This window comes from Apium graveolens, chromosome 1 (genome assembly GCF_009905375.1).
Source record: "Apium graveolens cultivar Ventura chromosome 1, ASM990537v1, whole genome shotgun sequence".
Taxonomy (NCBI): Eukaryota; Viridiplantae; Streptophyta; class Magnoliopsida; order Apiales; family Apiaceae; genus Apium; species Apium graveolens.
In genome coordinates this window covers 197,453,970-197,526,058 of record NC_133647.1, presented here as the reverse complement: position 1 = coordinate 197,526,058, position 72,089 = coordinate 197,453,970, and the positions used below count along the sequence as shown (strand labels likewise).

Below are 72,089 nucleotides of genomic sequence, written 5' to 3'. Positions count from 1 at the left end.
TAAGCATTTAAACATTTTTTATAAAAAAACAAATTCAATTCTAGTTTAGGCTTTCAATAAAATTATTTTAAAAAATATTTGACATGAATTGTGTTCAGTTTTGTTTGTTTGAGATGGGGCTGGGCATGTAGCTCAAATATATTATATAGAAAAGAGCAACTAAATTATATTTAAGAAAATAATTATATAGTAAAGATTAAGATGGCAAGAATGTACCTTTGCATCAATATTTTGATATCATAATAAAACTAGTGATAATAGATCTTTATTACTGTTATTTTAAAATTGTTTATGATTATTGTTAATATCTTTTTATGTAATATCATTTTATGTAATAAAATATGAAGTTAAATTTTATGAAATAAACAATTAATGTGATATAATAACAAGAGTGAAATTATGAAAAGTAACACAGGTTTTATGATACAAGGAAGGTTAGAGAGAACAATGGGCACTCATTGAACTTATAAAAAATAACAAAAATAAACAAATTAGTCAGAATAATGAATAATGATGAATAATTTTGTAATTTATAAAAATTAGCTATTAAAAAGTTCAAATTTTAAGACACCTAACAAAATTTAATATATTTTCTTTTTCTTATTAAACATTGATAGAGTATGCACGTATATATTTTAAAAAAATATTTAACAAACTTGTAAGTTAACAAAAAAATAGACGGCATAAAACAACTTTTAATACCATTTTTATGGTCATGGTGAGACTCTACTCTCAAGTGGAGTTTACAAGTATTTTAAACTTAATTTAAGTAGTAAAATATTTCTTCTACGAATTTTAATTTTAGACTTAATTTAAGTACTGCATATTATACTTTGGCTTGAATTTAAATATAACTTTTTGAAAATAAAATCGTAAATGAAACATTAGCTTGATTTCTATTCAGGACTAAATTCTAAAATGTATAAATTAACATTTTAATGTAATATTTGATTGAATTAAATAGAAATAATCATTAAAAATAAAATTATTTATAAGGTTATTCGCTTTGCATCGAATTAAACCAAATGCACCATCCCATTTGCGGCCCAGTCAATCGACACGCGCGCATATATATGTGGCTTAAGTTGAACTATATAATTTAATTAAATATTTAAGTCTCTTCTCGAGTAATTCCTAATAATTTATTATATTAAAATTTGTATGTTATTACTAACTTTTAAGAAATTATTAAATTATATTAATACATCAATATTTATATTATTTTGGAATCCAAACTTTTACGTAAATTTTTCAATTTCAATTCAGGCTGAATTATTAAGAAAGTTATGGCCTCAGGGCCAAATCAAGTTTTCGAGTTTTTCTCATGACCGGATTTTTCGGATTTTTACGGATTGAATCAAGTTTTGGGCTGTTTAAGTCTTACTTTTTAATCTTTAAAGCATACACCGTTGTTCCGATCAGTTCTAAATGAGTGAGTCATATATTTTAACCCTTAGGGTATGGGTTTCGTACCATATGACCCTTTTGTCAATATAATTGATATATTGGTACATGTCGGAGGGGGAAAATATACCGTCTCTCTATTTTACATCGGATCGGAGGGTCAATAGGTTTCAAAGAAGTTTTGAGAAATAAATAAAAATAATGATATATTATATATTCAAAATTTAAGATTAATAGCATGACGGTTGAACCTTTATGAGGGGCACTAATTACATGGTAAATTTCATAATGTTAAAAATGACATGAAAATACTAACAACATAATTTCATATACACATATGGGTTTGTCTAGTGTGTGCCCATGTGTAAAAATTTGGAGTGTTTTAATTGATGTATTTGTTGTAAATGCAGGGGGTCCACTATTATTAAGAAGTATTGGTCAATCAAAAGAAGTTAAAATTATAGAAGTTTGTGTTTAGTGTGTGCCCATGGCACACAGCAGAAAAACCGTACACATATTAGCAACCTTGAAGTTGTGAATTGTTCAATAGCAAAACTGATTTTCTTGAAATAATCATGAAGTAGGGGTGTCCGCGGGTCTGGTTGGACAATTTTTAGGCAATTTAGTAACCCAACCCAATTACATCGGGTTTACAAATATTGAACCCGTTATAAAAAAAATATCGGGTAACCCAACTCAATTATATCGGATTTACAAATATTGACCCCACTATAAAAAAATTATCGAGTAACCCAACCCTACTAACAATACATCAGGTCAGCTAGGGTTGGTTGCTTGAAAATAAAATTAATATATTTAGAAATAAAAAGGGAATCACAAGTAATAATAAACATTCAGGAGATCAGTTGAGTAGTTTGCATTTCGCAACCAAAATATTATAATCCATGAATCTGGTAGTTCAACTACTTGATACATTCAAATTGTTAGTTCCAGACACTACAGTAGCTACTAGAGTAGTCAAATGTTAACTTACACACCATAAGATAACACAAATAAGAGTTCCAACAATTAACTAAGTCTTAGTAATACAAACAAAACTTACATAAGTTTGTAAAGATTCAACTTCAGTCAGGTACTTCACCACAACAAATTGTGTCACTCGTCCCCGAGATTGATAATTCAGATCATTCAAAGTGCCACTGTCCTTAGATATTTTGGTATCTTCTATAAAATATTAATAAGTAGTTATAACATTGCAAAATATGGATAAAGATAAGATACTAGAAAGTAGAGAACAATGGGCTATAAATTATAGTAGATAGGTGTATTGTGTACCTTCCTCAATAAACGTATAAAGATGAACTACATCCAAATGGACTTTTGTTTTGATACAATCGTAACCTTCTTTAAACCAACTTTGACAGAATAGTAATGCCTCCAACATTTTCAGATTCAAAGAACTCGAAAATGAGTCTAGAATACGGCCACCCGTGCTCAATGTTGATACAGAAGCCATGTAGAAACTGGAATTGCGAGGATATCTTTAGCCATTGATGAGAAAAATTTATACTTGCTTGAATTATCTTTCCACCAAACGAGGATGTCAAAGGAGAGGGTCATTGGACTGATTGGTTTTTCTACCAAATATCTCTCAAGGTCATTCTTTTTTTCAGTTACGAATAATTGTTGTTGTAAATAGTTTTCCAATAACTTTCCTTTATGTGTCTCTTTGCCAACATTTTGCAGTGAAGGATGTACTAATAAACACCAACAAGAACTAATTAAATATAAGAATACCGATGAAATCATTCCAGCAGAACATAGGACTATAAATAAGTAAGCAATATTAATTTGGCATAGTGGCACCAGTTATTTATTACAAAAAAATATGTAAGCAAGCAAGATTAATGTAGAAGTAAGCAATAATCAATATAATATCAGTTCTGAATCCTAATTACAAGTAACATGTTTGTAGAAAGGTTGTTGAAGTCAGAAGAATAAAGACCCAAGAGTGAAGACCAATATCATGAATAAAATTATATAGTATTGAGATGGTCCAGTCCAGCAGAAAGCAGAGTCTAGGCCCAAAATATGATATATTTATGTCGGGTTGGGTTGGGTTAAAATTTATAAAACCTTAATCCAACCCGTTAAGTTCGAGTTTAATAAAATCTAAACCAATTACCGTTCGGTTAAATTTAGTCGGCTTGGGTCGGCCAGAAGTAATGGCAGTTTGAGTCGGGTTAGTCGGGACTCGGGTCAACACTGTTGAGTAACCAGCTCATCTAAAACCTTAAGGTGTTAGAGGAAGGCCCCAATAGGATCATACATTTATGGGTCGAAGAGTGGAACACCGGTACCGGCGTCCATCTTTGGGGCATTAATTGTCTTTAGTGTCCACAATAAATTGTGAGAATGTTGGGGGTGGCTGAGAATCGAACCTTAGTCCTCCCTCCAGCCTAAGCTCTGATACCTTAAGGTTTTAGATGAGCTGGTTCCGTAACAAACACTACCCATGGGCACCCCTATCCGGAATATCACTCAAATTTAGAAGATAGTTATCTACGAACTCTGTATATGGGAACTACTAGGAAATAATATTATTCTTATAAGGTGCATCAACTTGTAGGAGTAGCATCAGTAGCACATCTTAAACACGGAATACTGCCCACAAGTTCAAAATAAAAGGCATCGACTCAAGACAATATCAATGAAAATGATTACCCCTGGAAAAAGAAATCTTGAACTTAAATGGCAAAGAAGGCTTAAAATAGATGGAAATCTACTCATCTCGAGATAGTGATTTCATACGTAAATGAAACACCCTCAACATTTGGTATTGGAAGAACATGATCCATTTTTCAAATTTGATGATCTGGAAGAAAACCTCACGAAGAGATGCTTCTAGTGCTGCATGACGTACATCTCTCACGTCCAGGTGCAGCTTATTCAAACATGTGAAGTGTATAATCAGACAATATGTGTTGGATTATTTATTTAATCTAAACATAAGTTATTTATTTGTTTGTTCTATTGAATAAAGTCCGGTGTACAAACGTGTATGCATGGGTTGGAATAGGTCGTGGGTAGTTGAGATAAAGTAGGGAGAGTTAGAGATGAATCAGGTATGTAGTTCCTGGTTTATCTTATCAAATTGTAGTTTATAGCTTCTGCATGTATTTCGTATTGAACCATCTCTTCAGTTTTAGTTTGATTTCATTCAACAACATATCAACTAGTTACTTTCATATACAGTGTCTTTGTTTAAATCCAATATCTGGTATCAGAGCAACATATACACACAAACCCAAACACTAAACATTTCACGGAGATGGACACAACAAAGGGCAATGGCAGTTCGTTTGGCTTAAGTTATCCAATGCTTACAAAAACTAACTACACAGCATGGGCTATGAAGATGAAAGTCTTTATGCAAGCCCATGGTGTGTGGGACGCTATAGAACCGAAGGACTCCAAGACTGTAGTTGAAGATAAGGTGGATAAACGGGCACTGGCTATCATTTATCAAGGTATTTCTGAGTATTTGTTGTTGTCTATCGCGGATAAGAACACCTCAAAAGAAACATGGGAGGCTATTAAAACAGTTCATTTGGGCGCTGACAAGGTGAAGAAGGCAAAAGTCCAGACACTTAAATCTGAGTTTGAGGCACTAACTATGAAAGAAAGTGAACAGCTTGATGAGTTTTGTATGAGATTGAATGGCCTGGTAACGAATATCAGAGCCTTGGGAGAGAAAATTGAAGAAGCTTACGTGGTTAAGAAAATCCTCAGAGTTGTACCTACAAATTTTCTGCAGATCGTGTCGGCCATTGAACAATTTGGTGATCTAGAGACAATGTCTGTAGAGGAGACGGTTGGATCCCTGAAGGCTCACGAAGAAAGGATGCGTGGGCAAAAGGAGAATGGTGAACAGCAACTTCTTTTGACTAAAGAAGAATGGGTGAAGAGGGAAAGTAAGGATGGGAAATTACTTCTCACACGAGAGGAGTGGATAAAACGAGCAGGTAAAGGCTCAGGTAGCAACACTGAAGCAAGAGGTCGAGGTGTTAGTCGCGGTTACAGAGGCAAGAGCAAAATTCGTTGTTACAACTGTGGTGCTTATGGACACTACCAGGCTGAGTGTCGTAAGCCAAAAGGAGAAAGGGAACCAAGAAATGAAGTTAACTTGGCACAAGTTGAATTTGATGAACCCACACTTCTTCTTGCTATGTGTGATGACGATAAGGGAAATATGATTTTATTAAATGAAGAAGGTTTGTCTCCAAAGCTCAGCAGTGGTGAAAGTGATAAAGTAAATGAGGCTAGCATATGGTATCTTGACAACGGGGCCAGTAATCATATGACTGGCATGCGTAGTATGTTCAAAACACTTGATAAAATAATAGCCGGGGAAGTACGATTTGGCAATAATTCTAAAGTGCAGATACAAGGAAAAGGCTCGGTAATCTTTACAACTGAAAAAGGAAAGAAGTGCATGCTAAGAGAGGTATATTTCATTCCTAACTTACGCAATAATATAATTAGTTTAGGCCAGTTATCTAGAAAGTGGTAGTAAAGTCTTTATTAAAGGTGATTTTTTGTGGATTTATGATGAAAATGATAAGCTGATCACGAAAGTAAAAAGGGCTTCGAACAGATTGTACAAAATGGTAGTTAAAGATAACAGAGGTACATGCTTATTGACAAGAACGGATGAGATAACCTGGCTGTGGCACTCACGGCTAGGTCATGTGAATTTTTAATCTATGTTTCTTATGTCTAAGAACAGGTTGGTGCGAGGTTTGCCTAACTTTAATCAGCCCAAAGAAGTATGTAAAGGCTATTTAATGGCCAAGCAAGTCAGACGTCCGTTCCCATCTCAGACGGACTTCACTACCAAGCAATGGTTAGAACTGATACACGGTGATATATGTGGTCCTGTGTCACCATCAAATCTCTCTGGAAACATATATTTCTTGCTTTTTGTGGACGATTTCAGCCGTGCTATGTGGGTGTACATGCTCAAAACTAAAGATGAGGTTTTCAGTTACTTCAAGAAATTTAAGGCGTTGGTGGAGAAAGAATCAGGCAATGAGATACAAGTATTATGGACAGACAGAGGTGGGGAGTTCTGCTCGACTGAATTTACTAATTTTTGTGAAAACAATGGAATCCTCAGACATTACACAGCGCCATATTCACCACAACAGAATGGCGTTGTGGAACGACAGAATCGAACTGTGGTAGCTATGGGGAGGAGTCTACTAAAAGAAAGAAATATGCCACCATACATGTGGGGAGAAGCCATTAGACATGCTGTGTATCTTTTGAATCGAGTACCTACGAAGGCAGTACAAGGAGCGACACCGTATGAAGCCTGGACAGAGGAGAAGCCTCGGGTAGATTATCTAAGAGTTTTTGGGTGCATTTGTTACAGGAAAGTTCCTAGTGTGCACACCAAGAAACTAGACGATAGAAGCAGATGTACTGTACACCTTGGAAGAGAAGCCGGAACTAAAGCTTACCGTTTATATGACCCTGATACAAGGACCATTCTTGTGAGCAGGGACGTAGTTTTTGATGAAGCAAAAGGCTGGAAATGGAATGAGACAGAGAAAACTGGTAATGAGTCAACCTCATCTTTCGTCGTAACAGGTTATCAGACTGAAGATTCTCACTGTAATAGTTTTGAAAATAGAGGGGAAGAGCAAGATGGTGGTGTGCTTACGCCTCAGCCAGTGACACCAACATCAAGTCACAGCTTCGCTCAAACTGCAAGACAGAGCACTGTACAGTCAAGTAATCCAGTGCAGACACAATTCGATGTGGGTGAGACATATGATGGAAGTGAGCCTCCACGACATTTCAGACTCATCAGTGATGTCTATAATGAGTCTGAGGAGGTGGAACTAGCTGATGAGTTAGCCGATGAATTGTTGTTAGTCGGTATCGATGAACCTGTCTGCTACAACCAGGCAGCGAAGGAACAGCATTGGAGGGAGGCCATGGATTGTGAAATGGCAACTATAGAGCAAAATAAAACCTGGGAGCAGACAGATTTTCCTTCCGGACATCGAGCTATAGGTTTAAAATGGGTGTATAAGATAAAGAGAGATACAAATGGTGATATTTTGAAGCACAAAGCAAGGTTAGTAGCAAAGGGGTATGTGCAGAAACTCGGTGTTGATTTTGAAGAGGTTTTCGCTCCTGTAACAAGAATGGAAACTGTACGCTTGTTGCTGGCTCTTGCAGCTAAGAATGAATGGGAGGTACATCATTTAGATGTAAAATCTTCTTTTCTGAATGGTAGACTATATGAGGAAGTTTATGTTAATCAACCTGAAGGCTATGTGAAAGAGGGACAAGAAGGAAAAGTTTAAAGTTGTACAAAGCCTTGTATGGCCTTCGCCAAGCTCCACGAGCTGGGTATACCCAACTGAACAAGTGTCTCGAGAAGCTTGGCTTTGTGAAGTGTCCCCTGGAGTATGTTGTGTATACAAAGCGGAGGGTGATGAATCATTGATCATTGGAGTTTACGTTGATGACCTGATCATTACAGGCACCAGTGTAAGCAATATTGTTAAATTTAAGAGGCAGATGAGTCAGGAGTTCGAAATGCCTGATTTGGGTAAATTAAGCTATTACCTTGGTATTGAAGTCGAACAGGGAAGAGGTTTTATTGAGTTAAAACAGTCAGCTTACGCAAAAAAAAATCTGGAGAAATCTGGTATGACTGATTGCAATGCAGTAAAGTTTCCAATGGAGCCTAAGTTACAGATGCATAAGGATGAGACTGGTAAACCTGTTAATGCCACTGAATACAAAAGTACTGTAGGGGGTTTGCGGTATTTAGTTCACACCCGTCCAAACATAGCATATGCAGTCGGGGTGAAGAGTCGTTTCATGGAAAGGCCTACTACACTTCATCAAGGTGCTGTCAAAAGAATACTCATGTATGTCAAGGGAACCTTAAACTACGATTTAGTATACTCAAAGGGACGAGGATATTACCTATTGTCTGGTTTTTCGGATAGCGACTTGGCAGGTGATGTGGTGGATAGGAAGAGTACAGGAGGGATGGCGTTTTATTTAGATGAATCGTTGATTACTTGGGTCTCTCAAAAGCAGAGATGTGTAGCATTATCGAGTTGTGAGGCTGAGTTTATGGCTGCTACTTCCACTGCTTGTCAAGGAATATGGTTACATTGACTTCTCAGTCAAATTTCAGATGTTCAAGCTTGGCCAGTCGTTATTTATATTGACAACAGATCTGGCATTGATCTGGCAAGAAACCCGGTGTTCCATGGACGGAGTAAGAACATAGATGTGCGTTACCATTTCATTCGGGACTGCGTAGAGAAATGACTGATTATCATCAAGCACATCAGTAGTGATCAACAGAGAGCAGATGTTTTAACTAAGCCCATGTATGTGGTAAAGTTTGAAAAGATGCGTGGATTGCTGGGTGTTAGGAATCTTAATCATATTTAGATTAAGGGGGAATATGTTGGATTATTTATTTAATCTAAACATAAGTTATTTATTTGTTTGTTCTGTTGAATAAAGTCTGGTGTACAGACGTGTATGCATGGGTTGGAATAGGTCGTGGGTAGTTGAGATAAAGTAGGGAGAGTTAGAGATGAATCAGGTATGTAGTTCCTGGTTTATCTTATCAACCTGTAGTTTATAGCTTCTGCATGTATTTCGTATTAAACCATCTCTTCAGTTTTAGTTTGATTTCATTCAACAACATATCAACTAGTTACTTTCATATACAGTGTCTTTGTTTAAATCCAATAATATGAACATAATAATTTTTTTGCATGACAATATAACATCATAATAAAAACTTGATGAAGATGCAACAACTACACCTCTGACTACCCTGTGAAACACCATTCCCCTCTGTCACCAACAATCACAACCTGGATCCCTCTCTCGTGGTTATCATCGCGACATCGCCTTACCTCACCTCCTTGATGCCACCATTTCCTCCATTTCCTAGATCTGGAACTTTGATTTGATTTTTCTTCGATGAAATTTCGATTGGCCGAACTCAGATTTGAAAATGCTACTTCGATTTGATTTTTTCTCGATTTGATAAGCCATTAAGAGTCTATTGGAGTTGAAATTTTAGTGTTTTTCTTTATATATTGAGTTAAGAGCTCAAATAAAAAGCCCGTCGGACTTGCTCGAGCAAGTCCAACAGTATCTTAGTGTGTTTCTTATATACATTACAAAATAATATTTTTTTAGTGATTTAGGATATCAATTTATCTTTCAACTCCAACAATGATCTCTAAACATCCTCTTTATCATTATATTGGAAAAAGTTGAAGAATAAAGGAAGTGAGAGAAAATAAGTCAAAAAAGGAGGGGATGAATTTTTTAATGATAAAAATGAATAAGGTATGGTATGTAGTTCTTTATTAATAAGGTATGAGATGATACTTTTAACTTTTTAAAGATCCACTAAGAGTCATATGAGTACAAAATGTATGCTCTAAGAGCAAGTCCAATACACTACTTATCTAGACTCTTAAGTTAAAATTTAAGGAACGAGGACAAAATGTATGCTCCAACTGTCTCTTAGTGATTCCTTAAATCACTAAGATTACCAATTTACTCTTTAATTTTAAGTACCAGTACCATCTTCTTAAGGATCCTCTAACTATAATTTTATAATATATTACGTTGATCGCAATCTCTTTCTCTCTCTATTATATTATATTTTAATTGATTCAAATTACTTTTAATAGTAAATTATTATATAAGGAATAAGTTTAAGTAGCATTGTGGGAGACAAACATACTTCTTCATGTCTTAACCTACTAAGAACTAATTTTTTATGTTATATTTAAGGATTGAGTTAGGAGACTGTTGGACTTGCTCTGAGACCCTAAATTCCTAAGAGTTTGAAAGCCCAATGCGGAACTATTTAAGGTGCTCTTCTTAAAAAAATTATTTAAAATATTAAATAGAAAATTAAATTTGTAGGTAATATATACATAAAAAAATTTGTAAATAAACATTTAAACTATTAATTGAGCTATAAGAATACAGACTACCGGAAATATACGTATTATAGTCTGTTTTATATGTGATTAAACGTTTTAAAGTATGCAGAGTAATAAACTTGTTCGAAAATTTAAAGTAGTTCCGGATTATTTTAGTTCAAAAAGTTAAGATAGCCTCTTATTATTTTAAAATATAAAATCAGTTATAATTTAGCTGCAAAGAACATACATATTATTTAAAATATAAAATCAGTTTTAATTCAGTTGTAAAGAACATTTACTTTTCCGTCAAAACCTCAATTTTTGTTAAACTTTTTCTTGATATGGATTAATAATAATGGAAGTGAAGAGATGTTATATTTTTAAGAATATAAAATTAATTTATGTATCTTTCATGATAACTCCAATCTCTACCTGGACTCCTCTCCCCTTCTATCCGAACTCAGCCTCCATTTTAAGCAGGAAAGGGTGAACAAATGGTTAAGCTGTAGGTGGGGCTCCTGGAAAACAGAACCGGAGGGGGGTGGCGTCCCCGCGGCACCTCCGGTGTGAGAATGAGATAGGGTTTTGGAGAAGAAGGGTAAGATAGAAATTATACAGATAAGAGTGGTGTGTGTATATGTGTGTAGGTGAATAGAAATCAGTAACCCCAAAAATGCCTTTTGGTCAACCTTTTATAGGATTGCCATTAGGGTTTGGGGGTTGGTACCTTAAATCTGGACCGTCGATATGTTATAGAAAGGGAAGGCAGAGCGCCAATGTATTCCTGGATCCAGACCATTGAAAGGTTCCAGATTCCAGAAACCTGGATGACAAGGATGGTGCCAAGTGTCCGAGTGTTCTCCCTTGTTATATTCCGGGCCCTGGCCTTTTCTTATTAGGCCTTTTCCTGGGCCCAAACTATTATGGACTATCATTTGCCTCCCACTCACTTATGCGGATTTCCCGGATGGGGGAGTAGATTTGTGTTTCTTTTGTAGTCCTTTTGTTTGTATCCAGGGTGGGGTTCCTTGAACTACTTAGAAGAAAATTTTTGAGTTTTTCTTTGATTTTTTGCCCCTAAATCCGGGGTCTTATGAATATGAGATGCTGGAGTTGACTTGGTTAGTCTTTTTGATTTGTGTGCAATGTGGGGTTCTTTGAACTACTTAGAAGAAAAATTTTGGGGTTTTTTTTAATTTGTTACCCCCAACTCCGGGGTCTTATGAATATGAGATGCCGGAGTTGACTTGGTTAGTCTTTTAGATTTGTGTCCAAGGTGGGGTTTCTTGAACTACTTAGAAGATAAATTTGGGGTTTTTGTTTGATATGTTTCCCCTTACTCCGGGGACTGGTGAATATGAGATGCCGAAGTTGACTTGGTTAGTCTTTTTGATTTGTGTCCAAGGTGGGGCTCCTTGAACTACTTAAAAGAAAATTTTGGGGGGTTTCTTTGATTTATTGCCCCCTAATTCCGGGTTTTATGAATATGAGATGCCGAAGTTGACTTGGTTAGTCTTTTTCATTTGTGTCCAATGTCGGGTTCCTTAAACTACTTAGAAGAAAATTTTGGGGGTTTTCTTTGGTTTTTTGCCGCCAAACGCTGGGGTCTTATGAATATGAGATACCGGGGTTGAGTTGGGTAGTCTTTGATTTGTGTCCAAGGTGGGGTTTTTTGAACTACTTAGAAAAAATTGGAATTTTTCTTTGATTTGTTGCCCCCCAAACTCTGGGGTCTTATGAATATGAGATACCGGGATTGACTTGGGTAGTGTTTGATTTGAAATTAAAGTTTTGGGGATAAGGATGGATAAATAAGGATAGGGTGTCCCTGATTTGACTGGAATCTCAAAACTTTTGGCGGATTATTCGGGGTGTCAGAACTTTGTTGGCATTTGAAAGGTTTCGTGAATGTGTGTGTGTGTGTGTGTCTATATATATATATATATAAGTGTAAGAAACGTTCATTTTCCCCCTTTTTCTTCTGAAAAGATATGTCATGATATAATTACAGGGTTACAATTATTAAAAGTGACAGCGTACAAATATTAACTGCATCGATTTTGTTTTCTTCAAGGCTAATGATCATGGTCCATGTGTCTGTCCTGTCCCCCGCCTCTTCACTTTCTTCTTCTCTCTATAAATACCCTTTCCCTTCTCTTTTTTTCTTTTATGCAAACACATAAATAAGAGCAGATACCAGAGATTTGATTGGAGCTTTTTGAAGCTTTTCTACCTAAAGCCTCACCATTTCCTTTTGTTTCTTTGTAATCTCATTTTACTTTTCTTTTTCTCTTCATTTCCGTCTTGCATATCGTCGTTTTGTTCAAAGTAGTGTAACTATTGCTTAGTTTTTCGTTTCGAGTTTGTTTCAATTTTGGGGTTTTAAACTCGTGTTTGTAAGATTGTGAGGCTATATAGTGTTTTGATATTGGTTTGTGTTTGATGTTTACAACAAATGGCTAATTTTTCTTGATTTGTATGCAAAAAGTGAGCTTTTGTTGTCTAAAAAATTGGTTTTATCTCGATGATGGTTATTGGTGTTCTTAGGTACTATGTTTTTGGTTATATCTGTATATCTATAGTGTAGATCTATTTTTTGATGTTTGATTTTCATAAAAATTGTTTCTGAGTTTCTATTGTTTTTGTGTTTGGGTTCGGGTGTGGCATTGACTCCGGGTTATACGTATATATAGTGTATGCAAGGTAGAAGATTTAAACAATTCTCTAACCTTAAGAAGCACAACCCAGATAAACCCGAATTTAGGTATAGTAGAAACTAGCTCTTCTTATTCTTCTAGCGAATCTATTGAAATGCATCCTCGTGCTGAGAGACCGGTTCAAGTGTTAGCTGAGACCTTAGTTTTGGTCCCCGGGGGATGTTAGCAAATGAGGGGGAGGACGTAGTCGTACAGTGTAGAAAAGATACTCGTCCCTTAGGTTATTACTATCGTGATTTATCTAAGGCGTATGGGGTCCCGGAGGGTTTTGACTTTTTGGCGGTACAGAGCCATATGATGAGGCTGCTCTTGATAGGTTATTCTTTAACACCTCGGGAACTAGATAAGAGTATGGTCCGATTCATAAGGATATTGGGGAGCGGTACACGGATGTTGAGGTAGATAGCTCACTTAGGCATGCGTTTAACCTCGAGAAGGAGTGTGAATGGAGGTGGACGGAGCCACACGAACATGTGTACCACAAACCGATCGGGAGATATGTTAGGATTCCACTAGAGCACCTTCGGGGAATGCGCATGTGTATACACCAGTTCACTAAGTCTTTGTGTCAGGATGTATACGGAATCCCCTTTACTCAATTAGCCCCGAACTACGTCAAGTGGATCGGTTGATTTCTTGCCTGCTGCCATCCAAAAATTACCTCCCCACCTTCAGATTTTTTCATCATATCTTCAAAATCAAAAAATCCACAAGTAAGCCATTGTACGAGTCTCTGTTACGGATAGAGGACTATGGTTATCCGTCTAACAAGATGGTTCTCCCGGTTAGCATGTTGAACTCTCTTAAGGGATGGCACACGGGAGTTTATTTTCGTCCGTGGAGCTATTAATCTTTGTTGTTTAGTAATGGTGTTGTTGAATATTTGATTTAAATCTGGGGCTTAAGTTTCATTTGGTTGTATTTCAGGTATACCGAAGCTTCTCCCCTATCTGAACAATATGTTTGCTCAACTTAAAGATTTAGTTGCCCGCTGCAGGAGGATCGCGGGTTTAAACAGCTTGGAGACCAGGACAGGTAAAAGGTTGCTGACACTAGGGGTTCCGGGTCAAGAAACGTTGCTGCTATGAATCCAGGGAGGGATAACATTCAGATTGCTGAGCCCTGGAGGGAAAAGGTGAAGGAGAATGCTCCTATGAAGAGGAAAAATGTTCCCAGGGATGATGTTGAGGATGCTGAGGGTTCCGGGAGCCGGGCCTCTTAAAAGGTTGCTACCGAAATGGCCCCGGATACCTCGGAGATGCTCAAGGCATTGCTATCTAGTTTTACTCTGGAGACTCGCCACAAGGAGCTCTTCGAGAACTATGCTACAACAACCTAAAGGAGGAAGTACCGGAGGGAGCCGTTTGAAGACTTTCCGGTGGGGATGCAAGAGGATGTTACTACCGTAAGTATTCTCATTGTACTTGTCTTTTTTTTGCGCATTTCCTTTTTTGTTATGATAATCATTTCCCTTTCAGGCATATTCCCGGGTTGCTAGCCTTGTGGTGATTGCCCGGACGTTGAAGGCCAAAGCTAATGTGGGGGAGGCTTCGAAGACGGAGGCGGAAAACTTGGCACGGGAGCTAAAAGCTTTAAAAAAGGCTAATGCTAAGGAGAATGCAGCTCACAAGCAAATCTTGGATAATGTTTGGGCCAAGCAGGATCAAGAGGATGCTACGATGAAGGAGATGAGGGAGGAGAACCGGAAGTTGCAGGAGACGCTAGCTGTTTGGCCGACTCCGGACGAGGTCATGGCCAATTTTCGGGGAACTCTAGCGTACTTCGAAGAGCTAAACGAGAAGGCCATGGAGAAATTTCAGATATGCTGGAGGGTTGCCTCCCGGTATCTCGCTGAAGTTCCCAGGGGTCCAATTGACGACTTTCTGGACCGGTATATTAAAGAGGAGACCAGACTCGAGAAGGAAGCCAATATCATAGCGGCGACTGAAACTGGGGTTGGTCCTTCAACTTCTACTCCTCCTCTCCCCGAGCAGCCCCTAGCACAGCAGCCTCCGCTCCCTCAGGAATAGCCTCCTTCTCCTCCCCCCGAGCCACAGGTCGAGGAGTGAAAATATTTGTCCTTTGCGGCTTGTAACTTTAATTTCTTCATACTTTAAATCATTTTGGAACTGAACCTCTTGGCTTGTTTTAGTTATTTGTATTTGCATTTATCCGGGGTTGGTTTTCCCCGAGGTTATCTATTTTATGCTTTGTTTTCTGCATTTTTTGTTTTGCATTCTTATTATTTTGGGTAAAACTTTTAGCGTTAGCAAATTTTTCTAAGACATGGGTTGTGCTTAATCGACCTCGGGTAGGGGTATTAAATATTTAAAAAGGGAAAAAAAATCTAAGTGCACATGGATTGTGATTAATCGACCCCGGGTATGGGTAAAAAATTAACATAGAGAAAATTTTCTTAATGCACATGGACTGTACTTAATAGACCCCGGGTAGGGGTATGAAATTTAGAAATAGAGAAAAATTTCTAAATGCACAAGGACTGTGCTTAAATCGACCCCGTGTAGGGGTAAAAAATTAACATAGATAAAATTTTCTTAGTTTACATGGATTGTGCTTAATCGACTCCGGGTAGGGGTATAAAGATAAAATTTAGAGAAAATTTTTTAAGTGCATATGGACTCTGCTTAATTGACCCTGGGTAGGGGTATAAAATTAACATAGAGAAAATTTTCTTAGTGCACATGGACTGTGCTTAAATTGACCCCGGGTAGGGGTATAAAATTAAAATTTAGAGAAAATTTTCCAAGTGCACATGGATTGTGCTTAAATCGACCCTGAGTAGGGGTATACAGTTTAAAATAGAGAGAATTTTCTAAGTAGACATGGACTGTGCTTAAATCGACCCCGGGTAGGGGTATAAAATTAAAATTTAAAGAAAATTTTCTAAGTGTATATGGACTGTGCTTAAATCGACCCTGGGTAGGGGTATAAAGTTTAAAATAGAGAAAAAAAATTAAGTGCACATGGAATGTGCTTAAATCGACCCTGGGTAGGGGTATAAAATTTTAAAATGGAGAAATTTTCTAAGTGCACATAGACTGTGTTTAATTATAGTAAGTAATCATGCATTTGGGTGTGCAGATAATAATTGTAATCTAATCACAAGAATAAAATTATTCTAAGTTATAGGATGTTCAAAATATGGTATTTCATTTTAATAGAAATCTGGTAGTGATTACATTCCAAGCCGAATAGATATAGATTTTAAATCTCTTATTTGGGGAATAAGGACATTACAGTTCTAGTAGAGAGATGACTCTGGAATGTGCACCTATTACTGGTAGAATTTTCTTAGTCGGGCTCTGTGCCAAGTGTTTGGGACCTCGGTGTCGTTAAGATAGCTCAGCTTGTAGGTTCACGGGCGCAGCACTTTCTTTGCTTTTATACGACCCTTCCTACTTAGGCTGTAGCTTGCCTTGATTTGTTAGATCTGAAGCTTCTGTGTCCCGAATTATCAAATCTCCAACTTCATGCTCCATGATTTTGGCCTTCTTCTCGAAGTAGAGTTTTGTATTCTCTTTATATTTCTCCATCTTTTGTACTTCCCGGTCTCTTACTTCATCCAGTACCTCTAGGTTTGTCTCTAGGCCTTCAATGTTGGACACTTCATCAAAGTGGATGACTCTGTGAGATAGGGGCTCGGTTCCACTAGGAGTGTAGCCTCTGAACCATATGCAAGTTTGAAAGGGGTTTCCTCGGTTCCTGTTCTGGGGGTGGTTCTATATGACCACAAACCCTTTGGGAGTTCATCCGGCCATGTCTTTTTGGACTCCTCCATTATTTTCTAGAGGCCCTGGAGTATGGTTCTGTTAGTCACTTATGCTTGTCCATTTCCTTGTGGATGTGCCACAGATGACCTTTTGTGATTGATGCCGAGCTCTTTAAGATATGCCTCAAAGTCTGAGCCCACAAAATTGGGTCTGTTGTCCAAGACCAAAACCACGGGGATTCCGAATGTCATTACAATAGAGTCGATGAACTTTATACAATTTTGTTGATTAATTATCCGCATAGCCTTTGTTTCTGCCTATTTGGTCATGTAGTCAATTGCTACTAACACATAACATAGGTCTCCTCTAGCACGAGGAAGAGGACCCATAATATATATATCCCAGACAGCAAATGGGATCGGGAAAATGACAAATGCACGAAGGCTCGGGCTTTGCTTAGGCACATTGTTGAACTTTTGACATTGGTTGTATTTTTTGACATATGCAACTGCATCTGCATGGATTATTGGCCAATAGTACCTTTCCAGATGAATTTGTGTGCCAAAGATTTTACTACCAAATAATCTCCACAAATGCCTTCATGTACTTCCCAGAGACTGTAATCGGCTTCATCTGGATCGACACACTTTAAAGTTGGTGCTGAAAAAGTTCGTCTGTATAGATGATTATCTTCAAGGAAGAACCGAGCAGTTTATGTTTCAAGTACTTGGATTTGTTCTTCTCTTCTGGAAGAGTTCCATCTTTTAAATAGGCTATAAAAGGATGCATCCAATTTTTCGGGTTGCTGATGCATAATATTTCGGCCCGATCTGCGCTTGGTGCCCGGAGTTCTTCGAAATAGACCAAATTGCTTAGATCCAAAGTATTTTGTACCAGCTTGGAGAGCTCACCTGATTTAGAGTTTTCTTCTTTGTTGATATATAGGATTGTTATATCCAAGATGGTTTCCAGGATACCCATTACCATGGTTTGGTGTTATGCTAGTTTTTAATCTTTTGCAATGTATTCCTCGTTCATTTGTCTAGCCACAATCTGGGAGTCAATATGGATAATTAGGCTTTTTACCCAAAGAGATTTTGCTAGTTTGAGTCCGGAGATTAGTGCTTCATACTCGGCCTGACTGTTTGTTGCTTTAAAGGCGAATGTTATTGCTTATTGGATGGTGAACTCTTCTGGACTATGAGACTAGCCCCGGATCGCTCAGATGTTGCCGATCCATCAACGTATAATGTCCATGTGTTCTTGCTAAAAGCTTCATTTTCGACGTTGGTTGGGTTTGTGGTGATCGATGGGGCTTTGGGAAAGGTGCATTCCATGACAAACTCAGCTAGCTCCTGAGCCATTATTGTTGTCCGGGTTACAAACTTGATGTTAAATTGACTCAGCTCATTTGCCCAATTGACCATCCTACCCGATGCATTGGGTTTGTGGATGATTTTTCGGAGTGGTTGATCAGTGACCACCTTAATTTCTTGACCTTGGAAGTATTGCCTTGGCTTACTGCTTGAGTGTACGAGGGCCAAGGCAAATTTTTTCAAGTTTGGGTACCGAGTTTCAGCATCTTTGAGAACTTGGCTGACATAATAGACGGGGTTTTGGACTCTTTTTTCTTCCCAAATAAGAGCAGAAGAGATAGTTCTCGGGTCGGCGGCTATGAAGAGAGATAGGGGTTCTCCGGTCTTTGCTTTTGATAGAACTGGGGGGTTCATCAAATGTTGCTTAACTTCCTCAAATGCCGAGTTGCATTCCAGGGTTCAGTCTATCAACTTTTTGTTTCAGGCTCCTCTTAGCAACTCGAATAAGGGGAAAAACCTCTCTGCAAGTTTTGGGATAAACCTGCAAAGTGTTGTGAGGCATCCTGCCAGTTTTTGAATATCTTTCTGGGTTCGGGGAACTTCCATTTCTATTATTGCATTTATCTTTTCTGGATATCTTTCACTAACTAGAAAGCCCAGGAACTTTCCAGCGGGGACTCCAAATGCGCATTTCTCCGGATTGAGCTTCATATTATATTTTTTAAAGTTGTCAAAAACATTCCTTGAGGTCTTTGATGTGGTCCAAATTATAATTGATTTGGAGATCATGTCATCGATATATGACTTCATATTCCTCCCCTGTTGGCTCTTAAAGATGGTGTTCATCATTTTTTGATAGGTGGCCCCGACATTGATGCGTCCGGACGGCATCATAATGAAAGCATATACAGCTCGATGGGTTATGAAAGTTGTTTTTGTAATGTCTTTCAGATTCATCTTGACTTGATTGTACCCGAAAAAAGTATTCATAAAGCTCAGCATAACATGACCTGAAGTCGCATCAATCAGCTGATCGATGTTGGGGAGAGGGTAGGAATCCTTAGGGCACGCCGAATTCAGACTCGTGTAATCCACACACATCCTCCATTTACGACAATGGCAACCCAATCTGGATACTTAATTTCATAAATAATGTCCGCTTTGAGGAGTTTTTCTGCTTCTTCATCGAGTGCTTGTTGTCGCTTCGGGGCAAAATTCCTTCATTTTTGCTTAATAATTGTCCTTTGTTTAGGATTAACATTCAAACTATGTATTGCAACTGATTCATCGATCCTGGACATATCTTTCGGTGCCCAGGAAAATACATTGGCATATTCTTTAAACAACTCGACGAGCTCTTTCTGGAAGGTTGATTCCAGGCCTTTTCCAGTTCTCAACTTCTGTGTGGGGTTTCTGGGATCAAGTTCTACTTCCAAAATCTACGCGGCCAGCTCGACCTTGGTTTTTTCTTTGATTTCAATAAATTTTTGAATCTGGGCATCTGCGTTGGTTACGTTGTATCCCGAGTCTTCTATAACATTCACATCCAATTTAGGTCTTTGATGAGGTGCTCTCGGTGCTTCTTTCGGCTTTGTCCCTTGCGTAGGGACATTGTTTTTTTCCTGTTCTCGGGTTCTGTTTCAGCCATGATCAAAGCCTTCCCTAACACATGCCTGCCATGTCTCTATCTCCTTTAAGCTCTCTGTTGCCTCCCGGGGTGGGGAACTTAAGCTTTAGATGTATTATTGACGGGATAGCCCGGAGCTTGGTGATTTTGGGCCTTCCGAGGATCATATTGTATGATGATGCTGCACCTATTACATAGAACTTTATAACATGAGAAACCTGTTGGGGGTAGTCCCAAAAGTCATAGGGAGATAGATTACTCCCCGGATAGGTATCATTGAATTTTTGAATCCGTAAAGAGGATCTTCTAGGCAGGGGTCCATGCATAGGTGGTTGAACTTCATTCTATTTAGTGTGTGTTCGAAAACTATGTTTGTCGAAGAACCATTATCGACTAAGATCATTTTTACCTCATTATCAGCAACATCAAGAGTTACCACCAACGCTTCATTGTAATCCGGGTCCAGGCCCTCATAATCTGAATAGGAGAAGTAAATTGGCTCATCCTCGAATGATTGGATCATCATAACATCATTGTCTACGTCTGGGCTTCGGGGTGGTGAGGTCATGCCACCAAAGACTACATTGACCACATGTTTTCCATTTCCCGGGGCTTTGTCCTTGTCGTTCAACTTTCTCTGCACATGTTGGTTCATGTTTCCTTTCTTGATCTGATCTTCGATGAACATTTTGATGGAGAAACAGTTTTCAGTCGTGTGACCGTGATCTTCATCGTATCCACAATGCTTGTCCCTTTACCTATTCTCTGGCGGTGCAAGTAAGGATTTTGGGGGATGATAAAAGAATTTTCCTTTAACTTCCCTTAAGATGTCAGCCATGGGCCTGGTGAGAGGTGTCCATTCGGGCTCCGGCTTCGACTCTCTCTTAGCCCTCAGTTTTCTATCATTCTTTTGGGTCCTAAATAACTATCCTGGGGTGGGGTTCCCTGGGAGTGTTGGATGTAGTTAGATTGTCTTTCAACCTTGAGCCTTTTGTCTTTCATGTATGATGAGCATTTTTCTAGGGACTCATCATCATCATGGATCCTTCTATTCATCTCCATTGATCTAAGGAAGTCATTCTCTTTTATGAACTTGAATGCTGGTGCGTAAGCGGATGCGAGGCTTTAGGGTTCTCTGTGATTCAGATCTTTGACATAACCTTGACAAGACACAGGGTGTAAATTCCTTCGGAAGATGTTCACATCCTCTTTTTCCTCCAGGTTGAAGAGTTGGTTAACAGCTTCTTAGAATCTCTTGATAAACTTGGGGAGTGATTCCTAACTTCTTTTTTGTATTGTTTCTAAATGGCACATTTGTAATTCATTTATACGGTTGGCCCGGAATCTCTTCAAAAATATTTCCCGGGAGTTTTTCCATGAATCTACACTTCGGGACGGAATCCGGCTGGACCGCTTTTGTGCTCCTCCATTTAGTGTTGATGTGAAGAAACGGCACCTTGTGAGGTCACTCTACTTGTAGATGTTTGAAATTTGTTCAAAGTAATTGAGGAGCTCCTCGGGGTCGGCCATCCCGTCGAAAGAATCAAAGTTGAAGTGTTTAAGCCCGGACTCCCGGGGAGTGGACTCCATTTTTTTGGTGAAGGGGGTGGCAGCTACACCTACTTCCATGTCGCCTTCGAATTTTCATTTAAGGTCACGCAGGGCCCGGGCCATCTGCTCTTGCTTTAACTCTTTTTCGAGTTCAGAGTCTGAAGAAACATGAATTATGTGGGCTTTTTTATTCAATTTTGCCTCTTCTTCCTGAATCCTCTTTTCAATGATTGCTTTGGATTTAGCATCTTCTTCTTTATGAATCCGGTCTCGGAGAGAGGCCCTTCTAATTTCATCCAAGGCATCATCAGTTGGCCTTTTAATATTTTTGGCGATTCGATCCAAAACAGAACCGCGGGTTTCTCCGGAGTATTCTTCTTCCTGGTCCCTGGGTCGGGTTTCGGGCTCTGGATGGTTCTTCTCTTTCTACACCTTCATTGCAATTTGGATATGTTCCAGGGTCATGTTCCCCCAAGGATTTGCAAAAGTTTTCACATACTTATGAGCTGCCTTTTCAATAGTTAACCTCTGATCTCCTGGTTGGAGAGGTTGGGATGAGGTACGGGTTATGGGGAGCCCTTCCTCAATATCCTATATGTCACCGTCCCTGGATGTAAAATTCGTAATTTTATTTTTAATTTATTTATTAGAAATTAGATATTAATTTGTCTAGATAAATATTTTAAAATTAGAATATTCTGAAAACATTTTGTGCAAGGTAGTTGATTTGTGAAAAGATTTGTTATTTGTGGAAATAAGTGTAAGAATAATTTAGAAAATCGAAATTTTTTTAGTTTAGGTAATTGTGTGTATCAAATATTTTATTTATGGAATTTACTTGGAGAGGTTGTAAATCTTTAGGAGGAAATATTATTATTTCCTAGTTGAGATATAGGGTTTTGTATCGTTATAAATACACCATATTCGTATTCCTTGTTTTTATCATTAAAATTCGTAGGACTTTCTCAGCAAAAATCAGCTGTCTTGTAAAATTCGTAGAAAATTCATCGTAAGTCAGAATTCAGTGATTCTGGACTTTTCAGAAAGGTCTTTTCGTTATCTTCAGATTTCGTGTTTCGTGTTTTTCAAGAAAATATCGTTTAGAGGGTCAAAAAGAGTAAATTCAGATCTGGTCAGGCTTTGAGGTAAGTACTTTTGACTTACTTTTATTTTTCGGAAAATATATTTCAGTTCTGTTTTTAATTTCGTATAAGATATAAGAATTTTGATTTCGAAATTATAAGATATAAGTATTTGTGAATTTTAGAACCCAGTCTCTACGTTTTCGAACCCGTTCGTAATTTACGCTATAGTTCCGGAACTAGCCTTAGATACCCTTAGTAGGCGCACAAGTGTGCAACTTTAGATACCTATTAAGGGCGCGTAATTATTGAACTTTAGATGCCGACCACTGGCAAAGTGTGGTATAAAGAATAAGAATAAGAATTAGATGCCGGCTACTGGCAAAGTGTGGCCGTAGATCAAGACTGTGGTATTTATAAGAATTATCGTTTCGTTCTGTTTTATTCTGTTCAGATCTGTTATAAAATCTGTACTGTTATAAATTCTGCTCTGTTCTGTTTTAAATTCTGACTTATAAAATATAAAACTTTGGGTTGGATTTATTTTAGAAAATGTTTTACAAAATTATTATTGTTTTAAGAAAAATCGTTTTATCAAAACACCCATTGTTTTTCTGTTTAAAAGTTAGTCAATTTGTACTTGCTGAGCTGTGTAGCTCACCCCTTTTAACATTTCAGGTTCGGAATTTGGAGCATATTAAAATTAAGGAATGAGAACTATGAGGAGATCTGTGCTGCTTCGTTTTGTGCTATTTGAATTAGAATAAAGATTTTGTTTTTAGAGAATAAATTTAATTATCTGTTAGACAATTATTATCGGATTTGTGGAGCTGCGTCTCTATTTTTATGATTTTGATTATTGAGTTTGACCGCTGCTTTGAATTTCGTGATCTATTAGAATTATCGAGTAATAATATATTTTATTTTTAGTTTTCGATTTAGAACTAATAGTCCGGAAGTGTGGGCTGTTACAGTTGGTATCAAGAGCAGGCTGTCCTTCGGAGTGTATTAGGTATGGGACTAGTACATTCCCTAGGATGCGATCCTTTAGACTATCGTATAGGTCTTAGAAAATTATTTTGGATTTAGGGCATTTATTTGTGTGATTATTTGATATGTTTGACTTTTGTGTTTTTTTGATTATTGACTATAAGTTTAGAATTTGTTTTGTGTGTTCTAGTAAAGATGGATGGAGAAAATCAGAACAACAATGAAAATCAGGGCAATAATGATGAAGGAGGAAACGTCTTTGACCAGCTGGCTGAAACTCTAGCTGTACTTGTGAATCAGCAACCGAAGCCCAACATCGTCTCTCAATTCAAGCGTTTGAACCCGCCAACTTTTGATGGAGCTACAGACCCGGCTATCGTTGAGATGTGGATCCAAGAGATGGAAAAAGCTTTCGGACTTCTGGGGAGCAATGAGGGACAGAAGGTGACCTTAGCTGTGTACCAATTGCAAGGAAGCGCTTACGACTGGTGGCTTATGGAAAAGAGAAAGAATGAGACGACAAATCTTGAAGAAAATCATGAACCGTACACTTGGGCAAAGTTCAAGAAGGCTTTAGAGGACAAGTACTTTCCGAGAACAGTTCGTCTGCAGAAAGAGAGGGACTTCATTCGACTTCAACAAGGTGGAAGAACCGTCATTGAATACGAAGCAGAATTTGCAAAGCTTGCGAAGTACGCGTCGACCCTAGTAGCAGATGAGAGCAGTCGAGCACGAAGATTAGAGGAGGGACTTCGAAGTGACATCAGGAATTCAGTGGCGTCGTTTGAACTTCAGACGTACGAGGCTGTCCTCAACAAGGCGTTAGTGATCGAAAGGGGCTTGGCAGAATCTGAAAAGGCGTCTGGCAGTTGGAATAAGAGGCGGTTCACTCAAACTAGTGGGCAATCTTTTCAAGAGGGACCACTCAAGAAGCCACACGTGTACGATAACATCGGGGGTCAAGGTGATCGAGAGACGTGTACCAGGTGCGGCAAGAATCATCCGGACAAAGTCTGTCGTTGGAATACAGGTGCTTGTTTTCATTGCGGAGAAGTAGGACATAAGATTTCGAATTGTCCGCACAATCCGCCACCGCCACCAAGGAAGGAAGCAGATAACAAGATGGGCAAAGGACGTGTGTTTCAGCTGACAGGAAATGACAACTATCGCAATTAAGGAATGATTTCTTTTCTTTAGTGACTTATTTAATTTATTTATGTTATGTGAATTTGGGGACCAAATTCTTTTAAGGAGGGAAGAATGTAAAATTCGTAATTTTATTTTTAATTTATTTATTAGAAATTAGATATTAATTTGTCTAGATAAATATTTTAAAATTAGAATATTCTGAAAACATTTTGTGCAAGGTAGTTGATTTGTGAAAAGATTTGTTATTTGTGGAAATAAGTGTAAGAATAATTTAGAAAATCGAAATTTTTTTAGTTTAGGTAATTGTGTGTATCAAATATTTTATTTATGGAATTTACTTGGAGAGGTTGTAAATCTTTAGGAGGAAATATTATTATTTCCTAGTTGAGATATAGGGTTTTGTATCGTTATAAATACACCATATTCGTATTCCTTGTTTTTATCATTAAAATTCGTAGGACTTTCTCAGCAAAAATCAGCTGTCTTGTAAAATTCGTAGAAAATTCATCGTAAGTCAGAATTCAGTGATTCTGGACTTTTCAGAAAGGTCTTTTCGTTATCTTCAGATTTCGTGTTTCGTGTTTTTCAAGAAAATATCGTTTAGAGGGTCAAAAAGAGTAAATTCAGATCTGGTCAGGCTTTGAGGTAAGTACTTTTGACTTACTTTTATTTTTCGGAAAATATATTTCAGTTCTGTTTTTAATTTCGTATAAGATATAAGAATTTTGATTTCGAAATTATAAGATATAAGTATTTGTGAATTTTAGAACCCAGTCTCTACGTTTTCGAACCCGTTCGTAATTTACGCTATAGTTCCGGAACTAGCCTTAGATACCCTTAGTAGGCGCACAAGTGTGCAACTTTAGATACCTATTAAGGGCGCGTAATTATTGAACTTTAGATGCCGACCACTGGCAAAGTGTGGTATAAAGAATAAGAATAAGAATTAGATGCCGGCTACTGGCAAAGTGTGGCCGTAGATCAAGACTGTGGTATTTATAAGAATTATCGTTTCGTTCTGTTTTATTCTGTTCAGATCTGTTATAAAATCTGTACTGTTATAAATTCTGCTCTGTTCTGTTTTAAATTCTGACTTATAAAATATAAAACTTTGGGTTGGATTTATTTTAGAAAATGTTTTACAAAATTATTATTGTTTTAAGAAAAATCGTTTTATCAAAACACCCATTGTTTTTCTGTTTAAAAGTTAGTCAATTTGTACTTGCTGAGCTGTGTAGCTCACCCCTTTTAACATTTCAGGTTCGGAATTTGGAGCATATTAAAATTAAGGAATGAGAACTATGAGGAGATCTGTGCTGCTTCGTTTTGTGCTATTTGAATTAGAATAAAGATTTTGTTTTTAGAGAATAAATTTAATTATCTGTTAGACAATTATTATCGGATTTGTGGAGCTGCGTCTCTATTTTTATGATTTTGATTATTGAGTTTGACCGCTGCTTTGAATTTCGTGATCTATTAGAATTATCGAGTAATAATATATTTTATTTTTAGTTTTCGATTTAGAACTAATAGTCCGGAAGTGTGGGCTGTTACACTGGACGAGGCAGTTAGAGGCGGGACCGGTCCGGAAATGGCAACTTTCCTTTTCCTCATAGTCATCTCTCACAACAATGCGTAAGAATCACAACGGTGTGTGCTTATACAACAATACGTAAGGCTAAATCTAAGTTCGTGGTAATCAAAACTATAGCCCAGTATGTGCTCGCGTATTATGACAAATATGGCTAAACAAGATCTACTAATGACACCCTAGAAGTATAAGCGTTGAACAAAGTAGATCTGAATAATCAAAACAGTAATCTTATGGGGGGTGAGAGATTCTGGTTTCTTGGGCGGAGTAGAGAGATTGAAAACACTAACACCGCTTAGCGGAGGTTCGACCCCTCCTTCTAGCGCCAATGATAACTCCAATCTCTACCCGGACTCCTCACCCCTTCTATCTGGACTCAGCCTCCATTTTAAGCAGGAAAGAACTTTATATCCTTTATGACCAGCAGGATATCCAAGAAAAACACATTAATTTGCTCTACAAAATAAGGCTCCGATATTTTCTAGAATTGAAATACAGAGCAATCGCTCGCAATCCTCCTTGTTAGGGTCGGCCTTGAGGGCAAGTAATACAAGCCATTGCATGAGACATCCATCGTGTAGAGACAATTGAACAAATGGTTAAGTTGTAGGTAGGGCTCCTGCAAAACAGAACCGGAGGGGGTGGCATCCCCGCGGCACCTCCGGTGTGAGAATGAGATAGGATTTTGGAGAAGAAGGGTAAGATAGAAATTATACAGATAAAAGTGGTGTTGTAGGTGAATAGAAATCAGTAAACCCCAAAATGCCTTTTGGTCAGTCTTTTATAGGCTTTCCATTAGGGTTTGGGGGTTGGTACCTTAAATCTGGACCGTCGACGTGTGCTGGATAGGGGAACGCGTGGACGTCTGTGATGGACCAATGTTCCAGATTTCGGAAACCTGGACGACAAGGATTGCACCACGTATCCGGGTGTTCTCCCTTGTTACATTCTAGGTCCTGACCTCTTCTTATTTGACCTTTTCCTAGGCCTAAGCTACTATGGACTATCATTTCACATACTTAAACTTCAATATAAATACAAAATAAGAAGGAAACTAAAAATTTGTGTACCCCTTGGTGCTATGGGTCAGGACCCCTATGACCCTAGTATATCAAATATCTAATGTTGACATGTACTCGTGAAGCTTCTACTTAAAATCACAAAAAACATGTATTTGGGCTTTGTTTAATTTAAAACACAATTAAGTATCGGGCTTTGTTTAATTTTTAAAATCGGTGGAAATATTGAATCCTAACAGATAAGTTCATAATTCAGTACTATTTTTACGTAACGTGACGGTGATTAGACTGACTTTTACTTCACTTAAACCCTCGTTAAATATCTTATAGTTTCTGCATGAGCTTCTATTTATAATTTACATACACACATATCTGAAAAAGTAAAATATTTTGTTACGAGATGGCATCGATTCTAATTGGAAGCCGCCGCTACTATGGAAATGTTGCGGCCGTGACCACCCTATGGCGATCCATGGCCACCTTTGCATGAACATATACGAAATAAATAAATATATTATTTATTTATACGGAAATAAATAATATTTGATGAAATAACGTCAATATTTGATATTGGAAGAACATGATCCCTCTTCCAAATTTGATGATCTGGAACAAAACCTCATGAAGTGATGCTTCTAGTGTTGCACGACGTACATCTCTCACGTCTAGGTGCAGCTTCTTCAAACATGTGAAGTGTATAAATTGGATAATGAACATAATAATTTTTTTGCATGACAATATAACATCATAACAGAAACTTGATGAAGATGCAACAACTACACCTCTGACTACCCTGTGAAACACCATTCCCCGCTGTCACCAACAATCACAGCCTGCATCCCTCCCTCGTTGTTATCATGGCGACGTCTCCTTACCTCGCCCCCTTGCTGCCACCATTTTCTCCATTTCCTACATCTAGAACTCCGATTTGATTTTTCTTCGATAAAATTTCGATTGGACGAACTCAGATTTGAAATTACTACTTCTATTTGATTTTTTCTCGGTTTGATAAGCCCTTAAGAGTCTGTTGAATTTGAAATTTTAGTGTTTTTTCTTTATATTTTGGGTTAAGAGCTCAAATAAGGAGTCTGAAGTGTGTTTCTTATATACATGATTACAAAATAATAATTTTTTGTGATTTAGGATATCAATTTATCTTTCAACTCCAACAATGATATCTAAACACCCTCTTTATCATTATAATAATATAATAAATTTGGAAAAAGTTGAAGAATAAAGGAAGGAGGTGAGAAAAAATAAGTCAAAAAAGGAGGGGATGAATTTTTCAATGATAAAAATGAATAAGGTATGGTAAGTGGTTCTTTATTAATAAGGATACACTACTTAAGGGGAAATTGGATAAGTAGTGTATCATCTCATACCTTATCCAAACTTTTAAGTTGAAATTTAAGGAATGAGGACGAAAAGTATGATCCAACTGTCTCTTAGGGATTCCTTAAATCACTAATATTACCAATTTACTCTATATTTTTAAGTACGAGCACCATCTTTTTAAGGATCCTCTGACTATTATTTTATAATATACTAGCTAGCTTAAAACCCGTGCAATGCACGGATCGCACAGATTTTTTTTAGAATTATATATATTTTTAAAAAAATATATTGAATTCAATTTTTAATTTTGTTCATTTAAAACTTTAAATGATATGAATTCATGATAATTATATTAGTATACATATATGTTCATAACTTTTTAGAACATTAGAACTTATTTAAAGTAATAGCATTGGTAAGGGAAAATATTATTATAACGAAATTATTATTTTATTTAGAGGGTAAAAATATAATGTCTCCATTATGTTGGGATCTTAAAAAATATTATTTTAGCATGGTGATTACTTAATCGACTAACTATAACTCTATAAAAGATATTTGAAAAAGAAAATATTACTTACGGTGACCACAATCTCTTTCTGTCTCTATAACATTATATTTTAATTGATTCAATTTACTTTAAATAGTAAAATATTATATAAGGAATAAGTTTAAGTACCATTGTTGGAGACAAACATATTAACCTACTAAGAACTAATTTTTTATATTATATTTAGGGACTGAGTTAGAAGACTGTTGGACTTCCTCCCTAAATTCCTGATTTGAAAGCCCAGTGCGGAACTATTTAAGGTGCTCTTCTTAAAAAAATTATTTATAATATTACATAAAAAATTAAATTTTTAGGTAATATATACATAAATTTTTTGTATATAAACATTTAAACTATTAATTGCAGCTTTAAGAATACAGACTATCATAAACATACATATTATAGTCTGTTATATATGTGATTAGACGTTTTAAAGTATACTAAGTAGTGAACTTGTTCGAAAATTTAAAGTAGTCCAAGATTATTTTAGTTCAAAAAATTAAGATAGCCTCTTATTATTTTAAAATATAGAATCAGTTATAATTTAGCTACAAAGAACATACATATTATTTAAAATATAAAATCAGTTATAATTCAGCTGTAAAGAACATTTACTTTTACGTTAAGACCTCAATTTTGGTCAAACTTTTTCTTAATATGTATTAATCATAATGGAAGTGAAGAGATGTTATATTTGTAAAAATATAAAATTAATTTGTGTATCTTTCATGATAACTCTAATCTCTACCAGGACTCCTCTTCCCTTCTATCCGGATCCAGCCTTCATTTTAAGCATGAAAGGGTGAACAGGTGGTTAAGATGTAGGTGGGGCTCGTGCAAAACATAAATCCCTTCTATCCGGATCCAGCCTTCATTTTAAGCATGAAAGGGTGAACAGGTGGTTAAGATGTAGGTGGGGCTCCTGCAAAACATAAATGAAGGGGTGTCCCCACGGCACCTCCTGTATGAGAATGAGAGAGGGTTTTGAAAAGAAGGGTAAGATAGAATTATACAGATAAGAGTGATGTGTGTATAGGTGTGTAAGTGAATAGACATCAGGAACCCCAAAATGTCTTTTGGTCAGTCTTTTATAGGTTTTCCATTAAGGTTTGGGGGTGGGTAACTTAAATCTGAATCGTCGACGTGTGCTGGATGGGGGAACGTGTGGACGTCTATGATGGCCAATGTGACCATTGAAAAGTTCCAGATTCCGGAAACCTGGACGACAAAGATGGCGTCACGTGTCCGGGTGTTCTGCCTTGTTACATTCTGGATCCTGACCTCTTGTTATTGTTTTCTTATTGTTGCTCTTGTTATTGTTTTCTTATTGTTGGGCCTTTTCCTAGGCATAAACTACTACGGACTATCGTTTCGCATACTTAAACTTCTTTATAAATCTATCTATACTAAACTATAATAACCGACAGGGGTATAATTTGTAGTTTGGTTAACCCTATTTTTGGTTATCCCTTTCGATCACGACCGTCAGATCTCTTAACTAAATGATCATAACTGTTAGATCCGAATACTAAAAAAATACATCAGCCAAACTTACAGGTTCGAATCCCGCCAACAACAAACATTTATATTATTATTTATAAAATTACAAATAAATTTCTAGGTTCGAATCCTGCCAACAACAAACATCTATATTAATATTTATAAATAAATACACTAACCAAGTTCACATATTCGAACCCCTCCAACATCAAACATTTAATTATTATTTATAAATAAAGTTAATGGTTTAAATCTCATCAATCATATACTATTTTATATTATACTATTTAATTTAACTTAAACTTATACACAATCAAATCAAATTATAACTATATTGTTATTAATTAACGTAGTTATTTATTTATATTAGAATTTCAATAAAATTATATAAAATATAAATATTAACGGAACCCATGTCGCACGAGTTCTAAGCTAGTACGAAATAAAAATGAAACTAAAATTTTTTGTACCCCTTGGTGCTATGGGTCAGGACCCCTTTGACCCTAAAATATCAAGATATATAATGTTGACATGTACTCGTAAGCTTTTACTTAAAATCACAAAAAAAACATGTATTTGGGCTTTGTTTAATTTAAAACACAATTAAGTACTGGGCTTTGTTTAATTTTTGAAGTCGGTGGAAATATTGAATCCTAACAGATAAGCTCGTAATTCAGTACTATTTTTATGTAACGTGACGGTGATTATACTGACTCTCACTTCACTAAAACCCTTGTAAAATATCTTATAGTTTCTGCATGAGCTTCTATTTATAATTTACATACACACATATCTGAAAAAGTCAAATATTTTGTTACGAGATGGCATCGATTCTAATTAGAAGCCGCCACTACTATGGAAATGCTGCGGCCGTGACCACCCTATGGCGATCCATGGCCACCTTTGCACGAACGTATACGAAATAAATAAATATTTTATAGTGTGTCTTATTAGGGTTTTTTTGTTTACTGCATGTGTTTAATTTTGTATTTTTACGTCTTAGTTATGTATGTTCTGATTGTTTATTGAATGTTGGTTAGTAGGGTTAATTTCGATTGTATGTGAAATGAAATTACGATGAGTTTAGATCCGAAATGTTATTGTTGTACATTTCTAATTATAGTTGTATGGTTAGGGTTTGTTTTTAGGTTCATTTCTTATGTTTAATTTCGTATCTCATTTGTCACGTATTTATCTTTATTGTTTATCAAATGTTATTATTCCTTGTGTTTGATTACTAATAATTATTTATGTTTTTCGGTTTATTTCTTGTGTTTGTGTTTAATCTTGTATCTCACTTATGTATTTATCTTTTATTGTTTATTGAATGTAGGTTTTAGTTACTTGTACTTGAAATTCAACTAAAATTTTGTTGGGGAATATTGTTTCCAAAGTGTTTGATTGTTTGATTCTGATATATTATTATTATTAGTAATTATATAGATTTTGATCAACAAATTAACTTGTTTGTGATGAATTACGAGGTTAAAAATTATCGTCTTTTTGCAAAAGATCCCGTGTTTTATTCTTTGTCTGTAAATTGTTCTTGTGCATTTCTCACAAATTTTTTGTTTGATCCAGGAAGCCTCATGTCAATGTCGGTACTATTGGCCACGTTGATCATGGAAAAACTACGCTTACTGCTGCAATTACAAAGGTCGAGTTATTGTTTACAGTATATGAATCACTCGATTTGATTTGGTCTTGTAATGCCTGTTAAAGTATGTTGAATATGATTATGTGATACCACCTTGAGCTCAACTGTCTGAAGCATTAGTGTTTTTAGACTAGGCATTTTCTGTACTCTTGAGGATTGCGTACAATTGTGATTAGCTACAAATGACAAAGTAACAATGTTCTGCATATATTTGAATGTAGGTGCTTGCTGAAGAAGGGAAAGCTAAGGCTATTGCATTTGATGAGATTGATAAAGCTCCTGAAGAGAAGAAGAGGGGAATAACTATAGCTACAGTTACGATATATTTGTTTCCCTGTTTTTCTTTTGGTTTACCGCTTTATGTCTTGTCTTACTCTTATGATAAATCAGGCCCATGTGGAGTATGAAACAGAGAGGAGACACTATGCACATGTCGATTGCCCAGGGCACGCGGATTATGTGAAGGTATGCTTTGTAATCGTTTTTCAAAGTTGTTGCCTCCCTTCACCAATTAATATGCAGAGAGGATTTTTCTTTATAAGCTAGAGAAGATTTTATTTTTCATCCCAGCCAATAAGTTTAGGTGCTTTGAAGAATTTAAGAACTAGAAAGTGGGAATTCTGTTATCTAGTTTTTCTTTTTAAACATCAGCATTTTCTTGGGTTGCATTTCTTTCGGGTTCCAATACCTCGTGTTGGTTCATTTTAGTTTGTTCAAATTTTCATTTTGAACTTCTCAAGAACCTGCCATTTGTTCTAAAATTGCAGAACATGATTACTGGTGCGGCACAGATGGATGGGGGTATTCTTGTTGTATCAGCTCCAGATGGGCCAATGCCTCAAACAAAGGAACATATTTTACTTGCTCGACAGGTATGCAACCTTTAATTACTGGCTCATAGCTAGCTTGTCTTCAAAGCTCAGGCTTTGAAGAGAAAAGATAACCTCATGTATTTTACTAGCTTCCGAATTATATTTGGTGGAAGCATAGAAATAAAATCTTGTGATGGTCAAATGTGCTGTTATTGACTTTTGAGATGATTCAGGTTGGTGTGCCATCTCTGGTGTGCTTTCTAAATAAGGTTGATGCTGTTGATGACCCAGAGCTACTAGAGCTTGTCGAGATGGAACTACGTGGTATGCATAAGTTTTAAAATGGTTGTTATAGCGTGTAGTATATTCTGTTCAAGGTTCAATTTTTTTGGTACTGTTTTTGCTTATATGAATCAACATGAACATACAATCTCATGGACAATGTTGCAGATCTGCTAAACTTCTATAAGTTTCCTGGGGATGAAATTCCAATTGTTCGTGGTTCGGCTTTGTCTGCTTTACAAGGAACAAATGAAGACCTTGGGAAAAAGGCAATCCTAAAACTAATGGAAGCTGTGGACCAGTACATAACTGATCCTGTTCGGCAACTTGATAAGCCTTTTTTAATGCCAGTTGAAGATGTATTTTCAATCCAGGTACTTGGAAATATTACTTATCATTTTTCGACAGAGGCATGTTTAGTTTGAGTTTTGCTTCCATCTATGTATAATAAGTACATAAAGAAGTATTTATCTTTCTTTTGCTAAAATAATTTTTTAAGAAAATAATCAGTCAACAAAGTCACGAGGCATAGCCCGGAGAAGTGAGAGGAAAATGATCCAAACTCACTTAAAAAATAAATCCCAGTCAGGGCAGGACAACTAAATCTTTGGGAAATGCAGAATTTAGTGAGATAAATACACTAACGAAATTAAAGAGAAATCTGTAAAGACCTTTTTTCTTAAATCTTAAACTAACATACTGTTTCTCTGGTGACTGCTTTTAAGTTGCCACCAATTGGAATATACCGCAACAGAGGACAACTAGAGTGATCATACCTGTAACTTCATACTTCATACAAACACATGTGTTAAAGCTCATTGCGTGGCGTCTACAGAAATGGAATATTACTGAATAAGTACAGTCATCGATTCTGCTATAGTTATGCATATATGGGTGGATAATTACAATAATGTTGATTGCTCAAATTTGGATTGAAGTGACGCTATTAGCATTATGATTAACCTAGCTGGCCCCTGCCTCTCTTTTTTATACATGTAAAAGGGACGCGGAACTGTTGTCACTGGGCGTATTGAGCAGGGAACAGTCAAAGTTGGAGAGGAGGTTGAGATTCTGGGACTGAAACAGGTATATTTGAAAAATTAGCATTTTGTGTAATGTACATGAAGCATGCATTAACTAATTTAACCTCCCCCAACCCTTCGATCTTCTCATTTTGTTAGGGTTTCCATTTTATTATTTTGTCTGTATTGTTTGTAGGGAGGGCCAGTTAAGACTACAGTGACTGGTGTTGAGATGTTTAAGAAAATTTTGGACAGTGGACAGGTAAAATGCTACTTTCAGACAAATTCTGAAGTGTTTCTACAGAAGTGGCCAACTTTTAATAACAAAATTATTTTCTTTTAGGCTGGTGACAATGTAGGTCTTCTTCTGCGAGGTTTAAAACGCGACGATGTACAGCGTGGACAGGTGAGATGTGATTGTTTATATGTTAACACTTACCGTGGGCCGTTCAAGAAGCACATGTAGTGGCTCATTCAAGGCTCAGCATTGTATATTTTTTTGTCTATACAGGTGATCTCAAAACCTGGCGCCTTAAAAACATCTAAACGGTTTGAAGCAGAAATTTATGTCCTCACCAAAGATGAAGGTGGTCGCCATACCTCATTTTTCTCAAATTATAGGCCTCAGTTCTATTTGAGAACCGCAGATGTTACTGGAAAAGTGGAATTGCCTGAAAATGTTAAGATGGTGATGCCTGGTGATAATGTGACTGCAAATTTTGAGTTGATATCACCCGTACCTCTTGAAATAGGTTAGTTGGACATAACAATTATCTTTATTCATTTGCACTATTTATAACAACTTATTGTCTCATTATATGATAAGCAACCTCATTATTCATCAGTATTATTAATTATTGACGCATTTTTTGATGAACATATATATGGTACATATTTCCCACACTCTGAATAAGCTATTTTGATATGCACGTCGAAAAGTGGTATTATCTGTGGTAGCATGGTATTCTAAAGTATCCACTATATGGCTGCACCTAAGATGTCTAGACAAAGATGAACGTATAAGTTCTTGCTTAAGCACAAACCTCACTATTAAATTCTGGTTGTGTTGCATAATTGCTGTTGTAGATTAAACGCTGTTTCCTTTCATTGATTGTAATTATTTTGAGGCTGAACAGGACAAAGATTTGCTCTAAGAGAAGGCGGTAGAACTGTTGGTGCAGGGGTGGTTTCAAAAGTACTCCAGTAGATGTTGACACAGTGTCCTCTTTGTGAGTATTGACATATTATCATGACTAGGTGTGCTTCTTTGAGTCGAAGCTTTGGCTATTCTACTAGTAGTACTAGAGAAGATTCATTTCTTTCTTTTTGGAATATGTTTGTCGTTGCAGGCTTGTCTGTAATAAATGGCACCAAGTACATTTCCTCGGATAATTGTACAAGAATGTTTAAAACCGTTTTTAGATTGTGAATAAAGTCGTCGACTGGTTTACAGTTCTCACATGTTGAAGGAACTGAATAAGGTGATGGTTGATAAGTTTAGTGGTTTTCTAAAACTGAGTAGTTTAGCATGTACATCCTTGTAGGATAGCACAATCATGCAACATATATACTTTTGCTCTATTGTATTGGAAAATGAAAAGATGTACATCTGCAATTTCCTTATATAAGCATTTGTCACTGAATATTCAGTCAATTGTGTGCTCTGAGGCTATGGTTATCTAGGCATAACGGCAAACTGTATCAGAGAACTTTTCGAAGTTCTCGAGCTCAGATGTGGCCTCTAATCTCTGTTACCCTAACCCTGTCCATCTCATTTGTTCCCGAATTCATTAACGTGAGGAAATCTGGTTTCGAAAAACCATAGTCTAGTCTTCATTTTTTCGAAATGTCATCAGATTGCAGATGCACCAGGGCTCAAGGAAGCTTCTTTCGGTGTGTAAAAGAGAAGCTTTCATAGGACCTGGTACATATAAGTGTGTGTTTCTGAATGCGTGATCTCCTGTTCTTGAACATCTCTCGACTGCGACAAATCAACCAATATTCATATTGTTAGGTTACATGTTTTTTTTTGACAAATATGGTTTATAACCTTATAAATGAGTATTTGTTCTCAGAAATTCTCGGGATGAACGAGGATCGAACCCAGGACATGGGCCGACAAAGGATAAACCCTTAACCACTTGAGCTATTGTAAAAGAAAAATATTTGATTATTATAATTTTATATTAAGAAAATATACAATTCATCAAAACTATAAAACAATGCATATATTATTTACACAAAAATGACATATGGTGATATTCGTGACTTTCAAATTATAATAGCCTGCTAGTTGATTTTTTACGAGATTATATTCAATTCAAATTATAATAAATTAAATACAATATATGACATGGGTAGCTCAATAATTAAAAAAAAACGGTTTTTTTATGATGTGTCTGTTGAAAAATATAGGATCTTGTTCGTATGTTCATCTATCACCTTAAAATTTTAGATAAACCGGTTACTTAACATGGTATCAGAGTTTGGTTTAGGAAGGGATTCGAGTTCGAATCCTCCCACCCTATTTATTTAATTTAATATTAATTGTTGGTATATTAATATTGATATTGGTTATATTTGTTGTTGCCTGAATATGATCTTATACTCTTCAACATTCCCCCTCAACAAATGTTAAGGAAATATGATCTTATACTCTTTAATAGTGCGGATATTATACTCTTTAATAGTTTTCAAATTTATAAATTTTAGTGTACCAAGTTCTGATATCATATTAAATAAATATTATTTTATACTTTTTAATATTACGGATATTATACTCTTTAATAGTTTTCAAATTTATAAATTTTAGTGTTTATGCTGGCAGGGACACACCAGTATAAACCTCTAAAAAGGACCGTATATGAATTTTTGTTAACGGATTACGAGAGTATATTTAACTCAGATTTGAACGAATTAATAATATCGATTGAATTTTACGAGATCTTAATTTTAAGCAGATTTTTCCGCAACCAAGGCAAACTTTTTACACAGGCGATGCTGTAAAACAGTCAACCCTACCGTTGGAACCAACAACAGTCTCTCTCCCATTATCAAATCTCTCTCTCTCCCTCTCTCTCTCTCCCTCTCTCTCATTATCAAATTCATCTCTCTCTCTCTCTCTCTTCATCTCTCTCTCTCTCTCCAATTATCTAATTCATCTCTCTCTCCAATTATCTAATTCATCTCTCTCTCTCAAAACCCTAAACCCCCAATTCGACCCAAACCCTAACTCTAACCATGTCCACATCCAAAATCTCAACCTCGCTCACCTCCACCACCAACGCCTCTCACGAATTCAAGATCACCGGCTACTCGTTATCGAAAGGACTGGGAATCGGAAGGTACATTGCCTCCGACACCTTCATGATCGGTGGCCATTGCTGGGCAATTTACTTTTACCCGGACGGAAAAAGCACTGAGGATAATGCCAATTACGTCTCGTTGTTTATCGCGTTAGCGAGTGAAGGAACCGATGTTAGGGCGTTGTTTGAGCTGAGTTTGGTTGATCAGAGTGGTAAAGAGAGACATAAGGTGCATTCGCATTTTGGGAGAGTGTTGGATAGTGGTCCGTATACGCTTAAGTATCGCGGTAGTATGTGGTATAATTCTAAATTCCGAAGCTTTTTTGGTTTTTATGATGAATTTTGCGATTTGTGTTTTTTGAATTTGTAAATTCGGATGCTTTGGTAGTTTAAATGAAATATTGTGTGAATTGTGTTTGTTATATTCGTAAATTTGGAAGCTTTACTAGTGTTGTATGAAATTTTGTTGGTATTGTTTTTGTTATATTTGTGAATTTGGATATTTTACTATTTTGGAATGTTTTTTGTGATTTATTTGAATTTGTAAATTCATAATCTTGACTAGTTTTAGTTTTGAGAGAATTTTGAGTGATCGTTGGGTTTGTGAAAATTTTAAATTCTTAAGCTTGACTAGTTTTTAATGTGTTTTTTTGCGTATTGTGTTTATTATATATGTAAATATGGAAGTTTAACTGGTTTCGAATGTTTTTATGATTTATTAAATCTGTGAATCCCTAATGTTGAATAGTATAGAATGAATTTTGTGTCGTTGTTGTGTTTGTTAAATGTATTGTGTAAGCTTTACTAGTTTTAAGTGTATGTTTGTGTTGATTTAGTTTCTGTTTTACTGTATATTGGCTGGATTTGGTACTTGTAGAAGTAAACATTGTGTTCAGAGTTTGTTATATTCGTAATTTTGGATGCTTTCCTAGTGTTGAATGAAATTTTGTGCGTGTTGTGTTTGTTATATTCGTAAATTTGGAAGCTTTACTAGTGTTGAATGAATTTAGTGTGGATTTTGTTTGTTATATTCGTAAATTTGGAAGTTTTTTTGCTAGGATCAAATGTTGTGTGAATTATTTAAATTTGTTAATTCGTAACCTTGACTAGTTTTGAGTGATTTTTGTGTTTGTAAACTCGTAAGCTTGACTGGTTTTGAGTGTGTTTTTGTGTTGGTTTGGTTTTTGTTTTGCTGTATATTAGCTGGATTTGCTACTTGTAGAAGTATCAAGTGTATATGTATGTGCTTTGGCGCTGTACTTTGTGCATGTTATTGTTTTGGAGGGGAGGATTTGAATTGAGTAGTTTTGTGTGATGATGGGCATTTTGGTTTAGAAATTGTCATACTTCTGGATTTGTTTGTTACTCAGTAATTAACATGAATAGGTATCTTTTAATGAAAGACAGGTAAGAAGTGTCTATATAGGTAACAGGTTAAGTTGGTTTAGTTTTATTTTGTTTTAGTCCAAAATTTGGTAAAACTTACAATTCTAGTTTTTTTTCCCAGCATCTGTCTAGATCCTCACTGTGACTTAATTTGTCAATTTATAGAATAGGCTATTGGCGTTTGGTGCATGATGTCCATTATTCAGTTATACTAATCCCTCATTTTCCAAAGCATTGTATATACAGTTTAACTAGGATCCATTGACGAAAAACTTGTCATCAAAGGGTTTCATTACCTTATCTTACTTTTCTACATTGTGCAGGGGCTACAAACGTTTCCTTAAAAGAACTGCTCTGGAAACATCGGATTACCTTAAGGATGATTGCCTCTTGGTTAAATGTACTGTTGGGGTTGTTAAATCACATACAGAGGGTCCCAAGATTTACTCTATATCAGCACCACCATCGGATATTGGTCAGCATTTCGGGCAGCTCTTAGAAAATGGAGATGGAGCTGACTTGAATATTGAGGTTGATGGGGAATTTTTTGCAGCTCACAAGCTGGTTCTTGCTGCACGTTCTCCTGTTTTCAAGGCTCAACTTTTTGGTCCAATGAAAGACAGAGACACAGAATGCATAAAAATCGAGGAAATGGAAGCTTCAGTTTTTAAGGTTAGTAAAAATTTATGTTTTAGGATGAGAATGAAATACGTAATGTCGCTTTATGTGCTGTCTAATAGCCGATTGTCAATAAAAACTGTTTTCCTGGTCGTAATCATGATTTTGGGATCAACTTGAAATTTAATGTATTTTGAAAATTTGTCTACTTATGGTGGGACAGGGTTTAAGTGGATTCCGACAGGAGAATTATGTACGGACAGGAGAACTGATTTTTATATTCAAGATTGTAGAAATTAAGTGTCCTTTCCAAAATTAAATTGTATAGGTGTTCTAATATTCCTTTTTTCCTTGTAATGCTTAATTACTACAGGTTATACAAATTTAGGTCTCTGTAATTGACAAATATATCAGTACATGTATATATTCATGTCAAAATCTCATGTAATTCCTCTGTGTAGGAGACGATCATTGTTTTTAGTTACCATTCGTAAATGTGTTTGTGAGTTTTGAAAGGGGAAAATGAATGGAAAGATAATAATTAGGTAGAGGGAGTTGTAAGTTCTCGTGATGTGTATGGTAATTTTCCTTGGAAAAAAAGAGTGTTGCCCCAGTAGAGTTCTGATCTAATCGTGTTTGGCTCATTTTAAAATTGCTGAACACGAGTTTGGTTCGAGTTGAAAAAATAAATCAAGCCTGGTTCATTAAGGAAATTCGTTGTCCACAATCTCGAAGTATACTTTTGTTTAAATGGCCTATAGAATTTAAATTCCGAATAACAAACATGACATTGTTTTAACACATTCTTACCAAAAAAATATAATTAATAAAAGTTGTTCAACAAAGCTACAAAGGTCTTTTTAACAAAAGATAATAGTACAGCAATACATCCATAGGCTATAACTAAACCAAGTCAACTGGTCATGTCCTGACATTCATTAATTAGATAAAATGACAATGATTTTATACAAAAATATAAACCCACAAAGAGTTATTAATGTTCTAGTTGAATTATTCGATGAATGGTTAGGGCTTATACATAAACAATCACTATGTTTAATTATGCATAAATATCTAGCTCAATTAAACACAGTACTTAACAATATTAATTTAATAACCAAGGAACTAAGGAAATTAAGGGACCAGCATTGTCTAATTTAATAGTCTTCTATATTAAATTTATGTTTTATATAGTATGTACGACAGGACGAGTAAAGTTGTACATTAAGTACACGTTGATTAAGTTTACATCTCTGTACTTCAAAGTTAATTCACATGATCACTCGTATATATTATACTGTATTCAGCAAGCAAATACAGGTCCCTTGTTCTTAGTTATTATATTGCTTTCTACTGAGTAGCATTTTTAGTTCGATTGGATCTTCATGTATATTTGAATTTAGATGGATGAGTTTAGTGACCATTGAGAGACCTTTTATGGAGGCTGATTGTTCTGTGAAACACTTCAGGGTTGTTTTTTTTAGTTAACCCTTCTTTTTAGAGTGTTACTGTTTTTTACTTGTTATGAGCGCCTTTTTTCACGAGCGCCTTTTTGCGCTTCACGAGCGCCTTTTGGGCGATTTCAGAATCACGCTAAATCGCACATTTTCAAATCGCACGCCTTGCGTCTGAGCGCGAAGCGCCATTAATTGCGCAACTAATCGCGCTCTTAGCAACACTGGCAAGACTTGAGTTCAAAATATACTCTCTTTTTTTCATGTTTTGGTTGCTGATTTGGTTATAATCAACCAAGTGTATGAAGTTATTCGCTATATCTTGAATATCTCATCTGTACATAATTTTATTTCATTAATGGGTCTATTTTTGGCCAATGGAACGTTAAAATAAGATATTACAAATAGTTGATGTATGTAATACCATGTCACTATATTACTTAAAAATGCATTAGGTAACCTGTGTAATATGACATTGTGAATTTGTGATCAAACATTTATACTTCCAGATGTTCCAGGTGATTTATAATGTACACAGCATTAAATAGTAGTAATATTTTTAAAATTGTGTTTCGTGTATTAATTCCTTTTGTCTTACATTTTGTGTTACTAATATAAAGTAAACAGCCAGGACTGTGAGTTTATCCTAACCTGAACTGAGTTTTATGACTAATACAGTTCTTCCCTTCCCTTTCCCTTGTATTTCACTGATTAAGAGATTCTAGTCAGATCATTGTAGTGTTACATGCTTGCATGAAATAGTTTTTCCATTTTGACATTAATTATGTACCATGCTGGACAGCATAATTGAGATTCTTTGACCTGCTGTTTGTGTTACTAATATTATGATTTGGCAGGCATTACTCCATTTCATATACTGGGATTCTCTGCCTGACCTGGAAGATCCCGGTGATGTAAGTTCCAAATGGGCTTCTTCTCTGATGTCTCAGCATCTGCTAGCAGCAGCAGACAGGTATGGGGTTGTGAGGCTTAAATCACTCTGCGAGGCTAAGCTTTGTGACAATGTTGCCATTAATACTGTAGCCACGACTTTAGCTTTGGCAGATCAGCATCATTGTATCCAGCTAAAGTCTCTGTGTCTCAAATTTATTGCCCTTCCTAAGAATCTGAAAGGTGAGATTTCAAGTCTTATTGGTTTAAAAGTCTGGCATAATGGGAAAGACGTTTCTCTGTTGTTTTATTAACCTTGACATTGTCTGGGTCCCTTGGGATGGAAGAGATTATACTTATATGTTTTTAGGAAAATGCGAAAGGACATGATGCTAAATATTAACGATGGATGCACATGGACCAATTCCGTGCGAAAAAATAAACCAAAAATATACATGAAACATGTTGTGCTCTTATATGCATTGGCTGGCCTGTCAGCTTTTCGGTAGTTTAAGTATAATCTGTGGTTTTATTTACAGCACCATATTGGGACCCCTCTACTGTTGCTCTTCGTATTCTATATTCTGTTTAGTTGAAGGGGATGGAATTATATTTTTGCTTTTTGCGTAAACATATATAAATTTCATTCCTTCCTCCATTCCATTGCTAATGATTTTTCGCGCCAATATGAAGATAAATGCTCCATTCTGCAAAGTCCAGCCTACTCATTTTATATGTATCTCATCATAGAAATTTGCACATCATCATTTTTTCACTCTTTCTCCTAAACATTCTTTGTTTCTTTTATAATTTTACTTGCAGTTTTTCATTTCATTCTCCCCCATCCAAACACAACATATGAGTTTTACTCCGCCTGATTGCTCTTTAAAAAATATCATCAATAAAATAATTTATATGTTAAGTTTCTGCTTTCTAGTTAATCATGTCTTTTGAGTTGTCTTATTACATGTAGACTTGTGACATGCTAAAGGAGAAACTGTTATTTTGCTTGATTTCAGCTGTAATGCAAACAGATGGATTTGATTATTTAAAACAGAGTTGCCCCTCTGTCATCTCCGAGCTGTTGCTTTGTGTAGCAAGGGTCAGTGAACATTCTGTTGCCTCTTATGGTCATGGTACTGAAGCTTCCCTAGATGGTGCTGATATGAGTTGTAGGCGAGTGAAGCCGAGAACATACTGAACAAATAAGGATCAAATCAGCCCACATCTGTTATCCAGCAACTATTGCAATTTCTAGAACCTATTCTTTTTTGAATCGTATAACAAGCTTATCAATCATGTATATGCCATAAAATTGCAGCCGGAACCTCTAGCTGGTATGGTAGTATTGTGGGTTGTCTCTTTACCTTCGTATCATTATCTTTTCTTGCATTACTTTATCAAGGGATTCTGATTGATACTTGTTACATAGTTTGGTTGATACTTGTTGCACAATTTGTGTGTTTAATGACCATAATCTCTAAAAGCTTGCACAGTTTGTGTGTTAACATAATTTCTAGAGCTTGCGACCTTGTTTTTCTCGAATTCTAGAAGCTTCTGCAGCTCCCTACCCAAAAGCAGATGTGCAACTTAAGACTACTACGTCTTCCCAATAAATTGAAATTAGGATTCAAATTAATGTGTGGCTTTCTGGCAAAAACAACATTGCATTAGCTTCACAAGTTATGAGAGGCGGTAATATTTCAAAAAAGTTTGGTAAATAACTTCAACTTCAATCTTTATTAACTAACCAATTATCATTTTAAAGTCGAGCTACATGTGCTGTGACAATAGAGGATAAATGTAGAACTTCACATTTTCTGTGCAGCAACATCTTTGATTTATTTGTTTAAACCGGAAAATATAGTTGCAGGAACTTCGCGGATGACCGGAAAATATAGTTTAAACTCTAAAAAGAACAAGTTATTTATAAATGATAGTTTGATACACATTGCAATATTATTTTACATGGGAAGCAAACAACAAATGTTTAGCTGGAATCATTAATTAGCAGCACAGAATGGCCTACAACGGACGATCTAATTAGTTCTATGTTACGACAAATTACTACAGTTTGCTTCAATCTTGCCAAATCGTGTGAAGCTAGCACATGTTGAAATACCATGTCCTTTTCTATTTTTAAAGTTATCGTTTTAGTCCACATTATATCAAATCTGTCTTCCATCTAAATCACATAGACCAATTGTTGCCAGAATTGGTATATCGGGGTTATTACCAAGACACATCATGCGATCATGCGTTTTAGACTTTTCCAACCACTTGCTTCTCTAGGTCAGGGTACTGTAACTTTCCAGGAGTCAATTTACTGCGACTGATTTCTTACAGTTGTAGCTTATTCGCACCTTCAAAGAGTAGCGACGTAAAGCGAACACCTTCCACCAGGACGAAAAGTCCGCTTTTGTCAATACCACTGATTTCCAGGAACACCTTGGGCAGCAGCCACTTTTCTTGTTGCCGTGAATGCAGGTTTTGGCTGCAAACCATTAGATCCTTCAATTGTATCCTCCACCTTTTCGTTTTTACAACCTGGGTTCCTTCTAGGGTAAGAAGAGCTAGGAACAGCATATTGAGTGGGAACAGCAGGACTCCTAACGCTTCGTCGATGTTCAAGAGACTCTGTGGCTGCAGCTGCAGCTCCGCAATTGGTGTATCGCAAGACAGAACCCACAACTTTCCCAGGCCTTGCAGCAGCTCCTGCTGTAGAAAAAACATTTAATATAATGAATTAATGATGTGATCATTGTCAATACTGTATTATGCAAATGGCTACAGTGAAAATTGTATGATGTAATGTATATCATTTAAGCATCATAATTTGATCAAAATTATATATAATATAACATGGTAGGAGAGTGGTATTCAATTTAATATGTTTTAGAATTTAGCATCCTGGCAGCCTCTGATCAGATCTTAACCATTTAAATGCTCTCATGTCACCCTTCTGAGGAAATGTGTGAAAAATCTCAGATCTCACAACTGACACCTGTCTGTTGTAAATTAAGATTAATATTTAAAATTAGAGAACTTGAGTTAAGCAGAAAAAGCTCTGGAAAGCTTACGGAAAAGGACTGGGTTTTAAAGCAATTCACACGTTATTAGCATAGATTTGAACAGCCACAGGCCGATGAAATGCCGACATGAGATAAAGAAGCAGCTAAACAATTGACACCTTGAATATTTTGAGGCACTTGAATTGGTGGTCTTGTTACTGGGATGCTAGACGTCTTGTCCGTATGTGACCTCTCACCATCTTTGATGCAACACTTAGAAAGATCACTTGTTACTTCAGCAACATTATGCACTGAATCATTTGAATATTGCATACGTTGCCTGCAACAAAGCATCTATCAGCATATAAATATGGAAAAACAATATTTCTAATGGGCGGGCAGTGAGAAATAGGAAGCAATAAGAAAGAAGAAAAGCATATTGAGCTGTAGAATTTAGGGTACCTAGGCAATGACGCATGCTGCCTTTCAGGTGGCACAACAGTACCACCCTTTCCATAATGCTCCTCGAGATAAGCAAATTGCTTCTTGAATTGGTCAACAGCACTGCACATACGGACGAAAACAACTATTAACTACTCTTCTACTTTGGAGAAAATAGGTATTTCTGGGAGTTGTAATATAGGTTACAACCTACTTTAGATATTAAAAAAAACAGAGCCTTCACTTGGGAGGCTGTTCAGGTAAATTAAACAGGGGCTTAAAGTGATTTTTGACTTCTAACTTGAAACATGTGTGTTTGTGTAATAAATTAAAAATGACATAAAAGAGTCAAAAAAACAGCGTAAGAGTTAGAAGTTAGTATGAGGCACTTTTGGTCGGCTTATTATATTTGTAATATTATTTGATACTCACATGTTCTACTTTTAAATTTACCAGTGAGTAATAGTTAATATCATTACTCACATGTTCTAGTTTTAAATTTAATTTTTATATTGGGAATCATATTTTAGACGTCATCCACGGGGTGGCTATCTGAGGTCACAACTCACAAAGATTTCCCATTAATATACACGAGGGCATAATTGTAAAAACAGAATTATTTACATATTCACAAAAATTCCATCACTTTATATCCTAGAAGAAACTCTAAATTCAGCTAATTTTCCTGAGGTCAGCCTCAGAGCCTTTTTAATCTTCTATTTTTATATATGTAATAACTTAAAAGTTACTATATAAAACAATAAAAATACCCAAAATATACTAATTTAAAACTTTCAGTTTTGACTTTCGAGTATCTTTAAGTCATAAGTAATTTTTTTGAGTATAGCCAAACAGGCTCTAGGTGTTGGAAGATGTAACATATCTAGGTCTTTAGACCCTGTACACAAATGGTAAGTACCCCAAGAAACATCCATCAATCATTTTCATCCTTGGTGATTTAAACTGTTGGTTATAGGGACATGTACTAATAAAGGGAGAAAGATGTAGCACCTCTATATCTCGAACTAAAACGAAAAATATTCAGAGTGCACATAACATACTTCCAAGTAACAAGTAAAATCTAACAAGTAACAAATATTTATGCCCTCAGCAGATGTTACAGCCATTTTACACCTCCAATATTATGACTTTATGAAGGAATTTGCACCACGGTAAAATTTTGATTTAGTTTGGTTTAATATCTGCAGGCATAATCATCAGAGGGCACAAACAACTTACAAATGTTCTCAGTGTGGTAACTTGCATTCTATGACTATAACATATAACTAACTCAATAAGCATCTGCAGTTGGGAAATAGCCAGAGATTTTAAAAGCTATGTTACTCGGACTCTTCATTTTATCTTGGAGTACCCGTGTCGGACACTCGACACTCGGCCATGGGTACTCGGACTTGGACACTTATTTCAAGCCAAAAACATGTACATATTTCAAAATGTTGCCGAGTCTGACATTTGGACATGTATCCATGTCGGATCCTTATAGCCGAGTCCGAGTAACATAGTTTAAAAGTACAATCTCCATAAAAGTGGAAGTTTGAGATTGAGCATTCTAAGTTTCATTTTTACCACAAATCACAATATGCGTAACTTTGATAGTCTAGCATTTATTCAATCTTAGATGTCAACGATAGCGCATTCAATCTTCAGGTGCATATCTCTTTACAACAATTTGGACAGTTGATTTTTGTGACAAGTACAACTGACAACCAGAGGGGCATTCATGGAAACACCCACCCTCTTTACTAATATGATAGAAGTAGGGTTGAGGTCAGGGTACATCTCACGTTCAAGATCCTACTCCGAGTGGGACAGATAGGGTAATATTTGGTCTGGTTTGGTTTGCTTTATTCAGGGTGAGAAATATGTGTGAGGGTACTTGACAATCACATAACTAATGGGAGATTACTTTTTTTTTGATAAGTATAAAACTATTATTTCAGAGACTTTATCCCAGCTCCTGCTCAGAAACAAGTTTTAAAAATATGAACATCATCAATCTATCACAATATAAAAGACAGACATCCATCTATCACATATTATAAAAGAAAGCCACTAATCACTAGACTTCTCTTTGGTGCATGCCCATATGGCGAATGAGCATTTTTATTATGATGAAAAGATTTCTTAGGAAGGAAGTTGTATTACAAAAACTAAAGCAAGTGAACTCAAAAGAAAATGATTTAATAATGTTGTATAACATGCATCTATCTCTAGATAACATTACCTTGGATACATGAAGCCTGTTGGCTCGGAACCTTCCAAGAACTCTTTCAACATCTTCGGATGGTATTCAAGAATCTCCCGGTATATTAGTTCTCGTACATCTTCCTTAGTTATCCTCCTCCTTTCGAATTCAAATTCCATTTTCGTAACTGGTTGTGCAGCAGGTTCTCTTTCAACCTTAGCTAAGTTCTTGAAATATGGATCTGAAAGAGCCTGGACAGCCAACACACCATATGCTTGCATAAAATACTGATAAATATCATATACCATAAGAAATCTAATTAGATTAGTTTTACCTCTTCAGCTGAAGGTCTATCTCTGGGTTCAAATGCAAGCATTCTTTCTAATAAACGAAGAGCCAGGGGGTCTGCATTTGGGAACTTTTGGGAGAAAGGAACAGGCCTCTTCCTCCTCATGCTGCTTAGGTATCTCCTTGCTTTCTCGTTTCTTATCTGTAGACAAGAGACAGATATTTGAGCATGGACAACATTATGGAACATGCAATAAGAGAATAGAATAATAAAAATTAAAAACCCATTTTTCTGAAAGTACAAATCATATCTAAGAATATAGACCTACCCTAGCAATGGCTTCAGGAGATGGAGTTCCTAGAAAATCAGTCATAATGTCCAACTGATGGACAACATTTTTCCCTGGAAAGAGGGGTTTTCCGGTCAAGAGTTCAGCAAATATACAGCCAATGCTCCAGATGTCTATTGCAGGTGTGTACTGTATATAACAACAAAGTAGCCAGGAGTTAAGTTCACACCAATAACACTATCACAACATTATATGTATATGAAATATCTTATAACAATGTGTTACGATTTCTGGTTTACAGAACCATACAGGTGAAAGAAGTGGTTTATAATACCTTAGAGAAGAAGGATCCACACAATTCAGGAGCTCTGTACCATCTTGTTGCAACATAATCCTAGGCATATCATAAAGAAAATGATTATTTGAATGTGTGAGAGAAAACTAAGTTATATATATCAAATCTCTAATACAGAGACTCCAAATAAAAACTGACTAATTTCAATTTCTTTACAAACGTACTGTCCAAAATATTGCGGTAGGGGTATCACTGAAAGCTACTCGTGCAAGTCCGAAGTCACAAATCTTTAATTTACAATCAGCATTTGCCAAGATGTTTTTAGGCTTCAAATCCCGATGAAAGACATTTGCTGCAGATCTTATAAAGATCAGTACTAACAAATTAACCAAGTACAGAAAATACTTTTAAGTTGGTAATCAAGAGTGCAGCAGCAGATAACCTGTATGTATGTACTTCAGGCCTCGAAGCAGCTGATAAAGGAAGAACTGATAATGCTCCGGTGTCAGATCATCATTTGCTTTAATAACTTGGTGTAAATCAGATTCCATTAGTTCAAAAACTACATATATGTCTTTAAATTCCCTTCTAGAAGGGGGCAATAAGATATGTTTTATTTCCACTATGTCTGGATGCCGTAGGAGTCTAAGTAGCTTAATCTCACGAAGAATACGTGTGGCATCAGAAACATGTTCGAAAATATCATTAATTTTCTTAATGGCAACTTTCTCCCCGAGATGGGTATCATATGCAGAGCAAACAACACCGTAACTTCCTTTACCAATTACTTCCTCAATTTTATACCTGTTTCCCTCTCCATATTCTGTGAAGAAATCTACATCTGAAGATCCCTGCTACAACATGCCCCAAGATTTAATGTTATAAAAAATATGGATGTATTCAAATATCTAAATATATGAATATTGTAAACAAAACTCCAGCAATTTACTTTGATCAAGCAGCAGCTGAATCGATAACAAGTGATGGTTGAGAACACAAAATGAACTATGAGTGACAATTAATAACTTTTTTATGTTATCTAGCTAAACGTCCCACGGAGATGCTACATTTTTGCTACTCATTGGTAAAATCCCATTTCATGTACCAACTTCAACTAGACGAAAATAAATATCAACGAAGCATTACAGCATACATATCACTGTCGAAGTATAGTTAATGGGGCAGGGGCCATGGCCACCCCAAAGAAAAGAAAAAACTAATTTGTGTATATGTAATCCCCCTGGCAATTTATTTACCACTGATAATTTATGAGCTAATCACTTATAAACTATGTACAGACATAATATCAATCATAATCGACCTCTATATCAATTCACAGGGTCTGAGCAAGTAGACATTCATCATCCTAATACACTAAAATATGAGTTTACTTGACTTGGCATGTCAGAACTATCAGTTTCCATGGGTACAAACATCCTATTGTTTAAACGGATCCCAACACCGTGAGTATCCCACACTAACGCCGAGCTTAAGTAAATCACAACCAGATCTATACAAAGTCCAACTCTACTAAAGTCTAAAACTGACAAATTCTTGCAACAACCAGGGCAAATCTAATTGCTCTAAACAGTTAATGCAATCCTACTTAAAACCCGAAAGTCAAACAACAAATCAGCAAACACACCGTTTCTGCAAACACGAGCATTTTACAATACTAACTAAAAACCCAACATACTGCTCAAACAACACATTAACCAATAACCCATCAAATTACAACCATAACAAAACACAAAGAAACACACACTAAACCCAAACTTTAAAACACTAAAGATTTACCTTTTTACTCTGACCAGGCTGCATATCTCTTCAAAAGCATAAATCTCCACAAAAACAACAATCAAGAACTCAATTAAACAAGATTAAAGATCACTAAGCGCAAATCAACACCAACCCAGATGATAAAAATCAAATCTTTCTATATCAAGAACTCAAACAAACAAGATTAAAGACCACTAAGCCCAAATTAACACCAACCCAGATGATAAAAATCAAATCTTTATAGATCAAGAACTGATTTTTACAATAAAACCAACATATACATACAAATAAACAAAAACCCAAATATAAGATAGTGACAGTTGACAAAAAAGAGGGATCTTTTTCCTAAATTTCACCGTTCAACTAAGAAAAAGATCTGAAATTTCGATGATCTTTAGTCTTTAAATACAAAGATTGTGTGTATTAGTACTAAAAATGAAGATGGGCCTTAAAGATTTAATTTTTGAGAAAATCAAGAAGTGTAGATTTGGATGGGGATGAAAATGTGAGCTGTTAATTCATGTAAGTGGGTTGAAATTAATAAGTGGTATGTGGCTTGTGTGTGAATAATTGGGTTGAAGAGCTTTTGTATTTTAAGGTGAAAGGCTGGGAATTAAAGTGGAGAGAAGACAAGAACATGTATGTATGAAACTGTTTTTTTTATGTCTTTATATTAATATTGGATTATTGCTGTAATTTTTGTTTCAGGCGGTGTTTGGAATTGGGTAAACCAAAATAACCATCATTTGGGAAAATTTGTCCAAAATGCTGATTTGCGGGGAGTTCCGCCCTAAATACCCACTGAATATGCATGGCTTATATGCGGATTCTGATTTTTTAAAATTTGTAAAGAACACGCATTGCAAAAATGCGTGTTTCTTTTTTGATTTTTAGCGTATTCTTACTAATTTCAAAAAGAAACACGCATTCTTGTAATGCGTGTTCTTTACATTTCTTAAAAAGCCTGAATACGCATGTGTGCAATGTGTAATCTGTGGGTTTTTAGGACGGAACTCGCGCACACGGACATTTTGGGCACCGGAAGCTGAAAACTGATATATTTTTGGCATTCTTTCTTTGAAATTTGGATAGTTTGTGTCAAATTTTAAGTTTTTATGAATTTATTTATCGCATTTCAAAATTTTGACCTAAAATATTTGTTAAATTAGTTAAATTGTCATCATTATTGAAGTAACTAACTCCATAACCTGTATAAGAAAAAATTACCAAAATATCTCTTTTTAGATGTTCTTTTACTCAAAATACCCATTCTAAAAAAAGGTACTCAAAATACCTACCAGATACTCCACTCATACTGGAGTATCATGATGATACATCACTTTCAATGGAGTATCGGGATGATACTTTGTCAGGAGAGTATCATGGCAGATATTCATCTGTCAGTGAAGTATCAGTCTTATACTCCTTTCCTAGTGTAGTATCACTTTTAATTTCTTTAAAAAAATATTTAAAAAATAAATAAAATTTTAGATAATACTCCAGTGACAAAAGAGTATCTCATATGTTACTCCACTAACAAAGGAGTATATTGGTCGATACTCCAATGATACTCCACTAAAAATGGAGTATTTGGTGGGTATTTTGGACAGTTTCAAATTCTTGTGGGTATTTTGGGTGATTGTTATTTAAAAATGGTTATTTAGATTTTTCATCCCGTATAATCTAATATCAAATATTATTAATTTTGTATACATACTTGTGAAATGAAATATAATTCATTATGAGAGGAATTATTTTAGTAAAATCAACATTATTGTGAAATGAACTATATTTGCTCTTGTGAGGAGTTATATACGTCTATGTAAAGTAATATTTGTTGTAGGATGATTTTATTCGGGATGTGCATTTTATAACATATTCTAGTCCCTATCATTCTTTAAATTTACTTGTTAATGAACTATGTACATTTATGTAGTTAAAAAATATTTATGACGGTGCACTTTCTTCAAAAATACATACATAATTATATGTTGTTAATATATACTAAATAATGTAGTAATAAATATTTGAATTAATAATAATTATTGAGGTAAATGTAATTAATTCATGTTATTAAAATTGATTTTTATTAAGATATATTTATGAAGGGTAACTTAGTAATTTTAAGTGAATAAATTTTTTAAGTGAATCCCTTAATTGCCACGGGTCATTTTCTATATTTTTTTATGCATCATGCAATTATAATATTCTTAATTTTTTTCTTATTTGTAAATGTTATACAATGTCTAACGTATATTAAGTACAAGTTGATTGTTTATCAACATGTATTATTTTTACACAAGATATTACCAAATTACATAACGTTTCTAATATAACTCATACGCAAAATATATTTATTCTTGTTTGTGTTGTGTAATTTGTATTTAATCAATGAATATAAACAGGATAATCAATGTACGTTTAAAATGAAACGATTAAACTTAATATGTAGAATGCCGTTACTGTGTTTACAAAGAAAATGCTAAAAATTAACATATATGTTTAATAAATATCAGTTGAATTAGTTAATTACTTCAAATTATTGAACAATATATATTTTCTCTTTAAATAGTATAAAATGCATTGAATCAAATGTTATAATATAGTATAAATATAACTTTTATTTTAAAATATTAAAATAATTAAAAATATTTGTACAATATTTTCTTGATCAATGAATATTGCTTATCGAAAATAATTCTTTTTAAAAGGCTAGTGTTTTTTCCAAGTGAAAAATGAATAATAAATAGATTTAATATATCACTGTAGTTTTAACAAATTTCGTGAGATCTATCAAATTTTGATATTTTTAAAACCGGGACAACTCCCAAATATAATAATACGCTACCAGTGAAGCTAGTAATTTTACTACAATAAATCAATTGACTTGATCATATAAAGACCTCAAATACATTAATTTATATTAACATAAGATATTAAAATATTTCACACCGTTCGTAAGATATTCTCGCCGAGCTTGTAATTTAAATTTACTAAACGTAAAATGTGACGATGTTTTTCGGCCGGGTCGTGTAGTCAAATTTTGAGTATTTTTTAACTATAGGCCGACTTTTGATTTCAAATTCGAAATAAACTAAAATGCATTGACTCATTATAATTCGAACTTATCTAAATATATAATATCAATATAGATTTTTTATATATAAGCGATTCTATTTTTAATATTTTTTAAACAATTTATACATTTTAATTACTTTTTATAATAAAAAATATGTTAAAAATAGATAATATTTATTTTCAAACTAAAAAATGATTAATAAATAAGATAATAATTCATTTATGTACTATGCCTAACTTTATATCTGGAATTAAGTTGTTTAAAATTAGTTGTTCAAATATTCAAGTAACTATTTTTTTTGCGGAATTCAAGTAACTACCTTTAAAGTTAAATAAAATATTAATTTAGCCGACTTACATATTATGTGTATGACAAAAAACACATGTGACAATATGATATAGTTGTACGAGGTTGTATAGGTGAATGAAGTATCTTGAGTTCGATTCCCACATTTTATTAGATGTACAATTTTGTCTTTCGTATCAATCCTCATACGCATGTTAATGTTATATATTAGTTGCCGATACAAATTTGAAAAATACATATTAGCACACGCATGGCTCCATTAAAAAATAAATACTTTACATGATATAGTTTATTAAGCAGGAGGAATGGTGAACATAATTGGGAAATATGATATTTTGATAATTAAGTCAAATTTAGATATTTCATTTACAAAATATTCCAATTAGAGATATTTTTTATTTTTATTTCAAAAAGAAAATAGTTGGGAGAAAATCATAATTTATAAAATAAAAAATGTGAAAGTGTTGAATTAAAAGCAGTTCAGAAGATAGAGTTATCCATCCATCATCATGCTTATAACTAAAAACTTATGTTTAGATTTAAATACTGTGTCAAGTTGGGGATTATTTTTTTTACAAAAGATGTGTTATAGTGTCGGTATGAACTATTTTTATTGATATTTTTTATATAAATTTATGCAGATTCATATTTTAAAATTATATCATAAATAATTAGAAAATATGACCTATAATTTGAAAATCATTTTGTGATCCAACTTGAATACTGTGATATTTTCTTAATAAAAAATGAAAGAGTAGAGTTCTCTTGCAATAATTTGCAATTTTAAGTATTGTTTATTTATCAAAAATATCTTTTATTTTTTTCAAATATTTGTTGAGCTTTTAGGAAATATTCTCAAATGCGGAAAATATTATCAAAACTATACTTATTTTCACGATTTTGTTTTGTTTTAGAAATAAATAACTTTCTCCAACATTTTTCGTTAAAAATTAATTGATTCGAATATATTATAATTGAAATTAAATTTTTAGCAAAAACTTATAATTTCATTTTAATTTTTAGAAAAAAATATTATATGATTATTTGATAAATAAATATAACTTAACAAAAATGATAAACACTAATATGTGCTCTATAACGGTTATAATGGTATATTATATGATGGTTAGTAATATATGCACACCCGAGTTGATGGTTGCACACCCTAAATCAATTACTTGATCATAATACCCTTATTTATCCTCCTTTCATTCTAAATCTTTGTCAATTCATTTATCATGTTGCTCTCCGATGTCTCCATTTTAGTTAGCATTTTAATCACCATTATTATAAATTTGTTGTTAATATAAATACCAAGAGCTATTATTTTTTAGAAATTAATATTTTGTGTCCAAATAAATATTTTTGATAAAGATAATTCAAGAATTAATGTTGATTTAAATAAATTAAAATTACTGATTTCTTATATAAATATTATATTTAGAGTAAATATAAATTGAAATGAATATCATTGTATTAATAAAATGAAATCTTTCGAGAATAAAAAGATTTCAGTGTTTATGACTTTTACATAAAAAAATATTATTCCAGTTTAATCCTTAAAAAATATTCTAAAATCATCATTAATGAGCTTGGGCCATCAAAAAAATTCAAAAAATTTGAAATTGCATTTATATCCGAGAAAAAACGAATATTATATGTATCCGAAATAAAGTAGATATTATCTATATTTGAATCCGACAATTATGAATACGGACACGGACATACGCATACATCTGTATCCGAATTATTTGTTTGATAACTTTGACTTGTATGGTTATATCAGTATAGTACTTCCTTTGTATCTCTCATTTCTTTACATTCCGAAAAAAGTGTTTGACACGCATTTTAAGGCGCATATAAAATATAACTGCATAACTTCTTTAAAAACTTAATTTTTTGGATAAAAATTTAAACATTCAATTTTTATTTAAAATCATAAAATCGTAAAAAGCAAGTTATTCAACTATGTTAGATATATTTGTGATGTCATGTCTAATAATGATTTGTGTTTAGTTTTCAGATCTTAACTAACAGGACAAATCATGACTTAACTGGAAATCAGTACTTATACTGAAGTAAGAACTTAAGATATCAGAACTTAAGTTATCAGAAGATATTCATCAGAAGATAATATCAGGACTTAAGAAGACATTCAGATAAGGAAGGCGGTTGATTGAAAGGAAAGAATATCAAGACTAAAATAAGAAGAGATATGCATGGAGAAGAATTCTATGAAGAATAGAAGAATTGGAGGAAAAGATAACTAATTGATATATTTTAGGATACAGAATCATATTCGATATCAATTAGAGATTATCTTGTAACTGTGTGGTATATAAACACAGATATAGGGTTTACACTAGAAGTGTTATCATTATCGAGAATATTATTTATTGTAACCCTAGCAGCTCTTAGTGATATTGTTCATCACTGAGAGAAAACAGTTCCATTGCAACACTGTTTTATTAATAAGATTATTCTTTGTTACATACTTGTGTTCTTAATTCGATTTGATTGTATTATACATTGTATTCAACCCCCTTCTACAGTGTGTGTGACCTAACAAGTGGTATCAGAGCCTATCTGTTAACACATATACAGTAAAGATCCAAAACAATCATGTCTGAAGAAGAACAAACTCCAACCAAGCCCACCAAAACTGAACAAACTCCAAATACTCAAATCCACAGTCGATATGAGACCATTAGGGTTCCCATGTTGAGACCTTCTGAGTATCCCATATGGAAAGTGAGGATGACTATGTTTCTGGAAGCTACAGATCCAGAATACCTTGACAGAATTAAAGAAGGACCACATAAGCCAACCAAGCTCTCTGTTGTAGTTGCAAATCAGCCAGCAAAGACCGTACCAAAGGAGAAAAGTAAATATACAGCTGAAGATATCTCATCTATTGCTAAGGATGCAAAGGTAAGGCATTTGTTGCATAGTGTCATTGATAATGTCATGTCAAACAGGGTAATTAACTGCAAGACTGCAAAGGAGATATTGGATGTCTTGGAGACAAGATCCCAGGGAACTGATGCAATTAAGAAGAACAGGAGGACTATGCTCGCTCAAGAGTATGAGTACTTTGACTCAAAACCTGATGAGTCATTAACTGGTTTATATGACAGATTTGTCAAACTCTTGAATGATCTGTCACTGGTGGATAAGGAATATGATCTTGAATACTCTAATCTTAAATTCCTTTTAGCTCTTCCTGAAAGATAGGATTTGAAGACAAATACTATAAGAGACAATTATGCTCTTGATGAAACTACTCTTGATGAAATTTATGGTATGCTCAAAACTCATGAACTTGAGATAGATCAAAGAATCAAGAGACATGGGAGAAAGTCAAGGATAGTTGCTCTTAGGGCTAAGGAGGAATCCCCCAAAGTGGATGTCTCAAAGAAAGGCAAAGGAAAGGCTCTCATCATAAAGTCTGATACTGAGTCATCAAGTTCTGATAATGATGAGGATTTATAAACTGAAAGTCTATCCGAGATGGATGCTGATGAAAAGATGATAAAACTGTGTGCTCTTATGGTGAAGGGTATAACAAAAATAGCCTACAGAAAATTCAGAAAGGGAAAGAAGTTTTCCAGAAAAAGTGAAAGTTCTGATAAAAAGGGATTCAGAAAATCTGAAGGTAGAGCAGGAAAGTCTGACAGAGGAGATTACTCAAATGTTAAATGCTACAATTGTGGTGAGAAAGGCCACATATCTCCTGATTGTAAGAAAGGAAAAGGTGACAAAGGCAAGACACTTGTCACAAAGAAGAAAAGCTGGACAGACACTTCAGATTCTGAAGATGAGGTGAACTATGCCTTGATGGCAAATGCTGATAGCAGTTTTGATGCTGCTGAGTTAAAGATACCTCAAACAACTTATGCTTTTCATACTGATGATATTACTGAGTTGAGATCTTATCTTAAAACCATATTCTTTAGCTATAGAGATAAGAATTTAACATGTGATAGGTTAACTTCTGAAAATATGGCTTTTAAGAAAATGAATGAATATTTAGAAAAGGAGTTAGTTATGTTTCATCAAACTCAGAAAGAAAGAGATGATGCTTTTTATGTTAGAGATGAAGTGTTAAAATTGAATCAATCTCTAAAAACTGAGTTAGAAAAAGAAAGAGAGATTATCAGGACTTGGACTAACTCTGGCAGAACAACTCAGAATTTGCTAAGTAGTGGAAACTGAAAAGAGGACTTAGGTTATGGAGATGATAAAAGTGAAATAGGAACTAAACAAATTAAGCCAATTATTTTTAAACAAACTGTTAAGCCAAGGGTAAATCCTGTTAAGTTTGTAGTTAAAACTGTAAAGTCTGATTCTGAAAAGATGAAGATACTGAGATAAAAGTTAAGGCAGAGTCAACTTCTGACAAATCAAAACAGGATAAGCCAACTGAAGTCAACGTAGGCTTAATGACAAAGAAGCAGCTTAAGTATAAGCTGAAAGAGATTAAGAATGTAAACAAGGTAAAGCCACCTAGGAAAAATAGGAATGGAAAGGAAGGTGTGAATAAAAGCAATAATTATATGCCTGTTCATAATGCTCCTAGAAAGAAATGTTATAACTGTGGAAATTCTAACCATCTGGCTTTTTTTTGCAGGAAGAATAAGAATATAAACTCCTTACCTTCTAAGTCAGGAGTTAAGAGTCGGTATGTTAGGTTTAAGCCACAAAATCCTTGTTTTCATTGTGGTAGTGTATGGCATTCCATTTATACATGTAAGGAATATCATAGTTTGTACTATGATTATTATCAAATAAAACCTTATTTGAAGAAAGTTGCTTTAATTCCTTTTAGTGTAAGTTCTGATGCAAAGTCTGATACTGTGAATTATAATATACAGCATGTTAGCACAAACTCTGAAATTAAATCCGCTGCAAATGCCAACAAACTTAATAAGGCCAAAGGATCCAAGCAAGTATGGGTCCTTAAAACTAATCATTAGTGGTTTTTGTGATTGCAGGGCAACAGGAAAAACATCATAGTTCTTGATAGTGGATGTTCAGGACATATAACTGGAAATAAAGCCCTGCTATCAGACTTTGTGGAGAAAGATGGCCCATGAGTTTCTTATGGAGATGGAAACATGAGAAAAACTCTGGGATATGGCAATATCAATCTTGGAAATGTCATCATTGAAAAAGTAGCTCTAGTCTCAGGACTTAAACACAATATGCTGAGTGTTAGTCAAATCTGTGACAGAGGTTATCATGTGGATTTCTTTGAAGAATACTGTGAAGTTGTAAGCAAATTTACAGGCAAAGTTGTTCTGATGGGATACATGCATGGTAACATTTATGAAGCCAAGCTTTCAACAAGTTCTGATGGTTCTGCAATCTGTCTATTAAGCAGATCATCAATTGAAGAAAGCTGGGATTGGCACAAGAAACTCTCTCATTTAAATTTTAACAATATAAATGAACTAGTCAAAAAAGATCTTGTGAGAGGAATGCCAAAATCAGTATTTGCTCCTGATGGCCTTTGTGATTCATGTCAAAAGGCAAAACAAAGAAAATCTTCATTCAAGAGCAAGATTGAATCTTCAATTCTTGAGCCTTATCACCTATTACATGTTGATCTATTTGGTCCAGTGAATGTCATGTCTATTACAAAGAAGAAATATGCTATGGTCATAGTAGATGAGTTTACTAGATACAAATGGGTGTATTTCTTGCACACAAAAAGTGAAACTGCATCTATCTTGATTGATCATGTCAAACAACTGGATAAATTGGTCAAAGACTCTGTGAAAATCCTAAGAAGTGATAATGGCACTGAGTTCAAGAATTTGATCATGAAAGAGTTCTGCAAATACCATGGAATAAAGCATGAATTCTCTGTTCCTGGAACTCCACAGAAAATGGAGTTGTTGAAAGAAAGAATAGAACTCTTATTGAAGCTGCACGAACTATGTTTGATGAAGCAAAGTTACCAACCTACTTTTGGGCTGAAGCTGTGCAGACTACTTGTTTTACTCAGAATGCAACATCTAGCTTATTCATGTGAAAGTTCACAACAAACTGCGAGAACGAACTCGGAAGTGATTGGAAGACCAAGTCTTGGCTCAGCTCCCCATCCATGGCAAAACCAAGTTGTCTAGGACGTTCAATCAAATTGATCATCTTAAGTACATGGTCATTCACAGATGATCCCTCAGACATCCTACAACCGAACAGTTTCTTCGATATCTCATATCGAGCCGTCCTCCCTGCCACATCATACAACTCTTGTAGATGCATAAGGATAGTGTGAGCATCCATATGCTATGTTGCTTCTGTAGCTCAATGTTCATGGAAGCTAGCATGATGCATTGAGCAACATGTGCATCATCTATCCACTTACGATACACAACATGTTCATCATTATGTGCATCGCTAGCAGGTTCAGTAGGCTTAGGTGAGTCAAGCACATATTCCAGCTTCTCAACCCTGAGAACAATTCTCAAGTTTCAAAGCCAATCAGCAAAATTAGGACCAGTCAACTTGTGAACATCTAGTATACTCCAGAGTGATAGTGCAGAAGACATAACGAATATATTAAATCTGTAAATGATGAACACATAACAGCACTTAGCAAATATTCAATTTCATTTCAAGACACTATATGAATCGGGTCTTTATTCATAAGTGGCTCCCACTAGTTTTTCTAATTCATACAACCCCTAAGTGAAAATTAAGCATTCATAATGCTAGTGGGAATAGGGATCCTACATTCCATCACACAACCTCGGCTGTAGCACGAAATGTCATGTGATGTTCAATAGGCAGACAACTCTTGTCAATTACATCTTATGTTATTCCCTAATAAAACTTTAGCCTCTTGAATAATTGACTCACGGATGTAGCACGACAAACTCAATATTCTAAGTCAAGTCTAACCCAATATTTCGTACAATTGAATCAGTCTCCAACGGCCCACGGCTGTAGCACGTAACGACCTTTAGATTCTAATTCAATGTACACATCTCTATGTAATAGACAAGTATTTCTTATTTCGAAATCAAAGCCCTCGGCTGTAACACGAAACGATAATGATTTAAAAATAAGAACCACTTTCTACCATGTTGAAAGGCTATGACCGACACAAGCCCGTTGTGCCATTGGTCAATTACTACTTGATATTATTTAATTTTAGAGGGATTATATTATGTTACAATCATAATCATATTATAAAGAGATTCTTCCTTTTAAATTAAATATTTCAAATCAATAATCGATAATCAGATGATTCCCAGATCGGGGGGAGCATTGTCAAGAGGCGTCACTTAATACCCCTTTCTTACAGATATAAATATGCTTTTGACAGAATCATCCTTTCTCTCAATATTGAAAATTCATATTTAATTACGTGTTTCATAAATACAAGAATCTCATGATTGTATTCATAATATTATTGTTAAGGCAAGAAACGATTCCTATTCTAGATATTCTAGAGCACGCCTTATATTGATTTAAGTTCACCTAAATCTATCATCGCATGGTAAACATAGACATATATCTCATATATAAAATTAAATAAACAAGTATATGTAAAGTGAAATAAAGTAAATGTGTTTGGTTATGGCCCCATCCTATGTGATCTTTATCAAGCTCATGATAAAGATCAAGGTCAATCTAATATGGTGATGGAAATAAATACAACTACTTATTACATAAGTCTTCTTCTTTGTTTAGACTTCTTGTATGCCTCGTCTTCTTCTTTGTATCACCTCCATTGGATAGCCTTCTTGAGTCTTCAATTACATTACATAGATTGAAAGTAAAACTAATCTAATGAACTTACAAGAATAACTCGAGTTACATTCGAGATTTATGATTACAAAGATTGACGACATGCAAGTCGTATTTAAAACCAAAACCAAAACCATTACACTAAGGACGAAAGGCCATAACCATCCACCATGCTCACACAACACATAAAAGCATGTTAAAACACATAATCTGATCTTAACATATCATATTATCCATTATCTAATCATAAAAAAAATGACAAAAATAAGAAAAATCAGAATCAAATCAGAAAAAAAAAGAATCACTGTTTACGGGCAGTAAACGACGTCAAACGCCTTACAGACTTGTCGTTGATAGATTAAGCTATCAGTTTTGTTCAGACGCTCATTTACCTATGGAATAGGGTATTCGTTTGCGTAAATCGGACACCAGACCCAGATTTCAGCAAATCTGCAGCAGCCAATTCAGAATCCGTATCTAATATGATTCTCATAATTAGAACAAACATAAATCATGTATATATCAGTATATATACATATTACATAATCATCTTATGATTATACAACTCACATGAATATCATATATTCAAAACCATACATATATAAGCATATTATATCAACATCAAATCATTGCGAATCACGTACATGCTCATATATCGAAAACAGTTAAACACATAAACGAATTAAAAACTTTTCGCAAGTAGCTTTGATGTCATTAAAGGGTTTTTAGCACATAAGCGCAACGAAAACGTAAATTTAAATCTTAAAAAAAAAAACCAAAACCCTCCGCAGGATCCATGCGAAAAATAATATTTAATTCGTAGTTCAGTATGTTTACCTTAAGAAGCTTTACGTTAATGGAAAGATGGAGGTCTTTAATAGCGATCCAAGAACGATGAACGGAGATCCCTAGCAACTGCTCCTCAATTGTGAAACACTCCACCGGTATCCACCAAGGGATCAAAATAATGGAGGGAGGAAGAGGTTGAGATAATTAGTTGTCTCCCTCTTGTTCTACTTTAGAATTAGGGTTAATTATTTGGGTTGAGGCAAATAGGGTTTATAATAGTATATTTATAGGCAAAATTTTCAGCTGGAAATTTTCCATAAAATATTATTATTATTAACCCTTTAATTGATTATTCTTATTAACCAATTAACTAATAATTAAAACACCTTTTAATCATTAATCCCTTTTCTAAACACTTTAGAAAAATAATTCTCTCACTTGATTTAATTTCCAAAATTAAATTTTTAATTAATAATATTAAGAATTAATTAAATCTCATTTAATTAATTATTAAATCTGCTAATTAATTATTTATTTCACAAATAAATAATTACCAGCCATTATTAATTAATTCCTCCACCATTAAATCATTCTCTTTTATGGTGTGACCATGTAGGTTCAATATTAAGCCGGTAGTAGAAATAAATAATAATAAAACTATTTTATCATTATTTATATAAATTCTCTAATTCATTAAATATGATTAATTAATAAATTAATCATATTTATTCTACATCGTGAGGGATACTTCTCAGCATATCGCGACTATCCGGATAATACGAATTCACTGCTTAGAATACCAAGAACATATTCAGTGAGTAGTTACCGTACAATCAATTCCTTCTACCCTGCAATGTCACGATTAAATACAAGGCATGGAACTTGTGTCAAGCCTATCTTATTTAATCATTTGGTTTCCCATTCACCATGCTTAGTTCTATTTAATGTAAATTAGAAACTCCTTTCTAATTTCATTCACTCTGGCCAGAGATTCCTGAACTAGCATAAGTGGATCATCATTGAACATTCTCTTCCTTCACTGGAAGGGGTAGATCATTTATTGATCATACACTATCTTCATGTACAAATTCCTATACCCAGTAGAGCCATTATAATTGTCCCTGGAGACTAAGAACTAAACCAAAGCATAGTTTAGTGTACACAATATGACTATGATGACCTCAAGTCTAAGGATACTTGTACAACTATCACTATGTGAACAACTGTTGACACGTGAGTGAACTCCATCAGTTGTTCAGCTGTGTGAGTCATGTTCAGTGAACTTATTCTATAATAAGCACTTACATACTAGCTATAGTGTCACCACACAAATGTCTATGAGAACAGACATCCTTCATGATGAAGCGAGCATAGTATGTACCGATCTTTGCGGATTACTAATTACCGGTTAGTAATCCTACGACCAGGAAATATTTAAGTTTAGAGTTATCATCTTTTAGATCTCATTATTATGATCTCATCATAATCCATAAAAAATTTTACTCTAAACTATGGTATATCTTATTTAAACACTTAAATAGATAAAGCCCGCAGTAAAACCAAAACAAGTCTTTTATTAATATCAATGAAATCAAAACAGATTACATAAAAGTTATTCCTAAATCATCATACATGATTGGACTTAGGACACATCTCTTTCAGACCAAGAAGTGGAATGACTCAGAATTTACACCAAATTCCTACATTCTTTCTAAGCACATTTCAAAGGATGATGAGTTATTAACAAGTGCTGATTTCAAAACTCAACTTCGAGTTACAACACTCAGTACAAGGAACCTTCAAGGTCACCATTCACATACTCAAGCCAAAGTTGACAAGCTTCAAGACTCAATTACTCAACATGATATGAACTTTAAACTGGATAAGAAAATATTCTTCTGCTTTTAACAGAGTTGAGGCTATTGAGAAAGCTCAGGAGAAACAGCAAGCTCAGATTGCTGAAGTACTAAAGAATCAAACTTCTCAACAAGTTCAACTAATTGAAATCCAATCTTCAGTGGAACTACTTCTCTCTCTCCTACTACCTGATGATGCCAAAAGAGGGGAGAAGGTGGTTAAGTCCAAATGCTCTACTGATTTAGCACTGAAGAAAAAGGATGATGAAAATGATGACCAGGGAAACTCTGAAAAGGGTAGAGGTCATGGTCAAGGCAAAGACTCTTCATCTAGGAAAGCAAGAACTTCTACACAGAGATCAAGCTCTGATACTGATAAAAGAATAATTTCTGATAAACAAGTTCTGACTAAGCCTGATGTTCTGATACAGGGTGAAAGTCAAGAATCACAGAAGTTTATGCAGACACTGAAGCTCAAGGGGAAGGAAATAACAGTCTACTATCAAGACCCCAAGATACAGAAGCTGGATGAAAAAATTTCAAAAAGACTATTTCTCAAAGACAATCCAGGAAAGGACTTTGAAAGTCTGAAGGAAGAAGAATCCAGACTTAAAGCAGAAAATATCAAATCCAAGTCTAAAGCTTCTATTACTGTAAAGAAACCTCCAAAGCCTAAGGGCATTGTGATTAAAGAGAAGACAAACTCCGAGGCAATCAAATTCACATCCAAAGCCAAATCACAAGTGGAGGTAGATCCAAGTTTCAAGGGCAAAGCTAAAGTTGATGATTCTGTAAAAATCTATATGCCAATCATGGATGAACAAGTAAATGCTGATGAAGATACTAGTCTGGTTTTGAAGAAGAAGAAGAAGAATATTCAAACAACCTCTGACAGAGCTCATGTTGTTCAAGATCAAGACTTAGTAAATTCTGATATTACAATGAAGCAAGCAACCTCTGACAGAGCTCAAGTTGTCTTGACATCAGAAGAAAAGGAAACCTCTGACATTGCTCTTGTTAAACCTTCAACAGTTCTACTACCTGGGTTCATTAAATCTTAACAATCTACTCAACCTTTGAAGACTACATCAAGTGGTTTTGAAGCAAGAGTTGTTCTAGGAAAGGAAGCTAAAGACAAATCAGGATTGGGTAGTTCTGATGAAAGAAGAATACACAACACTACCAATGATCCAACTTCCTTAAGTGCACCAGGAGTAGGAACAACTCTTGAAAGATTGAATCAATTGGAGTCTGTAAAAAGGTCTACCACTCTGTGCTAAAAGAAGATATCATGCTATACTTCATGACAGATGGAAGGGTATTCCAGATAAGAAAAGATGCTATTCGTTTGAAGTACTTTGAAGAATTGCAACATGTGCTATTTCTACTTCAAGTGAAGAACATATCAACAGATGGTGCTGCCAGATACATAAGGTCTGATATTGAAAGACAAAAGAAATTATACTCTGTAAAGTATGACATGCCATACTATCCTAAGTATAGAGCTCACAATGGAGAACTAGTTGAAATGAAGCCTAATACTGCCAAAATCACTACATTTTTGGGTATTAAGGGTGTTCAATCTGGAGTCTGACAAAGCTTATCTGATCAAACTGGATCAACAGATAAGGAAAGCAAAGATTAATGATCTCAGGGCTGCTATCTTTCAGACAAGAGAAGATACAACTGAACTTAAAGATGCTAAAAGGAGGATGATAAATGAACTTGAATATGTTGAGAGAACTCTTTTAAAGAACTATCTCAGAACAACTCCTAATATTCAAGAGATCGCACACTGAAGCCAAGTTAAGGACTACAACTGTTAAATTTTGAAGGATATACAGGCTAAAGATGATATCAGACTTTAAGGATGGTAAAAGCTACAAGGACTGTGAGTTGTAGTTATCTAGTCAAATTCTCATATGCATTTGTACTTAATATTTTTGACATCATCAAATATCTATTGAACTTGTATATTATGCTAATTTACAAGTTGGGGGAGTTTGTTAGATATATTTGTGATGTCATGTCTAATAATGATTTATGTTTAGTTTTCAGATCTTAACTAACACGACAAATCAGGACTTAACTGAAAATCAGTACTTATACTGAAGTCAGAACTTAAGTTATCAGAAGATATTCATCTGAAGATAATATCAAGACTTAAAAAGACATTCAGATAAGGAAGGCGGCTGATTGAAAGGAAAGAAGATCAAGACTAAAACAAGAAGAGATATGCATGGAGAAGAATTATATGAAGAATAGAAGACTTGGAGGAAAAGATAACTAATTGATATATTTTAGGATACAGAATCATATTCGATATCAATTAGAGATTATCTTGTAACTGTGTGGTATATAAACACATACATAAGGTTTACACTAGAAGTGTTATCATTATCGAAAATATTATTTATTGTAACCCTGACAGCTCTTGGTGATATTGTTTATCACGGAGAGAGAACAGTTTCATTGCAACACCGTTTTATTAATAAGATTATTCTTTGTTACATACTTGTGTCCTTAATTCGATTTGATTGTATTATACACTGTATTCAACCCCCTTCTACAGTGTGTGTGACCTAACAAACTATATTTTTATGCACCTTAAAATTCGTGTCTGACACCCTCTCCGTAAAGAAACGAGGCGAACGGAGAGAATAACTTTTTATGTATAATATAAAATAAAATAAAATGTATATTTAAGAGAATTAATATAAATATAAATTAGAAAATAAAAAAATAAAAAAATAAAAATTAAATATAAAAAAATTGTATAATAAAAGGCAAAAAGATATACCGGAACGACATATAGCAGCAAAAACTTCAAAATAAGTATTCATTGAATGCTTGAAGTTATTTTTGTAATATTAAAAGATAGTCGATATGGTGTGCAACAATCAATTTTGGGTGTGCATATATCACCGCCCTATATGATTGGTACTACCACTCCCTCCATCTAGGGCTGAGTATTCGGTTATTCGATAACCGAACCAAAATATAATTCGGTAACTGAATACCGAATAAGGGTAAAAATCAGAACCGAATAGTGAACCGAAATAATTATTTCGGTTAAAACCGAAAACCGAAATAAAAACCGAATTAGGAAATTTTTTTAAAATTTTAATAATAAAATATTTAATAAATTACAACAAAGATTAATGATCGTAAAACAATTAACTTATATTCTTAACTTCACTTTAATGCACCTGAATATTATGGGTGTGGTGTCCTGATTACAATAAAAGTATTTCTAATTAGTTAGTTTATTTTTTTATTTTAGCAACTAAATTGAAGATCATGAAAACTAAATACATTAAAATCTAAATTAGGCAAATAGAAATTAAATATAACAAATAAAAAGAGTGGAAAAGTGAAGTTGGGAACGGAGAATTGATAATTCAAGTGAAAAAAAAAGAAAGGAGCTAGGTAAAAATAAGTAATATATAAATAAATATATTTATGTATATATTAATATATATATTTTATTATATTTCGGTAATTTCGGTATTTTCGATTTTTTTACCGGTGTCCTGATTACAATAAAAGTATTTCAAATTAGTTAGTTTATTTTTTTATTTTAGCAACTAAATTGAAGATCATGAAAACTAAATACATTAAAATCTAAATTAGGCAAATAGAAATTAAATATAACAAATAAAAAGAGTGGAAAAGTGAAGTTGAGAACGGAGAATTGATAATTCAAGTGAAAAAAAGAAAGGAGCTAGTTAAAAATAAGTAATATATAAATAAATATATTTATGTATATATTAATATATATATTTTATTATATTTCGGTAATTTCGGTAATTCGGGATTTCGGTAAAAAAACCGAAAATACCGAAATACCGAATAACATAAAAAATCAGAACCGAATTAAAAACCGAATTATTTCGGTTCGGTAACCGAACCGAATTATTTCGGTTTGGTATTCGGTTAACCGAACCGAATGTTCACCCCTACCTCCGTCCCTAAATATTTTTCATATTTATGTTGAACACGTTTGTCAATGCACGATTTTGATTGTTAATATCTTTAATTTTGTATTACTATTAAATACAAAAACTTCATTGTATTAAAATACTCATAAATACGAATTCAATAAGATCACTCATGACTATATTCGATATTATAAATTAGACGTAAATTAGTATTCAATCGCTTATCATGAATAACATAAAATGTTAAAATCGGGAACGTTTTTTGGAACGGAGGGATTATTATTTTATCGAAACCAGAGTCACAACTCCCAAGACGAAGCTGAGTAGTGTAGTAACACAAGTACTACACATACGCGGGGGCCGGTCCAGATGTCAATTACACGTTGTGTTAATTTCATAAACATTATCCACATGAATTTATATTAATTCAAATTTTCGAGTATTTGACAATTTAATATATGTATAAACTTTTGGGTCCCTGCCATTTCTGAACATGTGTTAGGCTTAAAAAAGGAAATACTCGGTCGACACGGCCTGCCCATTCTAATATCAAATTGGTAATGCCCACAATTTAGGAGACATCACCCATGTTCTACCCTTGATTTGCCTTTTGTTCTCCAACTTTACATTTAGACTCCGTTTGGTATCGCTGTTGCAAGCAATTCTTGCAATTTTTTGCTGAAAATTTGTCAAAAAGATGCTTCATAAATTATAATACCTGTTGTCTGGAAAATCGATTTTGGTCTAAAAGCTGCTGTTAGTAAAAATATGTTTCCCGTACTTTTGAAAAAATATGTTTTCAGTGGGTATGAGTTTCACCATCAAATCTTCTCAAAAATATTATTTATATATATTATATTTCAAAATATGTATAAATTAAAAAAATTATCCAACACTCATCTAATTTTTCTGACAACACTTTTTCCACCGACACTTTTTCTCACGTACAACAGTTTTCAACATCACTCCCAAATAAAGCCTCAATCAGTTATTAAGCATGGGTTTTCGAATCCTGATACGCGCGAGAGTTAAACAATAAAAAAAGTGTCAGATAGTATATACGAATAATTTCCGTAAAATTTATTATAGCAGAAATTATCGATAGATTCGTTGATCTTACACATGCGTGAAAGTTGAGTGTTTGAATCTGGAAGTTTAACTTAAAGTCGAATGAAAATAAATTTAACGCACCCAATATGATCCGTTTAGAGTGTGGTTTGATAAATATAAATGTACGCTATGCGAAAGTAAAGAGACTGTTTCGTATGAAAATGTGAACGAGAAATTTAATATCTATGTTTCGATTTTTATTTTGTCGCAAGACAATGCGAGAGAAAAGGATCAAATTGAAGACAGTGATGTGTAACCCTAATTGAAGGTTGGTTTATGTGCTGGAAAATTGAAAATGATAGTTGCAGACTTGCAGTTACTTGGCACCAAGTACATGTGGCTAAATTTTGATCACAAATCGAACAATTAAAGTGTTTTTTATATGCTGCTGCCAATTAAACAAACAAACGTCCGTTCATGTGGATACGAATGCTGTAAAAAACGCAAATCCGACCTAAGCGGTGAGTTCATCTTCTAGCGCTTAAGCGCTAAAACGGACACTTAAGCGGTTTTAAAAGCGGATGCTTAATCAGATTATAAATAAATAAATAAATATGTATATATTAAAAGTAATGAATATTTTTTTTGAATAAAGAGATAACATTCAGGTATTATAATAAATTATTAAAATAATCATTCACAAAGTCATAATCAACTTAAAAAATACAAGTAACATTTAAAAATATCAAATTATACCTTTTTTAAAAATAAGATTTATTTTTTTCTAATTATTTTTAATTCCACTTTTAATTGGTCAAAATCTGCTTAATCGGTCAAAATCCGCTTAATTCCGCTTAGAACCGCTTGAACACGCTTAAATTTTATTAAACGTTTAAATATCCGGTTTTGCACTAATCCAAGCGCTTTGATCTCTGATTCCGCTTAAGCCCCCGCTTAATGCCCTTTTTACAACACCGGTGGATACTATCCCTATGTCCCATTCATTTTTATACACTTTCCTTTTTTGGATGTCCCATTCAATTCTATACATTTCAAACTTACCGAAAATAGTAAAAAAATTATAATATAAAAATCAACTACACCCACTACTTTCCTCCCACTACACTCACTTTATTCATTAGATATTGAATGGTCCTACCACTTTAACCAACTCTATATTTTTTTTCATTAAATTACATTTTTTTTTCTCTCATCCCACTATTTTAACAAAAATAATATTATTTTATTATATTTTTTGTCATTCGTACTTAAACCATTTGTATACAAATTACTCGGACGGAGGGAGTAAAACTTATCCCAAAGCCAAACCTATTTTCTCTGAGAAATTGACTATTTATCGGAGGAACGTTTAATTTTCTCCACATTCTTGATATTTGTTAACCGTATTTTATCGCGAAAATTATAACGGTACATGATGATCTGGTGTATATATAATAAAAAATTTAGAATTTCCAATATAAATAAATGTTGCAGTTTCAATATTAAATTAGTGTTATTTATTGAATTTGGATTGCATAACTTGGGTTAAAGAATTAAAATTGGATAAAAAATAGTTATAAAATGTCGTGAAATGGGTGATTTTAATTTATCAATTTTTAGTTATTTATGACGAAAATCTGAACTTAAGACTTGAGGAAAAATAACAAACTATTTTCGTCATAATTGAATCAATTGCGACAAATTTCAGTATAAAAAGTATGTCACAAATGGCCAAATTTGTTGTAATGCATCTTATTTATTTCTACGATGACCAGTAAAAATATGACACTTAGCATTTCGAAACTATTTTGAGATTTAAGTTTATATATATTATTTTTGTTCTCTACTTACTGTTTACTATTTTAGTTCGTTATATTTTACTTTCATAAATTCTCGTGAATTTTTGACTTTCCGCAAAGAAAAATGAAGACTTTCAAAGAATAAAAAATCTACTTCTTACCGCTTTAATTTTTGGAATTACCTCTGGTATTGTACTGTTTTCGAGCAAACATTTTATTTTTTTGAACTAAGCAAACAATTTTTTTTAACGTACATGCTTATTTTAAGCTCACTCGCAGTCGCTTATCATCTCCATTTGTCTCAAGAGGCTTAATTTAATTGCGTATTTTTTCCCGTTTGAAATATTATATAATTATAATATGTTGATACAAGACTTGGCAAGAGACTGTCTTTGTAAAAAACGATGATCCTGTCAAAAGAAGATTAAAAATCTAACGCCAAATCTGACATCAATTTCAAAATATCTTTGATTTTGTATAGAGAAATGATTTAAATTTAGATAATTAGTTAGAGTTAATTGTAGGAACATTAATCTCATATTATAATTATATAATTTCACCAAACAACCATGCAATGACCTGTATGTTGTGCCTATTATGAGCTAGAATTTTCCAAATTGATGAATTTTCGACCGAATCAACCCGAACAACTTTTACCAAACCCGCTTTTATGATTTGTTACGAGTTTGGTTTTAATTTCAAAAGTCGAATGAATTTGGTAAAATCAAACAATCAAAATTTCATCAAACAATCATGCAATGACCCGTATATTGCGCCTTCTATAAGCTAGAATTTTCTAAATCGACGGATTTTTGACCGAATCGACCCAAACAACTTTTATCAAATCTGTTTTTATGATTTGTTACGAGTTTGGTTTTAATTTCAAAAATCGAATGAATTTGGTACGGGTTTGATTTTTAAACCAACCGAACCAAAACCCGATATAAACTAAAACTAAATTGAAACCCGACATTATATATTTACATTATACCTTTATTATATAAATAATAAATGATCATTCGATAACTTAATTTAATTAACTAAATATAAAAATTCGTATGAATAATGTTTGTTAAATTCTTGATAAAAGAAATTTACGGAGTTGAAATAAAATACACGTAAAATGATAAAGAGAACTAAAATAGTTATGTATGACTAATAATTAACTGAGCATTAATAAAACTTTTAATAATTGTCAAATTCAATCCTACATATTTTATTATATGTGTAACAATTTGTGGATATCTTA

The 72,089-nt window shown here is 34.5% G+C and overlaps 4 protein-coding genes across 7 annotated transcripts; 3 read left to right on the top strand and 1 right to left on the bottom strand.

Annotated features, from left to right (window-relative positions):
• The first annotated feature begins 23,573 nt into the window (after window positions 1–23,573).
• On the top strand, window positions 23,574–24,554 carry LOC141715130 (uncharacterized). The gene has a single exon (XM_074518612.1). The coding sequence runs from the start codon at window positions 23,574–23,576 to the stop codon at window positions 24,552–24,554; it is 981 nt and encodes a 326-aa protein (XP_074374713.1).
• Window positions 24,555–31,239: 6,685 nt separating this feature from the next.
• Window positions 31,240–35,754, top strand: LOC141723973 (elongation factor Tu, mitochondrial). The gene is made up of 12 exons (XM_074525949.1): window positions 31,240–31,435; window positions 32,104–32,179; window positions 32,401–32,493; window positions 32,570–32,644; window positions 32,947–33,051; window positions 33,225–33,315; window positions 33,442–33,647; window positions 34,276–34,359; window positions 34,492–34,557; window positions 34,639–34,701; window positions 34,807–35,047; window positions 35,432–35,754. The coding sequence occupies exons 1-12, from the start codon at window positions 31,344–31,346 to the stop codon at window positions 35,500–35,502; spliced, it is 1,263 nt and encodes a 420-aa protein (XP_074382050.1). The 5' UTR covers window positions 31,240–31,343; the 3' UTR covers window positions 35,503–35,754.
• A 1,530-nt stretch (window positions 35,755–37,284) lies between these two features.
• LOC141677361 (BTB/POZ and MATH domain-containing protein 2-like) lies at window positions 37,285–43,460 on the top strand. Its single transcript, XM_074483257.1, has 4 exons — window positions 37,285–37,897; window positions 39,310–39,658; window positions 41,916–42,192; window positions 42,969–43,460. Exons 1-4 carry the CDS (start codon window positions 37,536–37,538, stop codon window positions 43,148–43,150), a joined length of 1,170 nt encoding a protein of 389 aa, XP_074339358.1. The 5' UTR covers window positions 37,285–37,535; the 3' UTR covers window positions 43,151–43,460.
• Window positions 43,461–43,857: 397 nt separating this feature from the next.
• LOC141677338 (mitogen-activated protein kinase 15-like) lies at window positions 43,858–50,896 on the bottom strand. Of its 4 annotated transcripts, none has more exons than XM_074483224.1 (10): window positions 50,278–50,894; window positions 48,923–49,331; window positions 48,705–48,832; window positions 48,520–48,579; window positions 48,225–48,374; window positions 47,942–48,097; window positions 47,647–47,858; window positions 45,423–45,524; window positions 45,140–45,300; window positions 43,858–44,667 (listed from the first exon to the last, which is right to left on the bottom strand). In XM_074483224.1, the coding sequence occupies exons 1-10, from the start codon at window positions 50,299–50,301 to the stop codon at window positions 44,372–44,374; spliced, it is 1,698 nt and encodes a 565-aa protein (XP_074339325.1). In that variant the 5' UTR covers window positions 50,302–50,894; the 3' UTR covers window positions 43,858–44,371. The 4 variants fall into 4 exon arrangements, with proteins under 4 accessions (XP_074339325.1, XP_074339333.1, XP_074339338.1 ...); XM_074483232.1 differs by having other exon boundaries at window positions 43,858–44,664; XM_074483237.1 differs by having other exon boundaries at window positions 44,528–44,667; window positions 45,030–45,300; window positions 50,278–50,896.
• Between the last annotated feature and the right edge of the window lie 21,193 nt (window positions 50,897–72,089).

What these genes read in the sequence shown, in the direction of transcription:
- LOC141715130 (XM_074518612.1), top strand. Translation starts at nt 23,574, where the DNA reads ATGGATGGAGAAAATCAGAACAACAATGAAAATCAGGGCAATAATGAT.
- LOC141723973 (XM_074525949.1), top strand. Translation starts at nt 31,344, where the DNA reads ATGGCATCGATTCTAATTAGAAGCCGCCACTACTATGGAAATGCTGCG. An exon ending in ATGGCCACCTTTGCACGAAC is followed by an intron (nt 31,436 to 32,103) that starts GTATACGAAATA and finishes TGTTTGATCCAG; the next exon opens with GAAGCCTCATGTCAATGTCG. An exon ending in AAGATGTATTTTCAATCCAG is followed by an intron (nt 33,648 to 34,275) that starts GTACTTGGAAAT and finishes TACATGTAAAAG; the next exon opens with GGACGCGGAACTGTTGTCAC.
- LOC141677361 (XM_074483257.1), top strand. Translation starts at nt 37,536, where the DNA reads ATGTCCACATCCAAAATCTCAACCTCGCTCACCTCCACCACCAACGCC. An exon ending in AAGTATCGCGGTAGTATGTG is followed by an intron (nt 37,898 to 39,309) that starts GTATAATTCTAA and finishes TACATTGTGCAG; the next exon opens with GGGCTACAAACGTTTCCTTA. An exon ending in CCTTCCTAAGAATCTGAAAG is followed by an intron (nt 42,193 to 42,968) that starts GTGAGATTTCAA and finishes GCTTGATTTCAG; the next exon opens with CTGTAATGCAAACAGATGGA.
- LOC141677338 (XM_074483224.1), bottom strand. Translation starts at nt 50,301, where the DNA reads ATGCAGCCTGGTCAGAGTAAAAAG. An exon ending in CCTGAAGTACATACATACAG is followed by an intron (nt 48,833 to 48,922) that starts GTTATCTGCTGC and finishes TAAGATCTGCAG; the next exon opens with CAAATGTCTTTCATCGGGAT. An exon ending in ATAGACCTTCAGCTGAAGAG is followed by an intron (nt 47,859 to 47,941) that starts GTAAAACTAATC and finishes TTGGCTGTCCAG; the next exon opens with GCTCTTTCAGATCCATATTT.